At 37.2% G+C, this 72,089-nt stretch overlaps 2 protein-coding genes and 2 long non-coding RNA genes across 8 annotated transcripts; 2 read left to right on the top strand and 2 right to left on the bottom strand.

Annotated features, from left to right (window-relative positions):
• Window positions 1-31,422: 31,422 nt before the first annotated feature.
• LOC149621065 (uncharacterized) lies at window positions 31,423-32,776 on the bottom strand. 5 transcript variants are annotated; one of them, XR_016375568.1, is made up of 4 exons: window positions 32,495-32,776; window positions 31,908-32,246; window positions 31,812-31,827; window positions 31,423-31,744 (listed from the first exon to the last, which is right to left on the bottom strand). It is a non-coding gene; the product is annotated as an uncharacterized LOC149621065 (long non-coding RNA). The 5 variants fall into 5 exon arrangements; XR_016375566.1 differs by lacking the exon at window positions 31,812-31,827 and having other exon boundaries at window positions 31,908-32,249; XR_016375565.1 differs by lacking the exon at window positions 31,812-31,827.
• Window positions 32,777-44,000: 11,224 nt separating this feature from the next.
• LOC149621064 (uncharacterized) lies at window positions 44,001-46,650 on the bottom strand. The gene is made up of 3 exons (XM_089855884.1): window positions 45,038-46,650; window positions 44,778-44,951; window positions 44,001-44,715 (listed from the first exon to the last, which is right to left on the bottom strand). Exons 1-3 carry the CDS (start codon window positions 45,317-45,319, stop codon window positions 44,137-44,139), a joined length of 1,035 nt encoding a protein of 344 aa, XP_089712010.1. The 5' UTR covers window positions 45,320-46,650; the 3' UTR covers window positions 44,001-44,136.
• Window positions 46,651-56,494: 9,844 nt separating this feature from the next.
• LOC149621063 (uncharacterized) lies at window positions 56,495-59,591 on the top strand. Its single transcript, XR_016375564.1, has 4 exons — window positions 56,495-57,714; window positions 57,791-57,944; window positions 58,009-58,158; window positions 58,236-59,591. It is a non-coding gene; the product is annotated as an uncharacterized LOC149621063 (long non-coding RNA).
• A 5,170-nt stretch (window positions 59,592-64,761) lies between these two features.
• LOC149621062 (uncharacterized) lies at window positions 64,762-68,247 on the top strand. Its single transcript, XM_089855885.1, has 3 exons — window positions 64,762-64,816; window positions 65,389-66,046; window positions 66,340-68,247. Exons 1-3 carry the CDS (start codon window positions 64,800-64,802, stop codon window positions 66,676-66,678), a joined length of 1,014 nt encoding a protein of 337 aa, XP_089712011.1. The 5' UTR covers window positions 64,762-64,799; the 3' UTR covers window positions 66,679-68,247.
• The last annotated feature ends 3,842 nt before the right edge of the window (window positions 68,248-72,089 follow it).

Here is a 72,089-nt window from a genome sequence, read left to right as displayed (position 1 = left end):
CGACTTAAAGTCATTCTCTGACGTTCTGCAGCAGTTAAAGTATCTGCCTTGGAAGACACTTCATTTTGCCATTCCTCAAAGTATTTAATGAAGGTTTCTTCTAACCACTGCAAACATTAAATTTAAATATATGCATTAGGCAAGTTATAAAAATTCTAAATGTAGCGGCTAATCTTACTACTAATCTGGTATCTCCTGGATCTTTGAACGGATTCAAATTTGCATTTCGTTTCAACTTTCCCTCATCCAAATTTTTGGTATTCATGAGGTCAAAAAATTGATTTATGATTCTAATAAATTTGACTGTTTCACGGACACTTTCACCAATTTCAAACTCCAAGGCATTAGCAACAGTTCCACTTAAGATTTGAGCAGCCAATCTCACGCGCATTCTTGAATAGGAATCCAAATATAGATGATCTCTCGTTAATTTCGGTACTAGCCTAAGTGGCCGCTGTGAATCTAATTCGAAGAGTTTTAAAACGTGCGTCCATAAAGTTTCTTGCCCATTCTTTAAAAGTCGTTTAGTTTTGGTATGAAAATTGCTATTAGCAAAGGCATTCCTTGTGGTCTTTATGAGGTGAGGGGGATCACAAATGAAAAAAACAAAACGCTCTTCATCATTCGCGTAAATGTTTTTCCATTTATATCCGTCCTTAACAAAATATTTAAATGCCTTTCTGTTGTTACTAGCGCCATCAGCAATCACAGCAATAACTGGAATACCATAATATTCTAAACGACTTATCGCTTCTAAAATTATCGCAGTATTATTATCACTGTCCAGATTCTTGCATGGGAAATAAGCTAATGGAAATTTAAAACTCCCAGTTACACTTTTAATCATCAATTGTAGCACATGCGTTGCGACTTCAGGCATTTCAGCATCATTCGATTGTCTTAATCTTAGAATTTCATTTCCTACATCATCAAGGTTACTGAAACCAACTAATTCCCCTGTACTTGCTTTGTAAATGATATCTTCCTTAATTTTCATTTCATCTAAAATTAAGCTAACATATCTCTGATGTTCTTGAGGGCACAATTGATAGAGCTTGTCTTTAGCTTTTTCAAAAGACATGTTGCTGAAGCCCTGAGTCAAACCTATGTGGCTAGAGTGGTTATACAAAGTCCTCTTTGATGGTAGTTGTAAGACATCACTAGATTGAAAAAATTTGTATGTTGCAGGAGACTTTCGATAGAAATGAATGCACCACTGTAACACTTTTGGGTGCCATCTGCGCATGCGCTTGTTTTTGGCTTTAAGCGCTGATAATTGTTGCTCAATGAATAAGCGCTGAAAAGAATTCTTGGGTAGCACTTTTTTCTGTTGGTCAAGCAAAGTTGTTAAAAAATTCGTGTCTTCCGATTTCAGTTTCTCTCCATATTTCTTAAGCTGAATTTTCATTCTGGCTTTCATAAGTTTCGACTTCTTTTTCAGATGCGAATTTACTACTGCTTGTTGCTTTATCTTCTTTATTAGTAGTCCTCTCGGCATATAGCTAATTCGACTTTCACCATTCTCTTGTTTGCTTCTAATTACACCTTTTATCAGTGACCTCCTGTACTTGAAACAGTTTTCGCATAAATCACGGGTGTCGGGACTCTTTCCAAAATTTTTTAACACTTTTTGTGAAACAATTTGGCAGTCACTTGCATGGATTGCGTTAGTAAATTTATTCTTTACCCCTTTCATCTTGACTTTGCTGTCGAACATATCTACAATTTCCTTGTTGAAAATTCCGCAACATAAAGTAAAGGAATCTACAACTTCTATCAAGGTAAACAATGATGTTACGCTCTTGATATCGGGTAATGAATCTCTTACAAAGGGCATTTTAGAAACGTCTTTTCCATATATTTTAAGAATGCCTCTCTCATTTTGGTTTTTTATCGTAAATGTCTTGATAACGAAGCAATTTTCTAAATCCAATTTTGAGAACATAACGCTATCATCCAAAGTAGTGACTAACCAGCCATTGGGTATTGGATTATCTCCAAAAGATATTGTTAAATGTTCTGTGTATATTTTCTCATTATTAACTTTAGGCTGGAAGGTTGCGTTATTTTCAAGAGTTTGATTTTTGGCAGAAAATGATACATCCATAATGGTATCATCTAAATTAGTACTTAAAGCTTCTGTAGCAATTTGTCTTGTGTTAATTGAAACGGAATCTTCTGAGGTTGTACCCGTTTTTGATAAAAGGCTATATAAAATGGTTTCGCTACTTTGATCTGATTGGTTTGCTAGGGAAACTTCAGATTCCACTTCAGTAAAATTTAATTCAGTTGAATTTGCATCAGATATATCAAAATATTTGAGCAAGTTTTCTTTTTCTGACACTGGTATAGGATTTATCCGAGAGCTTACAAAGTTTGGCTAGTGCCCTGGTTTCAGTGGAGTACTCGTTGCAATTTCATTCTAAATATATTAATGGTGAAATTCCAAAAAGATGCTTTTACAATTAAAAGGTTCAATAACATACCATAAACAATGTTTCATTAGTTTTACTAGGTATTGCTAGCATTTCAGGAGTTTCTATTGATAATAGGCGCACTACTGTCTGAGAATCTTTCGATGTTTTTAATGTTGGTATCTGGTCTTCATTTGATATTTCACATTCCAAGCCTTGGGTGTTTTGGGTTGAAATTTCATTCACATCTGAAGAAATGTCAGCATTCTGATACTAATATTCAAATTAATAATTAACTATGGCATTTTCAATTTGAAAAACTTAACTTTAAAACTCACCATTAGTCGAAGACTATCCAGTGTTTCTTCAAAAGGTAAGGGATCAGGGTTCTCGTCTGTTGGTCCATGACCCCCCACAAAATGAGCAGAGCAAATATAATACGTGGATTTCTGAATTTTTTCAATAGTAATTCGATCATCAAAACGTCCACAAACAGAAATCCACCTTTTACATTTTTCAAGATTAAGCCTAGGCCTCGGAAACGGAAAATAGCTAACATCTACGCGCTTAGGCCTTGATTTGACATAATTTTCCCTATTCCAACACAAAGAATACACGCATTGCTTTTTAACCATCGTTTCGCGCTTGTAATCCTCTAAAAAATAAACTAATTCTTAGGAATTCATCTCAATTTTACGTAGGTGATGACTGAGCTGAGAGAGCGAGCGCCGCCATTTTCACCGGAAACGAAAACAACCAGAATGGCCTTGAGAGCCCAAATTTCCCCTCCTCACATACCCCACCCACAGATTGAGTGAGACGGTGCCGGGAGATGTAATTTTGTACACTAGAAGCTACCGCTTTGCCCCTCCGTATAACGATAAAGACTCCGTGGTCCAAGACTGTCGTTCGCTAGATCCCGATTCCCCACCCCTCTTTAGTTTGATGAATCGGTTCAGTTCAGTTCAAATTTATTATTTCTGATGTCGGCTCACAGAATCCCACAATGACGAGAGACTGGAGTGGCTCCAAACCACTTTTTTTCAATACATTAAAGGGTGACAAACAGCAAAATAAAAAAAACTGAGATTTTGTGCCTAAAAGGTAGAGCAGAAAAAATTATCCAAGAAAATATATACTTTTAGTACATTCAGAGTACATTTTATAGTCGCAAAATTGCAAAAACCAAAATTGGCAAAATTTAAAGTCTTAAAAATTTCTGGGGGGCTCTATTTTAAATAGAGCCCCCCCCACGCGCCAGCGATTAGAGACATTGGAGATTCTCGTTCCGATTTCCCACGATTACTGCCTTGAGGGCGCGTGACCCGGCCTGCCGATCGCAAGAGGGCGAAACATATGCTTTTCTACGCGCCAGAAATAGTTTTAAGCCACGCCCCTAAATTGAAAATGTGAATTTCGCCTCGAATTTTTTGTGTAAAAACGGTGTTTTGTAATTCTTATTGTGAAAAAACGACTGAATATTTTTAAGTGATATTTTGTATGAGCACGTTTTACATCATTCCTCACCAAAAAAAATAGGTTTCAATTAAATTTAATTTTCTGCACCTCCCCCTTTAACGACATTCAATTTGATAAACAGAAATTCTTTTTTCAACAGAAACTTTCGAGGCATTTAAGGTCACCACCGAGTCGACTGTCGCTTGTGTTGGCTATCTTCTCGAGCAAGGTTTCCACTACGTTTTGACCAGGAAGCTAACGAGTGACAATGTTGAGCTCTTTTTCTCTAAACTTCGATCTATGTCAGGTGGAAATGACATGCTTGATGCCAGAGCAACTCTGTTTAGTCTGGAAAACATTTTGAAAAAAGGGAAAATTAACGCTTCTTCCAGCGGAGCAAATGTTTAAGCTGAAGATTTCCCAGAACATCCTGCCCATTCTAACACCGATTTTCATGACCAATTAACTACGTCAGGTACAGTATTAGAACCAAAACTTCCCTTAAACGTTATTTCCATTCTAGATGAGCTATCAGAACTCCCAGCTCCGCAGAGAGCAACACTAAACCTGGCTAGTGTTGCTGGATTAGCGGGATACATTATCAGATTGATGGAAGAAAGGAAATTTTGTGGCTTTTGCCAATTAAACATATCTGAACCACGTCTTCGAACACCTCTGCTTGAGCTGATAAGAAGCACAGATCAGGGTGAACTTCGCTATCCAAGCCCAGCATTTGTCTCGCTGATATCCACAGTGGTATCTTTCGTAGACAGAGCAGTACCGCATTTGCAAAGCGCTCCTCACATCCGCGCAAATATATAAGAGCAATTTTGGAGAAAAAATCCAACGTTCACCAGTCCTTCTGTGTGAGTTTAATGATGATGGGGAGCATCCTTTGCTAGTTGCCAAACTCATTTGCGAAAAGCTTGTGCCCACTTTAATTGACAATATTTCTCGAAAAACATCAGAGAGATACGAGAAGACCAAAGAACTCGTCTCAAAACCACTATCAAGAAAAATTCATAAAGTGTAATCTTTCACTTAAGCCATGTAAAAACAGACTTTAATAAAATATTTTTGCGTTTGTGGTTTTTATTTAATAATCCTTTTGTTTCTCAACCAACAGGTGAAAAATTCGAAGCATCTTAATTTTTAGTTCTTGGTTTTTCACTTATTTACCAATTAATTGTGGCCATTAGTTAATTGATACAATAAATAAATAACACTTTTATTTGCCTTAAATACCATATTTTATTCAAAACACTTTTAATTTTTCAAATAAATAATTTTTCCTTCCAATACTTGTAGTTCTTGCTTTTCACTTACTTGCCAATTAATTGTAACCATTAGTTAATTGAAATAAATAACACATTTAACTTAAATACCATGATATTTGATTCAAAACACTTCAATTTTTCAAATAAATAATTTTTTCCCCCAATACTTGTAGTTCTTGTATTTCAGTCACATATTTCACAAATAGTTTTAACGACTAGTTAATTGTAATAATAAATAAAATATAAGACCTTAAATACAGAATTTTGATGAAGAACATATCAGCGGGATTGTTTGGGCCTAGTGTTTATATTTTTACTGAAAAACTATTCACTCTTGAAACTTGAAAATTTGTAGGACTTTAGAAAACGTTACTACGCACCTCTTCCGAAAATTTCACGACATTTGATCCACAAAAAGCGAAATTACGCCCATTTTACTTCAAACAAGACGGCCCCGGCCAGATTAGAGCCCCATCGTTTGTAAGGCTCCAGCAATCAAGAACGTTTTATTTGACCCCAAAATATACAAGTTCAGAAGTATCCGACCCCAAAGATACAAATTCAGAAATATCCGACCCAAAAGATACAAGTTCAGAAGAATCCGACCCCAAAGATACAAGTTCAGAAGTATCCGACCCCAAAGATACAAGTTCAGAAGTATCCGACCCCAAAGATACAAATTCAGAAGTATCCGACCCCAAAGACACAGATTCAGAAATATCCGACCCCAAAGATACAAGTTCAGAAGTATCCGACCCCAAAGATACAAATTCAGAAATATCCGACCCCAAAGATACAAATTCAGAAATATCCGACCCCAAAGATACAAGTTCAGAAGTATCCTACCCCAAAGATACAAATTCAGAAGTAACCGACCCCAAAGATACAAATTCAGAAGTATCCGACCCCAAAAATACAAATTCAGAAGTATCCGACCCCAAAAATACAAATTCAGAAGTATTCGACCCCAAAGATACAAGTTCATTTAAGAATTAAATTCGCCACTTTCATTTTAATTAATGAAGTCTGTTGGAGTATACGACCCCAAAGATACGATAAGGCTAAAAACCCCAAACATACAAATTCATAAGTATCCGACCCCACAGATAAAAATTCAAAAGTTTCCGACCCCACAGATTAAGAGGTACCCCACCCCACATCACCCCGACATTTTAGAGAAAAAATAAATGATAAAAAACTCGGGGTTTCTATCGAGTCTCTATTGTTTAGTGGTTAGAGTGTTTATGTACTACGCCAGCGACTCGGGTTCGATTCCCGGGTCTGACCTGAAAAACTTTTAATTAAAATTAAATCTCTAACCGAGCCCAGTTACCCCTATGGGTGGGTTGTGGTAATATAAAGTTCCTTTTAAGCTAAACTCTGACGATAACGAAGCGACAACCCCGGCCACTTCTACTACTACTACTACTACTACGGACGGCTCGGGTCAAACTAAGAGCCTATCGTATTAATAACAAGACGGCCCAAGGGCTCGTAATAGTAGCCATATCGTACGAGTGAATATCCCCTCTATACCCTACCCTAATTAGTGGATAACTCCTCTATACCTTACCCTAATGAGTGAATAGCGCTATCTTTTTCTATGCTTAATTGATTTACCGTGCATAAAATCAGAGTTAATAACCCCTCGATTCCCTACTCTAAACAGTGATTAAATTATAACCGTATATATCTACTTATGCTGTAATTCTAATATTCCGGCGAATCGAAGAACAGATAGTTTTTAGTGATAATCCCCTCGATGAGTTTACAACATAGACTTATGCCGATGCACACTTATCGCATCTTATAAATTTCTAACAAGGACTTATGCCCAGAAACTTTTGAAAGAGAAAGTTTAGTTATAGTGATTACGCATTTTAGTGATTATCCCCTTAGCAATTATTACCTTTAGCAATGCTAAAATGATCAAACGCATAACGCTCATTTAACACTATGTTAGCTCTATCTAAACCCACATTTCAATTAACCGCCAAAACGTTCCAGTCAAACATAACATAGATGACGATAGCTACCGAACGAGAACGAAACACATGAGGACGCATGAGGAGCGCGGTAGAAAACGGGCAAAATCGTTATCTATTTAATTGGCACACAAATAAAAAGAAAATAAATATAAAAACCCCAAACATACAAATTCATAAGTATCCGACCCCACAGATAAAAATTCAAAAGTATCCGACCCCACAGATTAAGAGGTACCCCACCCCACATCACCCCGACATTTTAGAGATAAAAATAAATAATAAAAAACTCGAGGTTTCTATCAAGTCTCTATGGTTCAATGGTTAGAGATTCTGTCTATTGCGTGAGTGATCCGGGTTCGATTCCCGGCTGCGATCCGAAAAATTTTTTAATTAAAATTAAATCTCTAACCGAGCCCAGTTACCCCTATGGGTGGGTTGTGGTAATGTGGAGTTCCTTTTAAGCCAAAAAATAACGATAACGAAAGCGAAAACTCCGGCCACATGTACTACTACTACTACTACTATTACTACTACGGCTCGGGTCAAACTAAGAGCCTATCGTATACTACGATATGGCTAAAAACTGTCTTTGTACACAAAGACGCGAAAAAGTAAGAGATAAGTGTAGAAAATTAATTGTTTGAAGTAACAGATATTCAAATTTTCATCTTTGAAGACGTGATTTTAAAACATCAATTATTAGAAAAAATTTCTTATCTTAGTTTTTTTCACCAAAATTCCTTAAGTAAAATATTTTATCCTTAAACATGTGCATCATTTTAAAAATAGAAAACGTACGCATTTTATTTTATTTTTAAAATTTAGAGTTAGTTTGAGTATTCGGGCCTAAAAGGAGAATAAAATGGACAGAAAATCGTTGATAGCAGACAAAATAAAATAAGCTTGAAAACTTAACAAAACGTGTTCGTTAATTTTAAAGTTTTCGAGGTTTCAAAAATTGACGTGTTATATATCTCTCCAAAGATCATGATCAAGCTACAGATCCTTTTGACTCTAATAACTACATCACAGTCAAAGGGCGAATGTAATTTTCGGTTCGAAATATTTTCAATTTTAAAATAAATGCTTCTAGCTCTATTTTTCAGATATCCGAGTATTTGAACTTCCTCGAAGCAAATGTTTCTCGAAAATAAACAGTAGTATCAAGGTAGTTTCTCTGAAATTTTTGTGAAAAAAACTAAGATAAGAAATTTTTTCTAATAATTGATGTTTTATAATCACGTCTTCAAAGATGAAAATTTGAATATCTGTTACTTCAAACAATTAATTTTCTACACTTATCTCTTACTTTTTCGCGTCTTTGTGTACAAAGACAGTTTTGATTAATATCTGTCACTTCAGTCTTAATATGAATTAAAACTGTTTAGAAACTATTATTTTAAAACTTGTACTGAAAAGCAGGCACTCTATTTAAGTCTTGTGGTGTTGCGCGTTTATTAGTTACCGCGTTTGAACTAACAAGGCCCTAACCATCTATTATAGAAGTATTAATCTTGATTGCTTCAACGCCCAGTCCAACTCAAATTGCCTTCCCGTCGTTTTCACGTGCAAAGCACAGTGGATGCAATAATTCTTAGACTTAGGCTAAAAAAAATAAACAATATATACACCTGTGCACAAACATATTCCATAGACCTGTGCTGGGTGACCACATTTCCTAAATTTTATAATTTTTCCAATTTTCGGATGTCTTCCTATATTAGTTCTCATAATTTCGATAATATTCCTATATTTTCCTATTTTTTGAAATTGTAGATATTTTGTGCGCTCTCGCTTTTGGTTTTGTTATATATCATTCAAAACAGAAATTTGACTGAAAGTAATGGCGATTTCCACTAGCTACTAGCAATCAGATACCGTGGATTTACAATACAGGCTAACGCTTCTGTGATTCAGATATTCCGATCGTGTTTTAAGTTTAAGTTTAGTATTCCATGAGGTATGTAGCTAAAGCTACGGAAGCCTCTAAAAATACTTGTCACGGAAGTCTGTGATGTTTTAAGATTATAGCATATGTTTCTAAGATTACGTTCCATAAGTATGACACTTCCTATATTTCGAAATGCTAGAGACTTAATGAGAGCTAGTTCGAGAACTACGCGAGAATTGACTACTCGCGATTTTCTACTACATCTTCCTATTTAGTCTGTACTAAGCCTTTGACACGGCCTCATCAGGCGTCGCTTTACGAGAATCTATGACGTTTCATTTACGTCACTTCGAGACAAGCTCTCAGTAACCAGTGACAAATTTATGTAACATATCTTACGAACTTATGATTATAATTAAACCAAAGTTCCTTTGTAAATCTTGTCTTATTACTTTCAAAGCATTTGCAACCTATGTATTTTGGTATTTTTTCAAGAGTAGTTCTGTCTTTTCCTGTTTTTTTAAATATTCATCTATATCTATATAAATCAAAGTCCTGACTGACTGATAATCATCGCCCAGCCCAAACCGCTGGCCCCAGAACGCTGAAAATTTGGAGGAACGTTACTCCTAAGTAGTAGGCGCGTACTAAGAAAGATTTTTCCAATCCGCCGCCATCTTAATAAATGGCGCCCAGAAATGTAACAAATCTTCTCTTTGTAAGAAAGTCCGCGCGTTTCAACCGATTTCACAAATATTTAGTACACTGGATTCCTTTAACCTATAGACGGGCTGAATGGTCTTTCAGGATCGATTTGTTGCCATCATTTTAAATGGCGGCCAGATATTTAAAAACCCTTCTTTATAGAATGTCTGCGTGTAAAGTAATAAAAAATGTCCCGACGAGCTGATGGGCGACGCCGAGTGCCTTCGCTCCTAGGATGCTACAAAAATATTAGTCGAATCAGTATAATGTACCCATACTTGATGGAAGTTCTTACTACACTCAAGCGATGCCGCGGGTAACAGCTAGTCTCCTATAATTTCCTGTAAATCAATTGTAAATTTCCTATTTTCCTATAACTATTACAAGGCTTTGTTGTGGTCACCCTGCCTGTGCACAAACATATTTCGTAGAGCTGTACACATCCAGATACCATAGACTTGTGAAAACACATGTCATATAATTGTGTACAAACAGATCCCGTAGAATTGAGCTCAAACTGATGTCATAGACTTGCGCACAAAATGATGTCATAGACTTGCGCACACACTGATGTCATAGACTTTCGCACAAACAAATGTCATAAACTTGTGCACAAAGAGATGTTATATACCTGTACACAAAAAGATTCCATGGACCTCTGCACAAAAACATTCCATACCCCTATGCTCAAAAATATGCTCAAGAATATCTCGTACACCAGTGCACAAAAATAGTGCATATCCATTTGCACAGAAATATCCCGTATCCATTTGCAGAAAAATGTTCTTTAGACTTGTGCACAAACAGATGCAGTGGCCTTTGCAAAAACAGATTCAGTAGGCCTGTGCAGAAACAGATACCGTAGACATGTGCATGAAAAGATTCCGAAGACTTGTACACAAACGGAAGTCACAGAGATGTGCACAAACAGATGTCATGGACTTGCGCAAAAAGAGCTGTTATGCACTCTAAGAAATGGAAGTGTTAAAATGGTGTAAACACCGTAAAAACACCCAAAAGAGAGTTTTATTACCTTGAGTTTTAGGGGCCAATTTAAAGTGTAAATTCGGTGTAAAATAACACTATTAAAACACCGTTTTGAAATTAAACATGTAAAATTATAGTATACTGCGGGTTTCTTAAAAAAGGTCTTTCTTTTTCATTAATGTTTTAATATTAAAGTCAATCCGAACAGTAAAACATTATTGAAAACCTTAATTTTTAAACATTTTTTAAAGATGATATTCATGAAAGAATATATTTTTATCCTTTAAATAAAATTGACAAGGAAATTGGTAATCCGACGGTATTGTACATTCATAAAGCACTGCTAAACGTGTTAGGTGACACTCTTAAAAGCGTTATGCGACACTCTTAAAAGTGTTATGCGATACTCTCGCAGTGGCGTGGCTAGGCCTTTTATGGGAGCTATATCGCCCCCAAATTTCAAAGTTAGCCCCCTCAAAAGAATCTGTAAACTATACCAAAAAATTGCTCGTAGCCCCCTAAAATTCTTTAACAGTATAGTGTATAAAAATTATAATGAAAAGTTCGTTAAGTTTCATCTTTGTAGAAATGAATTTCAATATCAAACAGTAGTGGGGACTAAAAGCAAACGAAAACTAAACTTAAAAAAGACGAGTGAAATTCTTTCATCCACAATTGTCTCATAGTCAATAACTCGGTTCCGTACTCTTTATCAATAAAAGTTTGTATATCTTTAATATACGAATAATAAGATTAAGCCCCCCAAATTTCAAGCCCTAGCAACGCTATTGCACTCTTGAAAGTGTTACGAGATACTCTTAAAAGTATTGTGTGACACTAAAAAAACGAGACTAGGTTAGGTACTGGCCTCCCAGTAGGGCGACTATTATTATTATTGTTACTATTGGGGAGAGGGGGGCTCACATCCTTGCACCGATGCCAGAGGCATATGTGCACCCACATATTCAGGCCTTGAAGAGACCTGTGGCCGCGGTGTAGCGTAGAATTTGTTCCACCGTCATGGACTACAGACGACAGCTTGAGAGGCCAACATGTGGGGCACATGCTTTTGTGACATGTCTTATCTTTATTTTGAGAAAAATTAGAGTTGAAAATGTTTTTTTTTTTAATATTTTAGAGTAGATTAGGTCAAACGCGTTTCTGGTGTTCGAAAAACTCTTCTTGAAAAGAGATTGTTAAACTTAACGAGTTCGTCTGTATCTACTGCTGGGATAATATAGCCTCCAAAACCAATTTAACACCCGATGCATTTATATTAATTTAAAACTTTCTGCCTTTTCAGAAGTTATTAAGTCGGTGAAAATGACCAACTTATCATGCAGATTCACGCTGGATTTTATGCAGTTTCACATTGCATGAGAGAACTATCCTTGCCTAAAGGGGTATAGCTCTGCATGTTAGAACTGTCCTCTTAAGTTCTCTCAAGGTGGAACCTTGCTATGAATATAGCGCTATTCGCGAATAAATCAAACACTATTAAAGGTGGCATGCGACACTCTTAAAGGTGTTATACGACACTCTTAAAGGTGTTATACGACACTCTTAAAGGTGTTATACGACACTCTGAAAGGTTTAATACGACACTCTGAAAGGTTTAATACGACACTCTGAAAGGTTTAATACGACACTCTGAAAGGTTTAATACGACACTCTGAAAGGTTTAATACGACACTCTGAAAGGTTTAATACGACACTCTGAAAGGTTTAATACGACACTCTGAAAGGTTTAATACGACACTCTGAAAGGTTTAATACGACACTCTGAAAGGTTTAATACGACACTCGGAAACGTGTTATGCTACACTCTTAAAAACGTTAATTAAACTCGGAAAGTTGCTTTTCTACACCTTTTAAGGAATTGCACAACACTCATATGAGAGTAAAAAATTAACTTTTAGTTCGATATAAGAGTTAAAAAGGTGTTAAACTACACCTCTATTGCACCATTTTATTCTTATCTTTAACACCAATTGATCAAATAAGTGTTATTAAACCCTTTCAGGAGTGTAAATGAACACCCGTAACGGTGTCAAATTTGGACCCATATAAACTACTTTTGAAGGTGTTAAAGCACACCCCAATTTCTTAGAGTGTGGATATGTGCACATCAGATTCCATGGACTAGTGCACAAACAGAAGTCTTAGACTTGTTTACAAACAGAAGTCATAGACCTGTTTACATAAAGATTCCATAGACCTATTTACATAAAGATTCCATACCAACTTGTACGAAACGATTCCATACCAATTTGTACGAAACGATTCCATACCCATTTGCACAAAACGATTTCAAAGACCTGTGCGCAAAAATATTCCACAGACCTGTGCCCAAAGAGATTCCATAAAACTGTGCACAAAAAGATTCCCTAGACCTGTGCTCAAAAAAATATGCCGTAGGCCTGTGCACAAACAGATGCCGTAGACCTGTAAAGAAACAGATTCCGTAAACCTGTGCACAAACAGATGCCGTAAGCCTGTGTACAAACAGATTCCGGAGATCTGTGCACAGATTCCGTAGTCATGTGCACAAACAAATTCCGTAGACTTGTACACAAGTGGAAGTCACAGGCTTGTGCACAACAGATGTCATAGACATGTTCAAACCAGATTCCATAGTTTTGTGCACAAACACAAGTCATAGACCTGTGCACAAAAAACATTCTATAGACTTGTCCTCATCAAGTTTCCATAGACCTGTGCACAAAAGATTTCATGGAGATGTGAACAAAAGATTTCATGGAACTGTGCACAAAACATTATATAGGCTTGTGCACATAAAGATTCCTTAGACCTGCGCACTAAAGATTCCATAGACCTGTGTACATAAAGATTTCATACCCATAGCACAAAACTATTCCATAACCATTTGCACAGAAATATTCCCTAGACCTGCGCACAAAAATATTTCATAAAACTGTGCTCAAAAAGCTTCCATTGACCTATGCCCAAAATATTATATTGGCTTTTTTATTAACATGTGACATAGACCTGTGTACAAAAATATTCCATGGACCTGTGCAGAAAAACATGCCTTGGACCTGTTCAGAAACATTCCATACCCCTATATGCTCAAAAATATTCCACACCCATTTGCACAAACATTTTCCGTAGACCCGTGCACAAACAGATGCCTTAAACTAGCGCATAAATAGATTATATAGATTTGCGCACAAATATATTACGTAGACTCGTGCACAAATTGATTCCACAGAATGGTACACAAACAGAAGTCACACGGTTTTGCACAATCCGATGTTATAGACTTGTTCACAAACAGATGTCATATGCTTGTGTAAAATACTGATTTCATAGACTTGCTCAAAAAGAGATGTCATCGACATTTGCACAAGAGATTCCGTAGACTTGTGCACATAAAGATTCTTCAGACTTGTGCACAAACATATTTTGTAGACCTGTACACACACAGATACCATAGACTTGTGCAAAAATAGATGTCAAATGTTTGTGCAAAAATAGATGTCAAATGTTTGTGCAAAAATAGATGTCAAACATTTGTGCAACAATAGATGTCAAATATTTGTGCAAAAACACATCCCTTAGACTTTTGCACAATCATATGTCCTAGACCGGTGTACAAAACATTCTATATATTTGTGCACAAACATGAGTCATATACCTGTACACAAAAAATATTCCACGGACTTCTGCACAAAAACATTCCATATACCTGAACACATGAACACAAAAATATTCCATATACCTCTGCACAAAAACATTCCATATCCCTATGCTCAAAAATTTTCCTTAGCCATTTGCACAAAGATATCACGTTCACCTGTGCACAAAAATATCACGTACACCTGTGCACAAAAATATCTCGTTCACCTGTGCACAAAAATATTCAGTATCCATTTTCACAAAAATATTCCGTACACCTATGCACAAAAATATTCCGTACACCTGTGAACAAAAACAGTTCGTACACCTGTGCACAAAAATATTCCATACAATTGTGCATAAAAAATTTTCGTACACTTGTGCACAAATTGAAATCACAGGCTTGTGCACAAAGAAATGTCGTAGACACGCGCAAAAAGAGATGTTATAGACATGTGCACATCAGATTCCATAGAGTTATGCACAAACATTATCAATACCCCTATGCTCAAAGAGATTTCAAACCCTTATGTTAAAAAAGATTCCATACCCATTTGCACAAAAATAATCCGTAGACCCGTCATTCAGACAGAAGTCACTCGCTTGTGAATAAACAGATGTTATAGACTTGTGCATAAAGAGATGTTATAGACTTGTGCATAAAGAGATGTTATAGACTTGTTCACAAACAGGTGTTATAGACTTGTTCACAAGCAGGTGATATAGAATTGCTCACAAACAGGTGTTATAGAATTGCTCACAAACAGGTGTTATAGACTTGTTCACAAACAGATGATTTAGACTTTTGCACAAACAGATGATTTAGACTTGTGCACAGATGGAATAGACTTGTGCACAGATGTTTTAGACTTGTGCACAGATGTTTTAGACTTGTGCACAAACAGACGTTTTAGACTTGTGCACAAACAGATGTTTTTGTCTTGTGTACAAACAGATGTTTTTGACTTGTGCATAAACAAATGTTATTGACTTGCGCAGAAAGAGATGTCATAGATATGAGCATAACAGATTCCATAGACCTGTGCACAAACAGAAGTCGTAGACCTGTGCAAATAAAGATTTTTCACTTGGGCACATAAAGATTCTTCAGAATTATGTGCACATAAAGATTCTTCAGACTTGTGTGCACGTAAAGATTCTTCAAACTTGTGCACAAAAAATTCCATAGACCTGTGCACAGAAGATTCCATACTCCTATAATCAAAAGGATTCCATGCAGATTTGCACAAAAACATTCCGTAGACCTGTGTAAAACATTATTCCATAGGCCTGTGCACGAAAAGATTCCATAGACCTGGAAACAAAAATATTCCACCGACCTGTGCACAAAAAGATTGCATAGGCCTCTGCACAAAGAGATTTTATACCCCTTTGCACAAAAACATTCTGTAGGTCTGCGCTTAAACAGATTCCGTAGACTTGTACACAACCAGATGTTATAGCTTAGACTCGTGTAAAAATTTAATTACCTATAATTGGTAATTATCTTTAATCTGTACTTTGCAACTAAATTAGTTGGACGCGCAAAATTTATAATGACAATTAAGCTAGCTAATTGCCCTACCAATTTGATTATCCGCAGTTAAACGACGTAAGTCCTAGAATGACTTTCTTTATTACTTAACCCAAGCAAAAAAGTCTTAAGTTCCACAGTTTAAAGGTAAACCACGTAATTCGGAGCAGGTACTTAAAACTATTAAACTTTGTTTTTCTTAATGAAACAAAAATTGGCGCCCACTTTAAAAATGAGGCTTTCATTTAAGACCGTTTTCAAATCTATCAAACGTATTGTTATTTTTGTAAGGGTAGTTACAAAATGGGTAAGTTTGGAAAATTTCCCATGTTATTTCTATGGAGATTCTCTAGTTTTTCGCCAAAATCTGTGATTAATTTTATGGAAATGAAAACCACCCTTAGCAACTTTATGCTTTATAAAATAAACTATTGGATGGATCATCTTGAAATTTTTACCACATATTAAGGGCCCGGATTTTAGTTCAGTAGAAAAATTTCAAAACAATAAACTTAATACGAAAAAAATTAAAACCAATCCAAAAACCTTCCTTATACATTAGAGCCGTCATCAGGCCTTATCTAAGGGAGCTACCGCTCCCTTAGAATTTAGTATTTCAACCTTTTCAGAAAAATGCAATATCTGTAACCAGGGATAGATTTAATTTTAGAAGTAGGAATGGAGAGCAGAGTAATGTGGGCGCTTGTCAAAGTCTCGGACCCCCTTCCACGGGACGGAGGGGTATGAAAGAAGAGGTGGGTCATAGCGACAGAGGTATAAAGGAACTACGTATTTTTCGTCGTCCCCGTCAGCAACGTCATCAAAACGTAGTTTAAGTGAGCCAATAAGATAATTTACGTGTTGGAGGGAAGGGCTCCATACTGGGCTAGGAGTCAGACTGAAGTAAATACTAACCGTTCTCCATTCCTACTTCTAAAATTAAATCTATCCCTGGTCAGGTTTTATTGAATGCTTTCAAGCCAATATTACAATTTAATCTTTCAACTTTTTGAGAAAAATGCAATATCTGTAACTTCCTTGACTCGTGTGAAAAATAATTTTTCGTAATTTAGCTTGGTATGCATCTATCTTAATTGACTCTTTTTTAATAATGATAAAAATTTTAGACATGAAAAAGAAAATATAATTTTCTTATGACAAATTTAGAAGAAATTCAATAATCAATCATTTCGGTATCCTCCATGTGAACAGAATTACGATTGGACTGAATTCTCATTCAACTGATATGCCAGTGAACTGGCGGAAAGTATTTGCTTAAAAAACTGAACATATATATTGAGTGGGTTTTTTACTGCTCATAATGTTAATCAATTAATTGAACAAATTACGCATTCGAATCACATAAAAGTCTGTGAATTTGACGCTTTATATGTAATGTTTGGGCAATAAAATTGTACCCTGTCTATGGACTACACATCAACTATTTATTGAGACAAAAATATATATTCAATATAATTGAATAAATCGTGTGGATTTAATCAATAGATTTGTCCAATAAAGTTTTTAGGTTTTTTTTTTCTAAAAATTGGGCATTCAACATCATGATTGATTTTGGAGTATAACATGAACAATATTGTGCACATAATTAGAAAAAAAACTAAAAATGCCGCGTTGAGAACTTGAGACGATAACCCTTAAAATTATGTAACGCTTTTACCACGCTTTTCTGATATCTATGCACGGCATAACACTATACATGATTGCCTAATTTAGTATGTGAATGCTACATCAATGCATGAATGAGGAATTCTTCATATATGCACAATTACAATTTCTACGCATTTTCCAGGTTTTCCTAGACATTTAAAACTCTGCAAGAACATGCAAGTTTTGCGACTAACAATTTTACTATAAATTTTTAATGACTGTTTATAATATCTAATCACATTCATATCCTAAATAATTATCCCCTATATGTGAAAGAGTGTATTTAAAATTACGTAACAACCAGTGATTTCGTTTCGAAAAAAATTGTAATTCCATTTCATGTTCTAAGTTTCTAAACTATTTAATGTTTAGCGATTAACGGAAGGGTGAAGAAGAAAATAACGTGATTTTTAATCGATTCTTCTACTAATTATAAGGCCAGTTTGCATAGTGAAACATTCAGGAAATACTTCCGAATGATTTTAAAATTCAAATTAGGTTCAGATTTTAAGGATAATTTTAAAGAAGGCCCTCCGACCAATCGCGTAACGCCCTGCCTTTTTGTAAGCAAAATTCTCGTGGCACGTGCTCCGTGTCTCGCGCCACGATTATCACTTCGCGCGCGAATTTTATCAAATCTCGTGATAAATTTCATTCAACACGGAACGTGCCACGAGAATTTTGTTAATAAAAAGGCAGGGTGTTACGCGATTGGTCGGAGGACCTTCTTTAAAATTATCCTTAAAATCTGAACCTAATTTAAATTTCAAAATCATTCGGAAGTATTTCCTGAATGTTTGACTAGGCAGACTGGTCTTATAATTAGTAGAAGAATCGATAAAATATCACTTCATTTTCTACTTCACCCTCCCTTTCAGGGAGTTAGTAGAAGATTATTTCGGTAATGACAACGGCTACTGTTCCTGACAACAGCATGAGAAGAAAGTAGAAAGGAACACTGACGCTACTCAGGTCCGAGGCTTCAGTGCTTTTCAATGGTTTCTTCCACATGAACTGTTCAGTAAAGTAATCTCTCGCTTGTTCCTGATACTTGAAAACTTGCTTTTCAAACATCGGTTCCACCCTGAAATAAAAAAGGCCTTAAGGCTTCTAATTTTTGTATGAAAAAATTGGTACTGACATCAATTGTTTGTTCAATTGTGGTGTGCTTCTGATCCAAGAGGCGTTGAAAATGATGTGTTTGTAGTCGAATTTAAGAACTTGTCGTGAAAAGTAAAATCCTCCGTTTCTCACCATGAATTCTTCTATCCCAGGATATTGCAGGAAATATCTCATCAGCTGAATCATGAAGTCTGCTTCTACAATTAGCGCTTTTTCCCCCGAAAAAATAATATTGAACGCTTGGATCAATGATGCCACTGATGATGCTTCGACATAATTGGGCCGTTTCTTCTCATCGAATGAGTCTAGCCATTCCTTAACAACTGGGTCCCGAGCCGCCTGATATAAACCAATGACGTCAGAATAATAGTGGACTTAATAGTAACAAGATTATTCACCAAATCTTTAATATATGTGAAATCGTCTGGGTTTATAAACGCAGGCTCAATTCCCGATTTGATCAAGTCCGAAAGAGTGTCGATGCAGTTGTAGCTTTCCGTCGAGAAGTCCGTACGCAAGTGACAACCCAAGAAGAACAGAATGAAAGTCACTCCGATAAGCCACGACGAAGCGAGCAGACGGCAAGTAATGTGCGGCAGAACAGCAGGAATCGCTACAAAACATAATTATCCTATATTCTTTTATGTCTGATTAAAGCGCCGACCATCTTTCGTAATTAAGGGGATTAATTTTATCTACTGTACGAATTTGAATTACTTTTAAATTTTATAGGGATGGCCTATAATTGCTTACGTTCGGCGCACAAGAGTGACGCGTTTTCCCACACATTTTCCAGGGTTTCTTCGGCCACTTTCTTGGCAACTTTCTTGTTGGGCACCGATTTGTATTTGTTGGTTACGATGGAGTGAATGACGAGCAAAACTGACAGAAGGACCAACGTTAACACTAATAAAATCAGCACCTGAATGAATCAAGAAGAAAAACTTAATCAAATAGGTATCAAGTAAATTGTTATTGAGAAAATTTTACTTCGGTTTCCATATTTAAGAAGGACCAGGAAGTGGACTTGACTGCCACTTGGGGGCTGGACACGATAATCAGGTTGCTTATTTTAACGGGCGGAGACTGAGTGAAATGGTCCAATCGACTGCGGAAAAATGAGCTTGACATTGTTATCGGCAAAATGTGAGATTTCTAGAACCGACATACGAGTTAAAATATTTGTACTTTTATTTTATGCGATCTCTTAATATTAGCCGTAAAATCACATACTTTAAAAATATTTGGCTCATCGTACATTTTAAGAAAGTCCTTTGACTCAACATAGTTCCCTTCGAATTCCATCCTAAAATTCATCAACATAATATAATTACAAAACAATGTTAACATCGGTTTATAGCGGTCCATAAGCTGAGATTCCTTTTTACCTCTCCGAGTGACGTATGTCACGGAGAGGTATTACACCGGCCGTGTCTGTCTGTGTGTGTCTGTGTGTGTCTGTCACCGCGTTCGCAGTTGGCAAGTCGGAGCAAACGTGTTCGCAATTTCCGGACCGCGTTCGCAGTACACAGAAATAGACCTTTTCACACTTATGGCCGCGCATGAGAAGTTGCAATGTTTGGGGGCATGAGTTATAGCGCTTCTATGGAGTTAACGTGTAAACTAAACTACGATGGACGTATGGGAGAACTTTTTGAAATTTAATATTAAAATAAAATGCCTAGTATTTAAAACCTAGATAGTACAATTAAAACCATGTTAAGAAATAAAGTGTTTAAGTTCTAATGGAAACGATGCATTGATATTAGTACGCCGCTATAACTCACTAAGCCTTGGCGACGGTATGGGATCATCGCTTGATCGGCAAATAGACGGCGATGTCCGCCGATGCCGCTGCCGAAAGCGCTGCCCGTAAGCTCTGGTGCCCAATTTAGTGTGTAGAATTTCATTAAATGCCCTAATTTTACGTTTATCAATTGAATTCGATAAAATTTTACCTCGGAAGTTCAATTAATACTTTTACAACAAGTAATACAACACTGTTTTATAAAAATAAACTCGAATGTGTAGCAAATAATGCAAAAGGAATGGTTAAAAGTACTGCGCTGCCCCCAAACATTCTTTCCACGCATGCTCACCTCTCGAAATTTTTCCCCCCTTTTCACCCCCGCTCTACCGGTGAAAAGGTCTATTCCGAAAAACTTTATCTATCTTATTTAACGCCAATCATTGACTAGTCGTTACGCCTTCATCTGCTGACTAACCGCCGATTCTTTCACTCAACACCCTCTGTATTTATTGGCTTCTAACAACAACACCATGCGCTAGTCTTTCGTGTATCCCACATACACATAAATCTATCCTTATTGGCTTCTAACAACCACCATCTCCTGGTCTTCCGTCTATACCACATAGACACCAATCTGCAACATTGGCTTCTAACACCACCATCTACTGGTTTTTCGTCTATACCACATAGACACCAATCTGTAACATTGGCTTCTACTCCATCATCGTCGTTAGGCTTAAGATGTACGCGGCGAGCAGCTAGGGTTACGAGAAACGTCTAGCCTCCCTAAGGTGGGATCGCCACCAAAGATTCACGCAATTGCGCATTTTCTTACCACTTAATGTGAATCAATCGCCTTATATACCCTAAATTCACAAAAGTTCTGATATAGGTGTTCCCTAGAGGTATAACGTTAAAGATAGCTATGTTTAAAATTATTTTAGGAATTAAGTTTCTTAAACCGACTTAACTATAATTAACGTAAAATACTGACGATTAAAATAATTAATATCAGTTATATTTAATTAATTATTTAAGATAAACTTCTTTCTATGTAATGACACAAGTGAGAGTTTATATAGAACGAGTAATGAAGATTGCATCCGAATCGAAACACTACACGCTTATCAAAGTTAATAATAAGCGAGTAGGATGATAAGATCTCTTACAAAACGATAACATTTCCTTTTTGCAGAATATTAAATGGAAATATTTTAAATAATTTTCGGCATTACGATTCTTTTAGTAGTTGCGTAGCTATAAAGCTCTGTTTCATCTCAATATTCCAAGAACATCTTTTATATTAACATTTCAAATTTGGTGTTTACTTTTTAATTCAGCTTTACTACATTTATATATAGTGTAAACACAACTTTTAACTTCACTACTTAATATGGGTTTTAATACTTCGGCTCTCTATAAGTGTTGAAGCTATTGGGGCTATGAAATAAGATACCCTAGATTTAAACCAGAATTGACCTTGTTTCGTGTCCTCTTACAAGAGGTTTTAACGGTTCAGAGTGAGCCGAAAGTTAAATACACACATAAGTGATAGATATTAGGTCCTCATTAGAATTATGAGGATACACAGGGAAATGTTAAACGATTAAACCTTTACAAATGACCTTCGCAATAGACCGCCAATTTGAACTACGTATTTCCGGTTTTTCTCACTGGCTGGTGAAGCTGTGTTTAGATTAGAAAGTAAATTCGTCTCGGCTCGGAGAGGTAATATTTTGGTTTTCCCAACTTGTTTTACCTCTCCGAGTGACGTATGTCTCGGAGAGGTTCTGTAACGATCGTGTGTGTCTGTTTGTGTGTGTGTTTGTGTGTGTGTCTGTTGTTACACCCACGTGACCGCGTTCGCAATTTCCAAATCGGAGCAAACGTGTTCGCCATTTCCGAACTGCATTCACAGTCACGGAAATGGCTCCTCTACTTGAGTTCTCACACCACCATCTTCTGGTCTTTGTCCATTCCACAAGGACACCAAACTGTACATACTGGCTTCTAATCACCACCATCTTCTGGTCTTCGTCCATCCCACTTGGACACCAGTCTGTACATACTGGCTTCTAAACACTACCATCTTCTGGTCTTCGTCCATTCCACTTGGACACCAGTCTGTACATACTGGCTTCTAATCACCACCATCTTCTGGTCTTTGTTTTTGTCCATCCCACATGGACACCAGTCTGTACACCTGGCTTCTACACCACCATCTTCTGGTCTTTGTTTTTGTCCATCCCAAATGGACACCAGTCTGCACACCTGGCTTCTACTCCATCGTCATCGTTGAGTTTAAGACATTCGCGGCGATCAGCTAGGGTTACGAGAAACGTCTAGCCTCCCTAGGGTGGGTTGTCCACGATAGGTTTTCGCAATTGCGGTTGTTCTTGCTTTTAGCTGTAGTTCGACACCCTTATATACTACCTATTTGAGTATGGCGAAGCAACCGGCGTATGCTTCATTTCAAACGCCAATATTAGTCAAATCTCTCAAGAATGTTTAATTGTTCTTTTTTAAAAAGATGTAACGTTCAATAAGGCGAATAACTAACGAAGAAAATATTAAATATTAATTATATTTATTTTAAAATTTAAGATAATCTTGTTTCTCAATTCAAAATTAATACGGAAAGAGTTAAAAAGCAGTCTATGTTTTTGTCTGTGTGTGTCCGTCCGTTGTTACAGTAGTGCGCTGCGTTAGAAGTTCGTTTTGTTTTGATGTGTATAGAAATCCTACTGAACCATAATATTCCCTTTATCCTTAATATAAAGTGAATATGTGGAAATATTTTTCGTAATTATGATGCATTTAGTACTTTTGTAGCTTTGAAGCTCTATTTCATTTTGATATTCCAAAGATTTCTTTTAATATTATTATTTAAAATGGATGTTTATATATTACTTAAGCTATACTACATCTGTTTATGGCATAATCCTTTCTAAAGTGAATACAAGCACAACGCTACTATGTTGGTCAAATGAACTTTTATTTGTCAATAGGCCTAGTGATCCAAAAAGTAAACGCTTGAGTTTGGTTTTCGTTTTTGTAATGCAGAGATATTAACGGTTCAGAGTGAGCCGAAAATTCAATACACTTTTTACCTCTCCGAGTGACGTATGTCACGGAGAGGTTCTAATTTCGACGTGTCTGTGTGTCTGTCTGTCTGTCTGTGTGTGTGTCTGTCTGTCCGTTGTTACACCCACGTGACCGCGTTCGCAGTTTGCAAATCGGAGCAAACGTGTATTCAATTTCCAGACCGCATTTACAGTCCCGGAAATTGTATTCAACTTACAGGCTATTACTCCATTGCCTGTCTAACAACTCTGTTCATTTGTCCACCCCACATGGACACCAGTCTGAACTTACTGGCTTCTAAACACCACCATCTTCTAGTCTTTCGCCCATTTCACATGGACACCAGCCTGTACTTACTGGCTTCTAAACACCACCACCTTCTCGTCTTTGTTTTTGTCCATCCCACATGGACACCAGTCTGTACTTACTGGCTTCTAAACACCACCACCTTCTCGTCTTTGTCCATTCCACATGGACACCAGTCCGTACTTACTGGCTTCTAAACACCACCACCTTCTTGTCTTCGTTTTTGTCCATCCCACATGGACACCAGTCTGTACACCTGGCTTCTAACACCACCATCTTCCGGTCTTTGTTTTTGTCCATCCCACATGGACACCAGTCTGTACACCTGGCTTCTAACACCACCATCATCCTTAAGGTTAAGACATACGCGGCGATCGGCTAGGGTTACGAGAAACGTCTAGCCTTCCAATGGAGGGGTCTTCCTCCAAGGTTCACGCAATTGCGATGTTCTTATCTACAGCTGCGATTCGAATCCTTTATATACTACCTATTTAAGTAAGGCGAAGCAACCGGCGTATGCTTCATTTCAAACGCCAATATTAGTCAAATTTCTCAAGATTGTTTAATTATTCTTTTTTAAAACGATGTAACGCTCAATAAGGCGAACAACTAGCGAAGAAAATATTAAATATTAATTATATTTATTTTAATATTTAAGATAATCTCTTTTCTCAATTCAAAATTAATACGGAAAGAGTTTAAAAGCAGTCTATTTTTTTTGTCTGTGTGTGTCTGTCCGTTGTCACACTAGTGCGCCGCGTTAGCAGTTCGCTTTGTTTTGATGTGTTAAGAAATCCTACAGAACCTTAATATTCACTTTTTCCATAATATAAAGTGAATATGTGGAAATCTTTTTCGTAATTACGATGCATTTAGTACTTTTGTAGCTTTAAAGCTCTGTTTCATTTTGATATTCCAAGGATGTTTTTTAATATTATTATTTGAAATGGCTGTTTATATATTACTTAAGCTATACTACATCTGTATATAGAATAATCCTTGGTTTAGTTATATCAAGACGAAAGCTAAGGCCTGGATTCTGTCGGGTAAATCAAGTTTGATCCGCAATAGGTTAGTGAGACAAAGAGTAAATAATTGAGACCTGAGGTGGATTAAACTTTGGGTTTTGATTATCTTGTCTGTAATGAAGGGACATTAACGGTTCAGAGTGAGTCGAAAGTTAAATACACGTTTAAATAATCAGATTTAGATTTTATAATAGAAGAAAGCATTATGGTAGCAATTAGATCAGTGAAAGGGATAATCGTTATCGGGTTAGTGGTATGCATCAGAGAATAAAATTTAACATAGAACTTATATATTCTTTGTAAGTAATGATTTGAAACCTAGGATTAGCGGATGATTATATATTTTGACAATGTAGAGATAACTATTCAATCAGTGTTGCCAATGTGTGGGAAATTTCGCACATCGTGGTAAATTTTGGTATGGTTTTAGGCTCTGTGGGAAAAAGGTAATTTTTTCCAAAAATCGGTCAAATGTGGGAATTTTCTTGTATTAGTGTTAATAGTGCAGAATATGCAGTTAAGGTTAGTGCATTTTCGAAAATTTTGCTCGGTTAAATAATTGCAAGTAACATTTTGAAATAAATTCGGTGATTTTAAATTTGGCGCTGGAAAAAAGTAGCATATTTAGATAATTTTAAAGCTTTATAGCGTTTTGGCGCATTTGTACATATTGTCAAAGCCATGCGGAGTGATATTCCATATAAAACCTAGTAGGAAAAAATAGTACAGATAAATATGACTGTAACTTTTCTTCCGTATTTTAGCTGGGGGTGGGGCTAAAAAGGGGGTGTGGGAAATGTGGGAAATTTTTCAAATGTAAGTGGGAAAATCCACTTTCTAACATTGGCAACACTGTATTCAATGACTTAAGCCTCGTTACACAAAACAAAGCGAAAAAATGTTGCTCTAGTATTTCGATATTGAGTCCTATACTAGTCTTTTCCCCGACTCGGAGAGGTAATATTTTGGTTTTCCCAACTTGTAAATAATTAGGCTTAGATTTTATGGTCATGGTGGAAATCTGGGCCGCGTTCAGCAGAGCTCAGCGCTGTTAGCAGTGTCCTACATAACGGGATTTTGTTTTTGAATTTCGACGTCACTGTGCTTAGCGCTGAGCTAGCGCGGTCTTCAAAGAAAATAGTCGGCTTTTTGGATAACGTGACGTAAAACGTGTAGTTCTCAGCTTGGCGAAAAAACCATGGATGAATTAATACAAATAGCTCTATGGGACTATTGCTATTTAATTGGCGTGAAACCAGTTGATCACGCAAGAATTTTAAAGGAAAAGTTCAGGATACCTAACATTAGACCTTAAATTAACGGCCTCGTTTAGAAGATATCGAAATGATTGATAAAAAAATTATAATTTCCCTAATTACGATTAAAATCCAATTAATTGACCCAAAAATTGAAGAGAGCAGCCGCGCCATTTTTTAAAGTCACGTGATAAACTCGCACACACGCCGTTATTGGCCAAATGGCTTGCGAATAGGAAAGTTAGATTTCTCTACTGCAGACGACGATATTTATTGATATATTCAAGGTTGATTTTCAGCATAGCCCACTAGATCACGCACATCACGACGCAAGCTGCTCGCGCTATAGAAGCCCGTTCAATCGGCCAAAAAGTGCAACTTTTGGATTCTTGGCGAGAAATTCGAAGTTAGCGAAAATTAACATTAAGTTCTATGGGATGAGGAAGGTTTTTTGGCCAGATCCTCTGTCCTATTGATCGAAATGACCTGAAATTTCAATGAGACGTGTGTTTTGACGTGTTTTATTAATCTTAAAAGGATTCAAGCTTCTAGAGTGGATAGCTTTTTAAAAAAAAATTATTTTCATAGACAATATGATGGGTTCAGTGCTAATACTGAATATATCGTCAGATCTACTGGTCCAAATGTCCTGAAATCTTAATGAGAGGTGTGTTACAATCGTTTCTATTATATTAAAAAGGATTCAAGCTTTAATAGTGGATAATTATTTTAATAAAAATTTAGTTCCAATGTCATAATTTTAAACTAAGTACTTAATGCACTATATCTTTGGATCTAATGGCCCAAATGTCCCGAAAATTTAATTAGAGGTATGTTACAATCGATTATATTTAAAAAAAATTAATATCCCATGTCACGATTGTAAATTAAGTACTTACAACCTTTTTCCGCGATAAGAAAACCAGCCCCATTCTACTTGTCCAAAACTTGCCTTTTGGGGATTAATAGATTATAAATCATAGACCTCTTGAACCAATTTTCTATGATTTGTAAACATGCAGAGGGGCAGATGTCTCGAAAACCCTTGGCGATTTTTAATTGTTATCCTTACTTTTTGGGCGGGGCATTTAAAAGATTAATCGATTAAAATATTAAGTATATCGTCAAAATAAGAAAAGTTGACAAATGCTAAAACAAAGCTTCAAAACTAAGATCAAGCACCACTCAAGAAGCTTCAGAATGTCTTTGAACAAGCATAGGATCGCTGCGAGGAAGCTTTTTCTTCTTGGACCTCTTTGACAATTAATTATAATTTAATACTATCTCTCCACTAAATCTTTGTTTTTTGCCAACTGCAACTGGTATTATGATACTATTCACCAACCCTTTTTCAGTTCGTTTCTTAATCATGATTTTTCTATGCGTAATTTTCGGTTTTTGTAAAATATGTGATATTTGCAATAAATACATTTTTGAACTAAAATTGCGTTTACATAATAAAGTGCTTTTGGCAGAAAAACAGGGGTTCTGAACTTCCCCAAAATAGGTGTGATTTAGGCTTTAGGGCCTATAATTTTGTTTAATTCTAAGATTTTTAGCGTAATGTTTAAGGAAAACGTTTAATCTTGGAAAGGGAGTGAAAGTTAAATTATTTTAACACACCTCTCATTAAATTTTCAGGACATTTGGGCCAGTAGATCCAAAGATATAGTGCATTAAGTTCTTAATTTACAATTATGACATTGGAAATTAATTTTTATTGAAATAATTATCCACTCTAAAAGCTTGAAACCTTTTTAATATAATAGAAACGATTGTAACACACCTCTCATTAAGATTTCAGGACATTTGGACCAGTAGATCTGACGATATATTCAGTCTTAGCACTGAACCCATCATATTGTCTATGAAAATAATTTTTTTTAAAAAGCTATCCACTCTAGAAGCTTGAATCCTTTTAAGATTAATAAAACACGTCAAAACACACGTCTCATTGAAATTTCAGGTCATTTCGATCAATAGGACAGAGGATCTGGCCAAAAAACCTTCCTCATCCCATAGAACTTAATGTTAATTTTCGCTAACTTCGAATTTCTCGCCAAGAATCCAAAAGTTGCACTTTTTGGCCGATTGAACGGGCTTCTATAGCGCGAGCAGCTTGCGTCGTGATGTGCGTGATCTAGTGGGCTATGCTGAAAATCAACCTTGAATATATCAATAAATATCGTCGTCTGCAGTAGAGAAATCTAACTTTCCTATTCGCAAGCCATTTGGCCAATAACGGCGTGTGTGCGAGTTTATCACGTGACTTTAAAAAATGGCGCGGCTGCTCTCTTCAATTTTTGGGTCAATTAATTGGATTTTAATCGTAATTAGGGAAATTATAATTTTTTTTATCAATCATTTCGATATCTTCTAAACGAGGCCGTTAATTTAAGGTCTAATGTTAGGTATCCTGAACTTTTCCTTTAAGAGATATGTTAGTTTCTAATTTTAATTATAAAAGTTGTTATCTATCTCTATAAATATGTTATCATACAATTTTTGTTAAGCCTTGGTACCTTGCACGCTTTATTGCGCTAGCGTCATTTATAAAACGCCGATGACCGGAGAAAAGCTATGACGACAGAGCTCACCGGTAAACATTTCCAAAACCCGCTGTCTTTTTTGGTGAGCTCAGCTGAACGCAGCCCAGACCAGTGAAAGGTCTGATCGTAATCGGATAATAGCTTCGTGTTTTCATGCTTTTTATGGTACGCATTTACTTTCAGTGTGTGTAGCCAAGGAGTAGTATATCGGGCCCACACCAGACCCCATCCCCTAAGGAGACCTAACTTAGTCATTTCCCCTAGCTACTAAGTGAGACAAATACGATTGGCTCACTGCGCGACACTCTTAAGCCAATAGTGTTAAGAGAATTTCTGACGATATAAGCAGACGACAAAACAAATCCGTTTTATAAATTACGGTCACCTCGTGTAGAACCTAGTTCTCGTGAAGAAGAGAACAGGTATTGTGTCGACAGTCATTATGGCAACCAGGGTATAAACAGTGTCTTGTAGCAACCATATTTGTTATAAATTATACCTAATTTTGTTATTTTAACACTTGTGCCGCGTGCGTGCGGCGTGCGTGCGGCGTGCGTCGCCGTCAATAAATAAAAATTCACTTACCAAGGCTTAAGTGAAGAACTAGGTGAAGGTTTCTATTATAACCCCTAATATATACATAAAATTAAGTAAAATTTAATTACGAACGAAATCCAATTTAATTATGATTAAAATGTTAACAATTCGTACCTTTAAAATAGAAAAACACTATGAAGAATGTTGGGAACCGGGATTGTAAGGGGATTCAGCGCCTCAAAAGAAACTTTTAGAGCAGACGGATTTTTTGGCGAATACGAGACCAAGTTTGGCTTTGACCAATAACATAAGTTTATAAGATATGTTCCATAAGTATGTCACTACCCATACTTCGTAATGTTAGAGGCTTAATGAGAGCTAGTTCAAGAACGACGTGAGAATTGACTACACTCGGTTTTGCAGTCCATCCTCCTCTTTAGTCTGTACTAAGCCTTTGACAGCGCCTCACTAGGCGTCGCTTTACGAGAATCTATGACGTTTCACCTACGTCACTTCATGACAAGCTCTCATTAACGAGTGACACACTTATGGAACATATCTTATAAACTTATGCCAATAACAATTGTTTCGGAAAGTAGCTAGACGTTATCAAAGGCTAAGTTAGGTCTCCATAGGGGATGGGGTGTGGTGTGGACCCGATATACTACTCCTTGGTGTAGCCACAAATAAGCTTTGGTGTTATGTAACGTTAACAGTCATGTTGACAAATTAGAAAATCGTTGAGATGAAACGAGAGGATAGTGTTTACATGGCAACCCTGTTGTGAATATGGCTTTGAACATAGAGGGCATACAGTTGAGGAGTAGAAAATCGGGCCTTTACAAACACGTAAAGGTAATATCCCTCCAAAGTTTTATCTCTTCATTTCCCGTTTTTACCCCATCGGATGATTTTAATGTGTACAAGTATATCATTATTGGATGTAAAATGTCGTCTGATTTACAGTATATTTGCTATGCTTTGTATACTGCTTTAACATTTCATAAATTTTAACTTAAGAAACATTTCCATATCTGGGTAAATAAGTTTGTAAGTAGTCGTCTTGACTCGGAGAGGTAATATTTTGGTTTTCCCAACTTGTATTAATATCTGTTCCTTCAGTCTTCATTTTAATTAAGATTGTTAAAAAACTGTGGCATTTTTAAAATCTGCACTAAGCACAAACATAAATATAAGCATAAGGGACCTAATATTGCTAGTTAGTGACTAATGCTTTCAGGTACCAGTTAATCAGTTATCACCAATGAGATTAATTTATCACTGAAAACATCAAATTTTCATACTAAAATTATTTTGGCCTTTCTTTATCCCCTGGCTTTGAGTATTAAAATATTTAAAATAACTCTGAGAATTATCTAGAATCATTTCTACTGATATTCCAAATTCAGAAGAATCAGAGTCATCGTTTTGAGTCTTTCAGATGATGGCTTGGACTTATGTTATTGGTTTTCGGTTTTCGTTGTAGCAGTCTAACTGAGACAAAGTTTCTGCCTGACAGCATAGCCCACTCGATCCGCGCTCATGGACGCAAGCTGCTCGCGCTATAGAGAGCTTTCAGTTGGAGAAGGAGATGAGCCTCGTGACATCATTTACGCTGCCATATTGGTGGGTTTAAAGCAGGAATGAAGCTGAGGCCACCCAATATGGCTACCAGAACAGCGGTAAGACTTGGGAGGGTGTGACGTACTACAATCCCATCTGAAAGCTCTCTATTTAATAATAATTGACCAGGTCACGTCGTCTGCTAAACTTAGGGATTGGACAATTATACTTTTTGAGTTAATGTCTGGACTCTGGTTACCCTTGAATTTTCTTAGTGGTCCCGTGGTTTAATTTTTAAACTGGTCATTTGCTCTGTGCCACCGCCTTATTTCCCCCACTGGACAAGGAAGCATTTCTCATAAAGGATAATGGCCATCATTGTTGTGTAAGAGACAGCCTGGCAGCCCCGTATTTGTTTACCCTGCCCATAGCCCACTCGATCACGCATAACACGACGCAAGACGCAGAGGGCAGAGCAGCGTCCGTGAGCATGGATCGAGTGGGCTATGCCCTGCCTGGCCAAGTCAGCTGACTTAGGTGAAATATTCCTTACTTCTATGCAACTTAATTCTAGACATTCTTGAACGAATCATCTTGTGAACATTTTATAAGACAGGCTTCTGCCGCTGGATTTTTTTCTGAGCCAAATTTGCTTTTTAAATTTAAAAAAATTAATTTCAACCTTTTTTCCTCTCTTCAGAAATTTAATAATGATAGTGTGTTACATATTTATCCAAAATTTATATTAATTAATTAATACACTGTACATCGCCTTAATTTGTAATTTCGCGCTTGGAAGAGGCTGAATTAAAAATATTGATTTGGAGACAGGGATTAGTGATAGTGTGATTGAATCTATCATTCATTTTACCAGCAAAAAACGTATCTTCGTAGCGGTAACCGTTGGCTGCTGGCACCAGTCTAGAAACCAGGGAATGAACCCTTCTGCGTAGTTTGAATTAATCTACTTTAAACATCAAAAATCTATCTAATTTAAACAAAAAGGTTTATTCTAAATAGCGGTTATAAATAGTAATTAAAAACGCAACTGTTACCTAATAAAAATGATTGCTAGAGCCGGGATAAAAAACATTGGTTGGTTTGTTGACAGGGTTTTGTGATCATGTGATTTAATTATTCAATTATATTACCATTAATTTAAACCAATAAAATGATCTACATAGTGGTTATCGGTGGCACCAAATATAATCTGCACAGTTATCGTTGGAAAAATGGCCATTGTTTACTGTTTTGAGGTTATGTTAGAATAAGCACTAAATAATTAAAATTTAAATTGTTAACCTATAAGAATTATTGGAAAAGCGTCATTTAAAAATATTGTATGATTTGGTGACAGGGTTTAGTGATAGTGTGATTGAATCTATCATTTATTTTACCAGTAAAAAACGTATCTTCGTAGCGGTAACTGTTGGCTGGTGGCAACAGTCGAGAAACCAGGGAACGAACCCTTGTGCGTCTTTTGCATTAATCTACTTTAAACAAAAAAAATTGATTTAATTTAAACAAATTACCTAATTAGCGGTTATCGTTGGCCGATGGCACCAGGTGAAACACCTTAAAACGTACGCTACAAGGCCAATTGGTCTCTAGTCTCTACATACAATCAGCTGTATTTTAATTTTGACCGAGGCTTAGTGAAATCAGTGAATTTAAAAATTATCGGCTAAATCCTAAATTTAAATTCTTTTGTATTAAATTATAATAAGGTTTAACTTACGAAATTAAAATAAAATGAGGACGAATTAACCCCTTCTTTTATGTGAAAAGTTAAAAAATTCGCCTTAAGCTCGACATAGCCACACGCGTTGTCTAAACAAAAATCTTCGCTCAGTCGCTCTATTAGCGGTAAAACAGCGTAAGTCCAACAGTACGTTTCTCTATGATTTTAGCTAGGATTAAACCACGTAAGTCCAACAGAATAAAAGGTCGTAAGTTTAAGTATGTGCTTAAAAGTACAAAAAGTAATACTTAATATTAATTGTTTTCAATAAAACTTCGAAAGGCACCAGTTGAATGTTCAACCTTTCATTTAAAACCATTTTCAGACCTATCGAATAATTACTCTTCAAAAAATGGTCGAGACCATTTGGCTATCACAGCAAACATTTCCCATGTTATTCCTATGGGAAAATTTCCCTTTTTTGCTAAAATGTCTTAATTTTTTTATGGAAATGAAAACCACCCTTAGCAACTTTATTTTCTATGAAAAAAACTAATGGAGGGATCTCTTTGAAATTTTAACCACATATTAAGGGTCCGAATTTTTTTCAAAACAATTAATACAATAAAAAAAAAACTACATCCAAACAAAAAACCCTCCTTATACATTAAGAGCAGTATGAGGTCTTATCTAAGAGAGCGACCGCTCTCTCAGAATTAAAGCTTTGCGTAGATGCTAATATCATGGACAAGGAAAGCGCGTGAGGAAATTGGTTTTCACTCTACAGGATAGGCAACTCCCTATCTCGAACGACAGCTTATTCTGTATATACTCTGTTACAACATCGGTTGTCAGCACGCGCAAAGCTAGGTGTCTATGTAACCTGGCTTTGTCCAGAGACAAAAAACTTCAGGATCTTCAGGATTTAAAATATCCGCGAGTTTTTTAGCTCGAGTGCACCGATCTCTAGGCCTTAGTTTCAAGTACGTGTGAAATTGCCTACAGCCTACTAGACGTATTTGAAACTAAGGCCTAGAGGTCCGTGCACTCGAGCTAAAAAAACTCGCGGATATTTTAAATCCCGAAAATCCTCAAGTTTTTTGTCTCTTGTCAGCACGCACGAAGCTAGGTTACAGAGAGACCTTGCTTTGCGCGTACTGACAACCGATGTTGTAACAGAGTATATACAGAATAACCTGTCGTTCGAGATAGGGAGTTGCCGATCCTATAGGGTGAAAACAAATTTCCTCACGCGCATTCTTTATCCATGCTAATATTATATTTTCCTTTAAGCGGAAGTCGTAAATAGCAAAAAACAGGCTTAAAAATATTTTTCACCTGTGTCTTCACTCTCGGTCCATTCGGTTGTTATTGAGTTACCTTCGGCCATTTTGAACCGCTAAGGAGCGTCTTCTAAAATAAAATGTGAAAATTACGGTTCTCCAGAGCGTTTTGACTTGAATTCAAAACCTGATCATTAGGGCGAAATATTTTTCCAAGTTAATGGTGCCTTAAAAGGGAAATCAAGTGCAAACTGTTTTTGCACGCTACGATTTCATTTTGTTTACTCGGTAAAAATACACAATAGAGTGAAGGTAGAAGCGGAGCCTCCGAGATGATCTAGGCCCGTGCCTATCGCGAAGCGAGAATATTTTTTAACTAATTTAGTTCGCCGTGTTTTCTCGCTTTGGGGCGCTTTTAGTATTGTAAAATAAAAATAAGTTCAGCCTCGTGACCCCGTCGACTGGTACAATATTAGGGCAAGGCTTAGACGTAGAGCGGTGAAGCGGAGGTCGCGGATAGTAAAAAAAAACGTTCTAGAAAATTTCCGAAAACCTTTATCAAGCAATCATGCCAAAGAAGTAAAGGACAAAAAAGCTAAGGTTAAAAAATGAAAGGTTATGAAGGGGTATAAAGAATCCTCTTATGGTATAATAAAACTGTGAATTAGCAACTTCAGGAAATTTTGTTTAAAAAACAACAATGTTAAAATCTCATAATTTTGTTGTTCACACAATCTAACCAAAAAATTCAATAAAAAAAATAAATAGCTCCTAAAACAATTACGTTAATTTAAGGGTGAAATCTTTCTCTTTCGCAAAATTTTTATAATTGGCCCCTAAAATATCAGAGATAATTTATGGAAGACCCCAGTCGCAACGGCAATAAAAGCGCCATCTAGCACATATTGGGTGAAAATATTTCCTCTATGAAACTGGATACTTCCCCACATAAAAATCGACACGCACGGGCCTAGATCATCTTGGAGGCTCCGGTAGAAGTTAAAATCGTAATATAGATTTTTCCGTTAGCGCGTAAGACTTACTTTAGTTTTTATGATAAAATATATGGATTTTCGTTGTTTCCTCTCCGAGCGACGTATGTCACGTAGAGGTTCTGTTTCGTTGGGTACATTCAGTTACAATCTACGATGAGTGCGCTTACTGGCGTGTAAAGAACTCTTACAAAACCTAAATATTTTCTTTTTGTAAGATATTAAATGAAAATATTGGAAATATGTTCCGGCTTTTCGATTATTTTACCAGTTGCGAATCTACAAAGCTCTGTTTCATTTCGATATTCCTAAAACCAGAAGTAAGATAAGGGACTAGAAGTAAAGAGCTCTAGCATTGGTAATGGATCCTGGGACTAGTGAACAAATTTGAGGATTTAATGCCGCTTCCATCGCGCCTACACTAGAGAGAAAAAAATTGGTCGAGTTCCAAAACAATTTCCTACTACCTTCCACTCAACATAAAGCCGCGGAACAAGGACGCGGGTGCTTGAATCTAGTTCGTCCGTCTACTGCCGCGAGCGTGCTCGTCACGTTTTGGAGAGAAAATTCAGAAACCACGCTACCAGAGGGCCAATCGTTGGTGTGTTATAAAGAATATTCACTTTTGCAAAGTGAAGAATTTGAGAGAGTATAGCTGCCAGTATACGGACAAGTTGTCCGTATAAAGTCGGCATATATGGAGCCCTAGGCGTTTACCCCCACCCCATTTGTTGGTTGAAGTAATAAAGACAGCCAAAGTATTGAATTATTATTATTGGGGGAGAGGGGGTCTCACGTCCTTGCACCGATGCCAGAGGCATATTGTGCACCGTCATATTCAGGCCTTGAAGAGACCTGTGGCCGCGGTGTAGCGTAGAATTTGTTCCACCGTTATGGAAGAGACCCGCGAGGGCACCACAGTATGTGAATCGAAGTGTTCTAATCTGAGTGAGGCGAAGTAATCGCTCTCGCACAGTATGTGAGAAGGAGTTTCTTCCTTCTCCCGGGGACGACCGGCAGAGAGGGTCGTCAGCAAGGCCCATCAGATGGAGGTGTCTATTTAGCCGACAGTGTCCGGTCAGAAGACCGTTGGCCAGCCAAATATTCCATCTGCTGAGCGCAATAAGGTCCCTAGCCCTAGACCTGCAGGGGCCATTGACAAACTGTTTCGTCTGTCTCTGGCCCTCACCCTCCATATTATGCCAGAGCTTATTTTGAACGACAGTCAACCTGTCATGCAGACTCCGTCTAGCGTATGGGGACGACCGGTGCCGGTCCCAAGAACTTCGCGTTCGCCCCTTTTTAGCAAACCTATCGGCTTGCTCAATGCCATGATGTCCGCTATGTCCCGGCACCCAGTACAACTGGACCCTGTTGCGGGACGCCCGTCGCGCAAGCAGATCAAGGCAACTGCGCACCAGTTGAGAAGTTATCTGACACTGGTTCAGCGCTTTCAAGGCGGCCTGACTGTCAGAGTAAATTCTCACAGTCCCCCCAGAAAGAAAGGCTGCATATAGTACTTGCTCAAAGTGAATTTTCATTTATTCGATATTAACTGCAAATAATTTTTTAAGTTGAAACGGATTATAATTACCGTGCGTAATACTTAAAATGACTAATGGGTCAATAAGTGAAACTTAAAACCAGTAGAATTTACCCAGCTTACATCAAAACAAAATTTATAATTGCATTTTGTTTGATTGTGTACGTGAATAAGGACATCCCTGATTTCATGTCCACCTTTGTTTCAAACTTTCCCATTATTCAAGGATTTTTCTTAAACACACATAAGGCCAGCTAAAATTCTCAGCCCCCCCCCCAGGTTCAAAAACGTTCCGACGCCCCTGTTTGTTGCCCCCCTTTTCTATCTATGTCTTTCCTCTAGGTTGTGCCGTGCTTGAAGGGTGGGGGGGGGGGACTTAACCATTGTCATACCCCCTGGTGGTGGTGGGTGATCTGGTTGATTATTACTATTTGCCAAGTGTGTATCATGCCTGAGGGGGTGGGGGGTTGGGAAGAATTGATAACGTCACGTGTCACGTGATGGTGTGCGGGAAATTTGAATTTATTTTTAGTGTATTGGCATGAAGTCACGTAATTTATTGGTGTTGAAGGCATTCATCGTCCATAGTGTTATTATTTTGGTGCATCTTCAGGCTATTGTGTACATTTAGTGGATGATTTATATAGGTTCAGTAGGCCCTTTCTACACCAACCTGTAATACTATTCTTTGTATGGTTTTGAAGTCTCTCTATGTATGCTTATGTTATACTAAAGATCTAGTTTTAATTGAGATAAGGTCTACATTGTAAAATACATTTACAAACTAAACTACGATGATGTTCTGGGTGTACTCATGTTTTGTATTGGTTGTTGTTGAGTTACTGGGTTAGAACAGGAGTTCATAATAACCCGAAGTACGAAACTGGTTAAAAAACCCGTAACAACAAAGTTTCGCCGTAATAGCTCAGCGGATTCATACACCGCTTAACTCCCAAAGAAATAGTTACCCCATTTTTAGCGCCCACGCGCATTAACTTACACACTTCCGGTTTAGCACTATTTTTATCTTGTGATTTTGGGAGCGAAAATGGCTCACGTCTGCTTCTGTCGGAACGGTATAAATTAGGCCTTGGCTAAGAACTTTGCTTTTAGTCGGGGTTTCTAGTTTTCTACGAAACATTTAAACGATCGTCATTAATGTTTTGTTGTGATATGTGTGAGTGAGAATTCCGTCGTTAAATTAAAACGGTTTGGACAAATTTATTAGAACTATCTTTAATATAAGAATTCCATCGTGTTTCTACGTCCACCATATCGCCATTTTTCTTTTCGACGGAGATCTCAGCCAACGGAAGTTTTGGAACGAAAACCAAGGAGCATAGATACCACTACGAATTAAGGTTGTATGTCCATAAACAGGCTAATCCTTTCTATGCGCAACGACAGAATCTTGTTGTTCGCGATTTTTACCATTAGCTCTATGGCCAGTTTCATACTTCCCTCCCGAAGGGGGGTTATTATGAACTCCTGGTTAGAACAATAGTACATTTTAGTATCATAAAAGTAAATTACGGCAGTTTTTACATAGTTTGGTAGCAGATCAACAAGGATAATTATCTATAATTAGTTAAAATGAACAAATATTACTATAAAATACCATAAAATGCTGATCCTAACATTTCTGAGTAAAGTATACTCGAATATAGCTTGACTGTTTCATATATTTTCTAATTAGCACACATTTTAAGTGACATTTTAACCAAAAAAGAATTACATATACCGTAACACATGATTTCTTACTAACCTTGTCAACAACCTTTCTCTCCAGAGTTCGGAAGTGAAATGACTATGTAGTTTACAAAATTCGCTTTAGGCCAATCACCAAGTTATATGACAATAAGGGGGAGGAGGAGGTAGAACTTGGCTCATAACAAAATAATTCATCCCAATCTGTTTTTATTTATACGTAAACAGGCGCGTAGGAACGTTTCGAATTTAGGGGGGTACAGTCTAAACCTGGATTTGGGCGCCCCCTCCCCAAAGACAAGAAAAATGTTCAAAAATACATTGAACACGGTTGAAACATTGTACTTTAATCACAGTGAAATGGTGAATTGTTATGATTTTCCAAAAATCGGTGTCCGATTGGTGTTGGTTGTGGAAAATTTCTGCACATGAAATTTTATTCAATCTTATCAATCCTCTCTGGATATGTTTAGATAATTGCTAAGTGATTTAGTTTTTTCAAGTCATTGTTGCCCGTAGTCAGGGCACAAAGACTTTAAGAGAATTTTTAAAATGAAAAATATGATTCCCATTGTAAACTTTTAGGACCAGGAGTTCATAATAACCCCCCTGATAGGACTCATAAGTGATAAGACCTGAAGTGTGGATGATTCTATTTCAGTGTGAATGTAAGATTCCTGAAAGTGCGTTACATCACACCTTGATCTAATTAAATACTGAAGGGCTCACGCAGAAGGCAAAAAGGCTAATAACTAAAAAAACCATAAACAAAAAAGACTTAAAAGTGACTGAAAATTTCCAAATCAAGCTATTTAATTTAAAAGGGTCAGGTAGGAATAGAGGTTTTTCACTGAAAACCGATATTTATAATTAAAGATATTTTAAAGGTCTGTGAGCTTTGACATTTCAGATGAAAAATCTCAGGCGAAATTAAGTTGAAGTGCAGCTCAGAATTCAAAGTAATTGCTATCATTTCAAATAAAATCTCCAAAAATTCTTTAAATTTAATTATGCCAAAATGGAAGGCAAAAATCTCCTGAGCGAGCGAAGCGAGCTCCGCGATTTTTTTTTCTGACCAAATGAGATGTCGCTAATTCTGCGTTTTAAACGTCATACAGCTGGGATTATAAATAATTATTCCAAAATCCCCAAAATAAAGGAAGATTAGTGAAATTATAGGATAAAATGGGATACTTTCTAAAATATTCTCACTTCAGTATCATTTTGGCGCCCTTTGAATATAAATTTGGCGCCCTTTCTGACCTATTTAGGCGCCCTAGTAGAATTTTAGGGGGGTACAATGTACCCTTGTACCACCCCGTTCCTACGCCACTGTACGTAAACACGTTCAAACGCGTCTAAAGGGCTTCCGGGGGGAGGGTCGAACCATTTGCATTGCTATCAATGTAATTTATTTTTCTTTAATTGGACCACCCACCTGGTTTTATGACATTAAAAGGGGGTTAGGGGTAAGAGGTCGAACTTGATCCATAACAAAAGGATTTATCCCCATCCGTTTTTATTTTTACTTAAACACGTCCCTACGTGTCTTAATGGGTTTAGGGGCATGGTCGAACCATTTGTATTGTTATGAATGGAATTTATTTTTTGATTTATTGCTTTGTTAGTTGGTGACTCTTCCTACCACGAAACATTTAGTTGATTCGAGGGGTTTGCCCCGAAGCCATTATCCTGACAAGTTTCTACATGTTTAAGATATTTTTGGTGCGTTAACCGAAACCATGAAAATATATGAGTATTTTTCCAGAACTATAGACTACGAGACTAATTTCGTTCTTTTTTAAAGGAAATAACGCTCTTTTATCATCTTTAACGTAGCAAATAATGTAACAAAGCTGAGCTAAATGGAGTCTACCCATTCAACCGAATACCATTGGAACGAATCCCATTCGTCCGAAAATTTCTAGCCAGTATTTTAAAATCTAGCCCAATGGCAGTTTTCTATTAAAAGGGAATATTTTCCCATTCAATCGAATCCAATTGAAACGAATTCCCTTCAACCGAAAGTTCCACGCTTTTAGTTTATTTGATTTCGAAGTGCTCTGCGTCCCACCGTGGTCTAGTGGTAAAGCGTCGGATTGTCACGCAGAAAATCTTCGTTCGAATCTCCATCAGGAAGGTAAGTTTACAAAAATCGAATTATAAGTATAATTCTGAATAATCGATTATAATCGAATTTAATTTCCTTGCTGGTGCTGAATTTAGAAGGCGAATTTATAATTCAGCAGTATTAAGGATTTCACAACGAGCAATATAGCATTGTTAGGTTGAGTTACAAATTGGATGTTATAGCTGGGGTATTTTATTTTGGTTTTTTAGGTTAGGTTGGGTTATGTTAGGTTAGGTTTAGTTAAGTTAGGTTAGTAATATTTTATAAATCATTTAGCAATGTTACGCCTTTTCCAAAATGTTGATGTTTAGCTTCATTGACTTCTCCAATAATATGCCTTTTCCAAAACATTACTGTTATGTTAGGTTAGGTTTGGTTAAGTTAGGTTAGTAATATTTTATAAATCATTTAACAATGTTACGCCTTTTCCAGAATATTGATGTTTAGCTTCATTGATTTCTCAAAAAATATGCCTTTTCCCAAACATTACTGTTATGTTAGGTTAGGTTTGGTTTGGTTATGAGGACGTCTCTTCCTCTTTGGAGCGGTTATACACTTCAAGTAATTGTATCCCTTATGGAATGAAAAAATAAATAAATAAAACCATCAAATTCTACTCTATTTTAGTCTTTTTGGGTATGCAATATTGGGGTAATTGGAATAGGAGAACTGGTAATTGGGTTGAATGAAGTTTGGGTAAATGGGAATTGGGTGTTTTAAATTGGGTGAAATGGGGGGTAACCTTAAAGGAATAGCGACGTGATTTAAAAATTATCTCAAATCTAAAGAAAACCTTACTTTTTTGAGAGTTTAAACACTTCTGATTCCAAAAATATGCTTCATTAATATTTAAATATGAAGGAAAACACAGAAAAAACACTTTGAAAACTTGAAATTTTGGGGGGCAAAAGCAAATTTGCGAAGAAGATTTTTGGCGGGTTTTCTCCTTGCTACGTCACTCACGGCATCTCGCGGAAAAGCCAAACGCGCGCGCCCGAGACTCCCGAGTCTACTAATGCAGCGCGAATCTGAATAAAATAGGCTTAACACTTAGGCTGAGACACTAACAGGCGTCACGTGAGCGACATCTAGAGTGAAAGTTTCTCCTTACTACGTCATCAAGCGAAACAAAATTTTAACTAGGCCTTTTCCAAACACTAAACTTTGATTGCAATTTTACAAATTTCTACGAAACCAAATACAAAAGTAAACATATCATAATAAACTAGATTTTTCAAGGATTTTTTTAGCATTTTAAGTTTGTGGGTGACGAAAATTATGTCACTAACACTTTAATTAGTACCCAAAAAGTTATAAGTCCCATATGACCTTTAATTTTTCATATATTTACGTACAAAATATAAAAACATTAATTGGCTAAACATTTTTATAAGAAGATAACTATAGATGCTTTTTAGACCAAATTACTGAATAATTCACCGCCAAATTCGGCCACATTTAGGACGAATGGGATTCTGTCGAATGGGTTTCGGTCGATTGGGTTTCGGTCGAATGGGCCAGGAGCCTTACATCTCAAGTAAACGCTGTATCAATCTAGGATTAATCAAAACATTTGTTAAAAAGCAGTACATTTTTTAACCTTTTTATCGCAAACCATACAATATATCGTGATTTTCCCGCTCGATGAAGTCTCTTAAGCCTATCTTAAATAGTTGGGGGTTCAACATTGTTAACAAGTCGGGTAGAGTAAAACAGTTCTTACCAGATATTTACGCCTATACAGAACTCTGACGAGATTAAGGTGCCTTCAGAGAAAAAAGTTTACAAATTTTTCCGCTAGGGGCTCAAAAATAGCAATAGTGGTCCGTTTTTGCAAAACGTTTGACGATTTTATAATTTGCCCCACTAAAGTTGAGACCACCAGAGCTCTTTACAGCGAAGGAAAAACCTATGCTTATAACATCGACGCTCCTGGGTTCTGACACCCGAAGTTGTTGGAACGTATAGAAAGGAAATTCGTGGAAACCCTTTGAATTATCAGTAAGCCCGCGACCCACCCCTGAAATCGAACAAAAGAGAAAGTTCCCTATAGTCGAGGGCTTTCTTCACATCCGCGCCCCCACCTGGTGAAACGTACTTTTTGTAATCGCCTATAGCGAGAGTATCTGTTTGTTTTCTTGCTCGACTTTCTAAAGTGGGCTAGGGGAGAAAGCAGAGATGGTCGGCATTACTCCCTCCCGCGTCTAAGTTCGCGCACCCATGGTAAAGTGCTTTATATATTGCTATTTGTATGGGGCGCCAACCTATTTTAGGGCATTTCAATAACTAGACTTTTTTCCGAGCCTCTATTCTAGAGCCCACACCTCCCCCCCAGCGATCCATAAAATCTTATTTTGTGTTCACATGTTGATTTGAATGGCCTTCAGAAAATCGGATCGACGTGGGAAATCCTTACCTTTATTTTTTGTACTTGTATTATGGAAGAGATCGATAAACAAATTTAGTTTGATAAAATACCATTGAGAATTATATCCAAATTGTCAAAAACTGAGATGAAACTTTCAGACAAACGTAAAACATTTTTTTTATTTAGGGAAAATTAGTCTCTTCAATTTGAAGAAACACTGTTTTTGGTTGGATTAGAAATCACTACCCTCCAGCAGCTTTGTTTTTCCAGTCTCTTTTTCTACCTATGCGTGAAGTATACCACTTTACGTCAAGTTCAGCTTTCTTTTAGCTGCTGTTCTACTTTTGCATGCTTCCTGGGCTTCCGTTATATATTTGGGGTCCTTGCAATTTTTCCCTCTTGGTATTTGAGGTTCAACGATCTCAGGAAGCATGCAGTCTATGAAGAAGGCCTTTAATTTAGGAACCATATCGTTCTTCCACATATCAATATCACGAGCTATCTCTTCCACATGAATTGGAACTTTCTCGTCGATGTAAACGATGAAGTAGCAGGTTGAACGGTTACTTATGTTAAGTTGGCCTTGTATTAGGTAGAAGTAGGAGTGATTTCTTTTCAGTCGCAAGTCATCGCCAAGAAACTTAATTTTTCTCTCTTTCACTGCCTCGATGACGTCCATTCCAATCGCTGATGGGACTGTCTTCACTTCGATTAAGAGTCTTCCTCCTCTAATATACCTACACGTATAAATTGAAACATTTAGAGCATTGGTAAATATAGCTTCCCTATTCAAGACGTTAGTTTACCATCTGGGCTAGCTGCTAGGAAACCATTTTCTACATCAATGTACAGACCGCTGTCTCTATACTCCTTTGCAAACTGGAGTTTGAATTTCTCTTTCGCAACTGTTTCTTTAGCCTTTCCGTATTCTGTGGACTTTGTAGAAAAGGACTTGCTGTAAAGAAGTGACTTGACCAAATTGTGGCAGGACGTAGTACTCTTTCGGTTCATAACGAGCCCAAAATTGGAGGCTGTCAAGCGATATGCGCGGTGTGAATCGTAAACTGAATTTCCATGCTGCCCACGGGAACGGCCCTCGATATCGGTTTGCTCCGTTTTTGACACCTGAAAACGAGGGAAAGGAATTAGACCTATTTTGCTAATTATACAAATTAGAACTGACGTTATGACAGATTTACCTGATAACTTTCAAGTCGGTTTGTCATAGACACGTCCAACTCGTTGGTAGTCATGGGTAAAGCGTCTGCAAGCGGGCCATAGTCCTTTTCAATCGAAGGGAGTACAGTTACTTTTTTCCTCGGGATCTTGGTCGCTGTTTCGCGTAATATTAGTCGACGCCTATTGCAATTTTCCCTCCTAATTCTTCGCTTTTCGATGAACCCTTTGGCAAAGAGACCGGGGCTTTGCCCTGTGACCCTTTTCATGGGGCTTCGAAACCATCCGTTCCCACTTTGATAAGAAAGTCCGCTTACTAGGGTTCTCCTCATGTATGATCCCTTTTGGGTAAAGTTAATTCTCTTCCCAGAATTTATTTTTGCCATAATGCTCATGAAAAGTTCAGCCCTATTACTCGTTTCATTGTAAAAGAGACGATCCGCTTTTCTAACGAGAGGATCAACAGCCGCAATCAAGAACGGGAAAATGCCGTCTGATTTCATTTTAGGAAACAAAGACTTTTCTCCTTCTTTTGGCTTGCAAAAATATTCTTTGCATTTTTGTGTTCCCCGAAGACATGGGCAGCACCATTTTTTAGATCATCTCGTAAATCATTCACTGTCGAACCTCCTCGTGAGTTACGAGTTATAGCTCCACGAGCTGCTGCTGTAAGGCGGTGAATGTTCATTTTTAATTGTCGTCGAGAAGCGGCTGGTAATTTCGTGTTGCAAGCGATAGAATGAAGCGACGAAGTGTAGTTTTTCACAGCGTGATTTGCACATTCTAGTTTAGTAACAAACAAACCGTACGAAACTCTCTCGACAATTCGGCTATGTACACTGGAATCTCCATCAGCGATAAATCGTTTGAATCTAATTCCATGCATATCCTCGCTTTCTTTAAAACCTTCGACGATTATGTCTGCCTCCATGGCGGAAGAAGACTTATCCCAGTTCCGGTAGCAAACGTGTACTCTGGGAGTTTCTTTTTTATTTGCTGCCCTAGCGCATACCGTGCAATATTTATTTCTATATCCAAGCCATAGGATTTCTTTGGTTCTTTGTCCAATTATAACAGCCTATTAATTGATTGAACCGATTAAATCTATCTTATCGTAAGCTATTTCATATTAGGACTTACTACACCAGAAGCAGCGTTATAGTTGTGTCCGTAACTCCTTTTACTCCACCCTCCATCTAAGTAAACCGTAATATACGGAACACCATCCGGGTCCACTTCTGTCTTTTCAATGGCTAATTGACGCTCTTTTGCCCCAGCTTCTTTCATTTTGCGCCACATTGTTTCCTCCCATACCTACGTTTAAATATAATAATATAGTATATAGTATGATAATTAATCAAATAGATCAAATTCAAATCTCTTTCGTCTTAGTAGCTCACTTTTCCAAGCTTAGTTTCTTGGGCGGAGAATTTATCCCAGCTCATTGAGGGGATGTTCATTACACCCAGAAATTCTTCCAGCTGAGAGTAACCATTGCCAATGGCAACGGTACCCCAGACTGCTTTAGAATTCACATCAATTCCATTTTTTCTTTCTGATCTCGTTATTTTCGGGATTTTCTCTGAACTTTCTGTCTGAATTCTATTACAAGTGTCGCACTTGTAATCGAACAGACTAAGCAAACCTCTTCGTCTTTCACCCACGAATTTTAAATTTCCCATTGTACATATTCTTCTATGTTTGTCCTGAACGTTCACTGCCCATTTTAAGAGATGACCAATGTCTACTACACGGTATCCTTCTAAATCTTCAACAGGCAATTTACCGTATTCTACGTATTCGTGTTGTAAAGGGGGTAGAAATCTGAATCAAATGGAAAGACTTTTACTCTGTACTTTCATTCATGAAAATGCTGCTAATTACTCCTTGCATTTTACATGAGAAACACCGCTTACTATCGTGGATAAATGATGCGCGTGAGGAAATTTGTTTTCACGCTTCGAGGATAGGCAACTCCCTATCTCCAACGGCAGATTATTCTTATTATTCCAGCTTCGGTTATCAGCACGAGCAAATCTAGGTCTCTATGTTGGAGCGGCTAAGCGGTAATCTATGACGTAGCTTTGTGCGTGCTGTCAACACACGAAACCAATATGGATTTTCAGGATTTAAAATCTTGAGGTTTCAAATACTGAAGTGTGAAAATAAATTTCCTCTCGCGCATTCTTTATCCATGGCACCATACTTATTATTTTTGAAAAGTATTACTTACGAAGGTTCCTTGTTTTTCTTCAGAGGCGTTAGTTGATTGATGCACTCTTTTTGTGCACTAAACATTTCTTTCACATGGTTGGTTGGGACTTGTAAGTTTATAAGTTCAGTACAATCACCCGCCTGTGATGTTTGTATTAATAATTTTTCCCGTTTATCTCGATGGAATGATTTAATTTTTTGAGCCCGTTTGCTTCGACTGTTCATTACAATTCCGTTTTTTCTAGCCATTTGTTTTTAGGTAAAGTAGGAAAATTTTAGGAAAGGAGCTCCGTTTTTACACTTTTCAGAATGACTAGTGATATTGTATAAGCCTTTTCTTGCTCTACTTGCTAAAGTGGGACGGGAAATAGAAAATAGAGGATATCGCCTATTCTTCAATAATTGTGCATAGGGTCTTTCAAAATTCGTTTCTTTCTCCCCCCCCGGTAAGTGCTTTGTATGTCTTTTTCTCTTCCACCTGTTCCACGAGCCTGACCCGAGAGTTTGGGTGGTTTACTCTGAGGGGTGGGTACTGTCGGGTGCGACATGATGCCGACATCCCCTAATTGGTAAACGTCTTTCAGTCTGTAGACTACGGACCCCTCTTGTTACCCCCTTGAAAAAAGTCACTACTTATATCCTGCCATCTACGGAAAATATACGAACTAGTTGTCTAAAGCTGTAGCACTGAAATGTATTACGAGAAATCTAAGAAGGAGTTCAGATCAATGATTTTTTATGTCAAAATTACAAAAGAGAGCTTAAAATTATCGGTAAATCACGATCCATCCAATGATGTATTTTTTTTAATCTTGTGATAAAAGCTCTAGCTTTAATCTTAAAAATACTGAATCAGATATTTTGAGTAAATCGATTAAGACAAATTGTTATTTTAATGGTAAGGCCGATTTAGTTCTTACATAGATCAATGGATAGCCTATCCTGTGCTCGTAAATTATATGCCTGTTGCGATGAAAAAGTTTCATTTGCGAAGAGTATGAACTCCTCTAACTGAGACCCCCTCAACTTCAAAATGGCAATTTTAAAACTTAAATAAAACCAAGAAAATTTAAACTATGAAGACCAAAAATATATCAAATTATAGGCAGAAATTTGCTATTTTAATGCTAAAAATTTGATGTCGGTGTATAATCACCTTCAACTGAAAAACGGGTTTTTGCGAGATGGCAAAAACAGTCATTTTGCTATTTTTTCTCTGAAGGCACCTTAAGAATACCTTGGTAGAAAAATCATGCTCAAATCCTTGTTTGTTTCAGTCATTCTCACAAAGTCTCTGATTTTTTAGTGAGGTTAACAGGTTTATTCTAGGAGAGCGGTCGCTCTCTTAGATAAGACTTGATACTCCCTCTAATGCTAAAGGAGGGTTCTTTGATTGGCTGTAACTTTTTTCGTATTGTGTTTGCCGCTTTGAAATTTTGCCAGTGAACTAAAATTTGGGCCCCACTTTTGTGGTTAAAATTTCAAAGAGATCCAACTAATATTTAATTCTATAATGAAAAACGTTGTTAAGGGTGGTTTTAGAATCCATAAAATTATTAAGACATTTGGTGAAAGATACTATATTGTTCCATAGAGATAACATGGGATTTTTTTGAAAAATGACCTTAATTGCGATCGTCTATAAGGAAAACTATTCATTCGTTACGTTTGGGAACCATCTTAAATGAAAGATAACAGTCCATAGATGTGCCTTTTCTTAGTTTCATTAAGATAAATTAAGTTTAAGTATTGATTTTTATCATTATTAACACATACTTTGACTTACGTTGTTTTGGGTATTGGAATTACGGCGTTTTACCACTGTTAGAGACACGCATTTTAGCCCTAATTTTTATGTTGGACTTACGGCGTTTTTGTTGTGATTCACGCCGTTAGAGGGATATTAAAGAGTTACTGCCATAATTTTCGTCATCCACAAACTTAAAATACGAAAAAAATCCTTGAAAAATCTAGTTTATTATGATATGTTTACTTTTGTATTTGGTTTCGTAGAAATTTATAAAATTGCAATCAAAGTTTTGTGTTTGGAAAAGGCTTAGCTAAATTTTGTTTCGTTTGATGACGTAGTAAGGAGAAATTTTTTCTCTTGATGTCGCTCACGTGAGTGTCTCAGCGCCGCGTTAAGCCTATTTTATTCAGATTCGCGCGGTATTGGTATACTCGGAAGTCTCGGGCGCGCGCGCTTGGCTTTTCCGCGAGATGCCGTGAGTGACGTAGCAAGGAGAAAAACCCGCCAAAAATCTTCTCCGCAAATTTGCTTTGTCCCCCAAATTTCAAGTTTTCAAAGTGTTTTTTCTGTGTTTTCCCTCATATTTAAATATTTATTAAGTATATTTTTGGAATCAGAAGAGTTTAAACTCTCAAAAAAGTAAGGTTTTCTTTAGATTTGAGATAATTACCTCTCCGAGTGACGTATGTCACGGAGAGGTATTACACCGGCCGTGTCTGTCTGTGTGTCTGTCTGTGTGTCTGTCTGTGTGTCTGTGTGTCTGTCTGTCTGTCAGACCCCACGTGACCGCGTTCGCAGTTTACAAATCGGAGCAAACAAATACCCCAATTCCGGAACGCTTTCGCGATTCACGGAAATTTGGTCATTGATCTACCAACACCAGTCTTTACTAACTGGCTTCTAAGGACCACAATCTGCTAGTCTTTGTCCATCCCACATGGACACTAGTCTGTACGTGCTTGCTTCCAAGCACCACCAACTTCTGTTCTTCGTCAATTTCACCTTGACACCAGCTTCTATGCACCACCATCTTCTGTTTTTCGTCAATTCCACATTGACACCAGCTTCTATGCACCACCATCTTCAGGTCTTTTGTCCATTCCACTTGTACGCCGGTCAGTACATTCTGGCTTCTTTTCCACCGTCATCGTTTGGTTTCAAGATATACGCGGCGAGCGGCTAGGGTTACGAGAAACGTCTAGCCTCCCAATGGCAGGGCTTCCACCATCGGTTCACGCGAATGCGTTTTTATCTATTATTTGGTTTTAAGATATACGCGGCGATCAGCTAGGGTTACGAGAAACGTCTAGCCTCCCAATGGCAGGGCTTCCACCAAAGGTTCACGCGAATGCGTTTTTATCTATTATTATAATGGAAACGGATCGTATATATACCCCAAAATTTGAAGTAAGCGGGCAAGAAGGGTACCCTTCACTTTAAACGTCAATATTAGCAAAGTTTCGAAAGATATTATGAACAACTTTATTTTAAACGATTTAACTATTTTTAAAGTTATTTACTGGCGATTAAAATAATTAAAAATAATTATATTTATTTAAATATTAAAGATAAACCCAAGTACCGAAGTCGTTAAATCATTGCCTCCTATATCTATCAAGGCCCGTGCATTGCGTTTTATTTCCTACATTGCCTCCTATATCTTTCAAGGCCCGTGCATTGCGATATACTTTATTCATTGCCTGCTATATCTATGTAGGCCCGTGCATTGCGTTATATTTTAAACAACAACCAAAATGAGAAGCTCCTCTCAAAACCATAATAATTTCTTTTTCTCTGTATAGAGCTCTTTCAGAGGAGGTAATGACTACGTCACCAATGCTATTTGCCCATAGAGAAAACCCTCACAAAATGTCCGCCCTACACTAAAAGGCAGGCCCAATTTTCGTAGCAGACGAAATGCCCCCCCCACACTGAAATAGCTCTATTAAAATGATAATACGGATAATATTTTCGGCAATAGATAGAGGGAGCGCCCTTTACAATTTTGTCCAGTACGACCCTACCTAACCGCTGAGAATGCTGGGAGGACTACGGTGCCGTAGGTGGGGGTACATAGGCAACGCTATAGGTATGGGGGTTTCCACTCCATTCCTCTCTCCTTAAAGATGGAAAACCCATACGCCGATTCGCGGGACAAGTGACAGTGTTGCCAAGCTATGCATTTTCAAAACCACAAAATAGTGAAACGTTGCTTGTCCACTTAATGTAAATACAATTAGTCTTTGTCAACTGTTACCGTTTTCCTACCCCCATATATGGAAATTATTCTATGAATAATGTTTAACTGTTTTTTCATGCGCCCCCCCCCCCCACCCCTAGTTTGAAAGAGACCTTTCTTACAAGCTGGTGTTAAAAAAATTAAACGGCGAAAAAAATATTTGACAATCTAAGAATATTTTTTAAATATAAACAAATGCTGTTTAGTTTATACGCCCTCGATTTGTGATAGACCTTTTTTACGCACTTTTATCATTCCCTAGTTTGAAAGAGACCTTTTTTACAAGCTGATGTTAAACAAATTCAACGGCGAAGAAGTATTTGACAATCTAAGAATATTTTTTAAATATAAACAAATGCTGTTTAGTTTATACTCCCCCTATTTGTGAAAGACCTTTTTTACGCACTTTTATCATTCTTAATTTGAATTTCAAAGGTAGTGCTTCATAATTCGATCTTCTGTAATAACTTTCTTCGGAAAATTATATTTCAAACGTTACAGAGTCTTGCAAGGGGATTGCTTTTGCGGAGCTTTGTGAGTTTTTAACCGAATAATTACAGAGTCTTGCAAGGGGATTGCTTTTGCGGATTTTGTGAGTATTTAACTGAATAATAAAATGGAGGGAGATAATAATTTAAGTAAAGAGGAAATCAGGAAACGGAAAGCTAGGGAAAGAATGAGGGCTAAAAGGTCAGATCCTGAATTTAGGAAACGCGAAAATGAAAGGAGAAGAGCTTTAGCCGCGGAAAAAAAGTCTCTTTCGGGAGCAGGTTCTAGCACACAAAATGTTGGTCCTACCACGAGGCCAGTTGGCCATGATCGTACGAAAGATAATGCATTAAATAAATGTTCTATTTTAAGTACTGTAGGCGTAGGCATATCTATTAATAAGGAACCCAATAATGTACAAAATGTTAATGCTAATATTAATGAAATCATCGAAAGCGATGAACAAGTACCTTGTACGTCCCATGGTAATGTCTATCCGTTAGAAAGATTAAGAATCTTGAGACAAAATGAAGAATGCAGTAAGAGGGAGTCGCTAGGTAAGGGGAAAAAGCGAGAGAATGAGTCAAATTGTGAAATTGAAAATCAGGGTGGAATATTTACCAAGAAAGTAAAAAGGGTTGATGAATGGTATAGATCAAGGGAACGTGTAAGAAATCAGTTAAGTAAGGCTACTGAACGCCAAGATCCAAAGTATAGGGAAAGTGAACGTGATAGAAACCAAGCGGCTAAGGCGGCTAAACGCCAAGATCCCGAATTTAGAGATAAAGAACGTGATAGAGACCAAGCGGCTAAGGCGGCTAAACGCCAAGATCCCGAATTTAGAGATAAAGAACGTGATAGAAATCAGGCGGCTAAGGCGGCTAAACGCCAAGATCCCGAGTATAGAGACACTGAACGTGATAGAAACCAAGCAGGTATGGCGGCTAGACGCCAAGATCCCGAGTATAGAGACACTGAACGTGATAGAAATCAGGCGGCTAAGGCGGCTAAACGCCAAGATCCCGAGTATAGAGACACTGAACGTGATAGAAACCAAGCAGGTATGGCGGCTAGACGCCAAGATCCCGAGTATAGAGACACTGAACGTGATAGAAACCAGGCGGCTAAGGCGGCTAAACGCCAAGATCCCGAGTATAGAGACACTGAACGTGATAGAAATCAGGCGGCTAAGGTGGCTAAACGCCAAGATCCCGAGTATAGAGGCACTGAACGTGATAGAAACCAAGCAGGTATGGCGGCTAGACGCCAAGATCCCGAGTATAGAGACACTGAACGTGATAGAAACCAGGCGGCTAAGGCGGCTAAACGCCAAGATCCCGAGTATAGAGACACTGAACGTGATAGAAATCAGGCGGCTAAGGTGGCTAAACGCCAAGATCCCGAGTATAGAGACACTGAACGTGATAGAAACCAAGCAGGTATGGCGGCTAGACGCCAAGATCCCGAGTATAGAGACACTGAACGTGATAGAAACCAGACGGCTAAGGCTGCCAGGCGTGAAGATATAGGTTTTAGAACATCTGAACGTTCTAGAAATAGATCTTCAGCCGCAGATAGGCGAGCAAACCCCTCGGTTATAGAGCAGACCTATTTTGATAGCATTAAAGACGGCCCAACGTGGCCGTGTGAAGGATGTTCAAATCTTTTTTTTAAGTCATCTGGCACCATTGTAAAGTCCATAGATTTTTTGTCAGTCCCTGGTATTGAACAAAGAGAGTTGAATGATGAAATATTTTTGTGTAGTACTTGTAATAAAAGCGTTAAGAGAAAGCAAATTCCAAAATTTTCAAGGGAAAATGGATTTGTGTTTCCTGAAATACCTGCGCAATTAAGTAACATAAGTAATTTAGAAGAAAGAATGATATCACCACGAATACCATTCATGCAAATACGAAGGTTAGGGTGTGACCAACAACGTGGTATTAAAGGAAATGTGGTTAACGTCCCTATAAATGTAGAGTCCACCGCCTCGGTTTTACCAAGGTTACCTCGAGACACGGATACTATTCAAATTGAGTGTATGAGAAGAATGCAGTATAACACACCCTATTTGTACGAAACTGTGAGACCCAAAGTCATTTTAGAGGCCCTTAACGTTCTGGTAAAAACGCCTTTGTATGTTAAACATGGAATTACCGTTAAGAGTGACATATTAGACCCCATTCCTGAAGAACTTGAATTTATTGTTGACGAAAATGACCGTCAGGTAAATCAAGATGATGTTGCAGGAGATAATCCAGTTGCGCCAATAAACGCAGAGAATGATAGCGATGATATGTGGAATGAACCTAACGAAAGTAGTTCGTTAACAGTTGGGAATCAAGATACATTATTAGTTTCTTTAAGTAATTTTTTGCCAAGTAATACCATGCATGTTAAGTTTGCTCCCGGTGAACGTCAAACCCCAATGTCTTTACTCTTTGACGAGGATGCGGAAGAATTGTCATTCCCGAGCATCTACGTAGGTCAAAAAATGAATCTTAAGGTTAAGGGAAGTTTTGGTGATATTTTTAAATGGGAGCTTCGTAATATTGATAGGCGCTGTGCTAAAAATCCTTCGAAATTGTTTTACTCTTTTGTCAAATTAGAAACCTTGAAAGTTAGTCAATCTATACAGGTTTGCATGAGGAAAACTAAAAGAACAGATGGGTCGAATTATACTGCTGGACTTTTAGCTTCTGCAGGTTCTCTTGATGCTTTAATTAAGCAGGATGATGGTTTTAGGGTTTTAGAAAGACTACAGAGCTCGCCTTCTTATTGGCAACACAGACAAAAGGAATTGATGGGTATGATTAGACAGCTTGGTACGGCTACCTTTTTCATAACGTTTTCGGCTGCCGAAAGTAAATGGCCTGAGCTACTGAATATTTTGAGACTAACCTCTGGGCAGGAGAGTTTACCTAACGATGATATTAGCAATTTAAGTTTTTCGGAAAAGGCAAAGTTGATTCAGGATGATCCTGTTACTTGCGCTAGATATTTTGACCACCGTTTTCGGGCTTTGCTTAAGGCTCTACAGAAATTAGGTCCTCTTGGCGTTATAGAAGACTATTATTTTAGAGTAGAAATACAGCAAAGAGGTTCGCCCCACCAACATGGTTTGATTTGGATAAAAGATGCTCCAAAACTTAAAACTGATCTCTCAAATGTTAAGGAAGTAGAGGAATTTATTGATAATGTTATTTCTTGTGCTGCTGAGCACAATGACGAACATTTAGATTTGTTAACACGATTACAAATTCACAAACACACAACGACTTGTAGAAAGAAGGTCGATAATAATTCCGTTTGTCGTTTTGGAATCCCGTTTCCACCTATGCCCAGAACCATAATTTACGACCCTGGTTTAAGAGAGCCTGGTAGCGTACAGGAAGAACTCAGATGTAAGGAAAGGTCAAAGAAATTGTATGAGATGTTGCAATCGAAAGAAAAAGAGTTTTGGGTAGATAGTTTTGAGGAGTTGCTAGCTAAGTTGCGTATATCTGAAGACGAGTATATTTCTGCCGTTACTTATGACCTCAAAAGGAAAACAGTTTTGTTGAAAAGACACCCCAAAGATACTAGAGTTAATCCTTACAATCCGTGCGCTTTGCGTCTTTGGCAGGCGAATATGGACATTCAATTCGTTCTTGATGCTTACGCACTGGTTATGTATATTGTATCATATATAGGAAAGTCTCAAAGAGGGATGTCTTTGCTTCTGCGCGAAGCTTCTAAACAGGCAAAAAATGATAAATGTACAGTAAAACAGAAGTTGAAACTAATTGCAAATCAGTTCTTGAATGCCCACGAGGTAAGCGCTCAGGAAGCGGCTTACTGTGGTTTACAAATTCCTGTGTCCAGGTGCAGTCGCGCCTGTGTTTTTATAAACACCAATGCCCCTGAAAATCGTGTACACATTCTTAAGAGTCAATCTGAACTTGAAGAACTACCAGCAGACAGTAATGACGTTTTTGCCTCTGGGATGCTAGAACATTATGTTCAAAGGCCAGAGGAACTAGAGGCAATAACGTTAGCTCAATTTGGTGCCTGGTACGAATATTCCAAAGCCCGTAGAGTGACTAAAGCCGCCCACGATCATGTTGATGAGGGAGAGAGCAATGAAGTTGAAGCTTGTGGTAAATGGCTGAAACTTAAAAATGAATCAGGGTTTATTAGGAAACGTGGCCGTGCTAAAATTATTAGGTACAGAAGATTCAATTTAGAAAAAGATCCCGATAACTTTTATCGTGAACAATTAATGTTATTTAAGCCTTGGCGCGATGAAAGTAATGATATTTTGACAAAGGATATGAAATCAGAATATGAGCTTTGTCGCGAAACTATTAATGAAGTTAGGAAAGAATTTCACAGTGAAATTGACGAAGCAGCCGTGGAACAGGCTGTAGCAGATTTTGAAAATGGAGAAATTCAAGTGGATGTTACTAATATCCAGCCTGAATTAGAACATAGAAATGAAGTTGATAGATCTTTAGCTATGGATGATTCCGATTTTTTAATTAATACGGTTCAAGAACCTGTAGGAAATATTAATAGAGAAATTATTGATGGCAATGCCGAAAATACTGTTGCTCCGTCAATTACCTTAATTAATGACTCTGAGTACAACGCCCTTCTTAGAAAATTGAATTCAAAACAAAGAGAGATATATTACCATGTTTTGTATCATGTAAAAAGCAAGGAAACTCCGTTGCGCCTCTTTGTTACAGGGGGCGCTGGTGTGGGGAAAAGTCTTTTGATTAGTGCTATATTTGAATCTGTGTCAAGGTTTTACAACAAACAACCTGGGAGTAATCCATCGGAAGCGAAAGTAATCCGTTGCGCACCTACTGGCAAGGCTGCCTTTAACATAGGTGGGGCAACTTTGCACAGTACTTTTAGTTTACCCGTTAGCCAATTTGGTGGAAATATATCGAGATTGGAAAGTGAAACACTTCATAAATGCAGGTTACTCTATGGTCAAGTAAAACTAGTAATAATTGACGAAATTTCAATGGTTGGAGCGAAAGTGTTTAATCGGGTAAACGCTAGGTTACAAGAGATTATGGGTTGTCCTGATTATTTTGGTGGTGTGTCTGTCGTTCTAGTTGGAGACTTTAACCAATTGAGACCAGTTTGCGATTATTTCGCATTTCAAGGTCAAAGTGAGAAAGATAATCCTTACGCGTCGTTAATTGGTAACCCAATATGGGAGCAATTTGAATTTGCCGAACTAGAGGAAATTATGAGACAGAGGGATGATAAAATATTTGCTGAAGCTTTAAATAGAATGGCTGTGGGAAGTATGACTCAAAATGATATTGATTTCTTTAGTAGTCTGGAGGTAACGCCTCAGCGTGTACCCCCAAAAGAAGCGATACATCTTTTCGCCACTAACGCGGAAGTAAACCAATTCAATCAAAATAAGCTTTTAAACATGAATACGGAAAAGGCTGTTTCGGTTTCAGTAGATGTTGTCAATGGTGATCTTAGTAGTGAAGTTAAAAATAACATACTTTCCCAAGTTGAAAAGTTAGCAACGTCTGATACGTATGGTCTGCCCAAACAATTGACTCTTGCGTGTGGCGCGAGATATATGATGACCAACAATGTTGACACCTCTGACGGACTAACTAATGGCGCGACAGGTTGGTTAAGAAAGATAGAGTACGGCACAAATAGGGTCGGGGATAAAATCCCGTTCAGGGTATGGATGGAGTTTGACGATCCCAAAGTTGGGAAAATGTTGAGGCAAAAATGTCATGGTTTATATTTGAATAGTGATATTAACGCTTCGTGGACGCCTGTTGAAAAGGTCATCAAGTCGTTTAATAGAAAATGGAGACAAAAAAATGCCTCAGTTTCTAGGAAACAATTGCCTTTGGTTGTTTCTGAGGCCATTACGATACATAAAAGTCAGGGTGATACTTACTCCTCGGTAGTGGTTCATTGTAAGGCTACAAAAAAAATTGAAAGAGCGCATTTATATGTGGCTTGTAGTAGAGCGAAAACCGCTTCCGGTTTATATATTGATGGAAAATTTAAAGTTCCTAATTCACCCAAAAACAACCTAGTAGAATTGGAACTTAAGAGGTTGCGAGACACAAAAAGCATCGAACTACCTTTCTTGCATGATCCCCTTTACATTTATGCACATAACGTGCAGTCTTTAAATGCTCATTTAGAAGATGTTTTAGCAGACAATGTAATTATGAAAAGTCAAATGTTATGTTTTGTTGAAACGTGGAAAAAAGAGACGGACGATTTTAGAGTTCCATCTTTTAAGGAAGTAGGTGGTATTTACTTGCCAAGTACGGCACGCAGAGTTGCTTTTGGTTCGTCCATATATTTAAGAGACACGCCTGAAAACGAAGTTAAAGAGATAGATACTAGAGTTTTACGAAGCGACATTCCTGTTAGAAATTCTCACGTGGAACGTTGCTGGTTAGATGTTTACATAGAAGGAGAACTTATATCTGTGGTGTTGTTGTACAAATCTCCCTTAGGAAGTTTGAGAACTGTGTTTGAGGACTTTAACCCTTTGTTTGACATGAAATATGATTCGTCTATTCCAACAGTTGTGGTTGGAGATTTCAATATTAACTTTTTAAAGAGCCAAACGGCACTGAGAATGTTCTTTGATTCACATGGAATATCTCTTTTGCCGGGTCTAGAACAAAAGTATTCGACTGACTATCATTGTCAATTAGATTTGGCATTTGGTAACCAACTTTTTCGAGACCGATACGATGCATGTTATAGAGAGTCTTATTATTCTTACCACAAGGGTATTTGCATTTTTAAAAGAACATAGTTTGAAATGGAAAAATTTATTTAAAGCAAGGTGGAGCTCCAGTGCGCCCCTTATTGACGACCTTTCTATTGTACATTGGGTTTAGCTTGTTAGGATAATTTTCAGATCCTCCCTAATGCATTAAGTCTCATTGTTACCTACCTACGGCAAGGTAAAATTATTATGTATATACAAGGTTAGGCATCATGGTAGGGGCGCCAATGGAGCCGCATGTTGCTTTAAGGGTCTAAACTACGAGAAATAGGCTTGGGATCCTTGGCTAAGAAACCCACATATGGCTTGGGATCCTGTACTAAGAAACCTAAAATTAGGCTTGGGATCCTGTACTAAGAAACCTAAAATTAGGCTTGGGATCCTGTACTAAGAAACCTAAAATTAGGCTTGGGATCCTGTACTAAGAAACCTAAAATTAGGCTTGGGATCCTGTACTAAGAAACCTAAAATTAGGCTTGGGATCCTGTACTAAGAGACCCACTTAAGGCTTGGGATCCTTGACTAAGAGACCCACACAAGGCTTGGGATCCTTGACTAAAGAACCCACATCTGACTTCAAGATTTGAAAAAAAAAATGGTAAGTATCATTATTGTAATTGACGGTCATATAAGTTTGGTATTAATCCATTTAAAAATATGGTATATTTTATTAGTAACCTGGAGGATTGGCGTAGTTCATGAGTAGCCTAGAGGATTTGTGTAGTTAATGAATACCCTAGAGGACATGCGTAGTTCATGAATGCCCTACAGCATTGGTTTAGTTCATGGGTAACCATGGAGGACAAGGTCAACGAAATTGTAAACAAGGTATGTGATAGTGATAATTAGTTAATGGGGATAATCGTTTAGGTGATTTATTGTGGTTCTTCAGAAAATACGTCGGCAAATATATCTCAAGGCTTATCCTTAGGCTTAATAAAGGTGAAATACAACTCTGAAAACGTTAAAATGGTTGCGTCAGATGACTGAGATCTGGAGCGGCAACTGTGGGTTCATGTAAAGGCGAACCACTGAACAAAGTGTAAGTGTTGCACCAAGTTTCATAGGTTTCGTGAAGAATGGAGCAATTTTGTATAGCGTACTTTAAAAATGTTTTAGGTATGGCGAAGCGGAAATGACTGAATAATCGGCGACAATTCAACAGTCCTAGTCGAAAATCCCCTTTTTTCGGCAAAACGCGGCCGAGGTGATTTTGAAAATGTTCCTGGCGGCGTTATCTGCCGTTGGTAACACTGCAGCGTCCTCAAAAGTTGGCCAACGCTCAAAGCGGAAGTTGGACTGCGCCGCAATTTATCGACTAGAACTATAGTTCTAGCACGTTCAATGTTATGGGAGCAGCAAGTAGAGCAATACAAGGGCGGGCTGCATAGCGGTCTAGCAGTGGAAATACAGAAAGGAGAAAAACTTAACGCCAAGAGGCAGAGTTTTCCTATTTTGTGGAACTGGAGTCGTCTTGGTCTTTGTTATCAGAAACGTACACCGCCAATACACTTATGTAATAGTTTCGAAAAAACGAAACTTTATGAACTACGCCTCATCTACTAGGTTATTGCTTTCTTTCGGACGCTATCCACCAAACATTCATCCTTAAACAGTCTGAAGAAGTTTTTAATATTAATAGTCCTAATTTGATTGTGGTTTTTTCCCAAATGGGTTTTCCCAGAGCCTTTTTTCCCACATGCGCTGTGGGTTTTTATGGCTCGAATTAGCTTGTATTATGACATGAATATTTGACATCCATTGCATCGTTCGATAATGCTATTAATAAATTTATTCGTGGATAGCTTAGACGTCAGAGTGAAAAATCAACTCACAATATAAAAATAAGTGTTTTAATATTAATAATTCAACTGTGATTATGGTTTTTTCCCAAATGGGTTTTCCCAGAGCCTTTTTTCCCACATGCGCTGTGGGTTTTTATGGTTCGAATTAGCTTGTATTATGACATGAATATTTGACATCCATTGCATAGTTTGTTAATGCTATTAATCAATTTATTCGTGGATAGCTCACACGTCAGAGTGGAAAATCAATAATTTAAAAATAAGTGTTTTAATATTAATAATTCAACTGTGATTATGGTTTTTTCCCCAAATGGGTTTTCCCAGAACCTTTTTTCCCATATGCGCTGTGGGTTTTTATGGTTCGAATTAGCTTGTATTATGACATGAATATTTGACATCCATTGCATCGTTTGTTAATGCTATTAATCAATTTATTCGTGGATAGCTCAGACGTCAGAGTGGAAAATCAATAATTTAAAAATAAGTGTTTTAATATTAATAATTCAATTGTGATTATGGTTTTTTCCAAATGGGTTTTCCCAGAACCTTTTTTCCCATATGCGCTGTGGGTTTTTATGGTTCGAATTTGCTTAATGTTAAATTATACTGAAGGTTCCAATATATAATGTTAAATAACTATTCAATGTTGTATATAGATAGAAACGTTGTATTATAAATACTGTTCTGTTAATGGTTTTTCAATAACCTTTTGTATGTATTGTGGGTTTTATGGTTTTAATTGGGTTATATCTAACTTTTACTGTACAGTTTAATGTATTATGTTATTTTTTGCTTTGTATATATTGAAGTATTGTTGAAGTGTTATAAATACTGTCTTCTGAGCCTAATGTAATATTATAAATACCGTCTTCTGAACCTAATGTACTTTCAGAATGTTATGGTCTATGAAAAGTAAATAAAGTGAACGTTAAAATATATGACATCGTCCCTATATTATGTAAGATGAACCTCGTTCAGCCGTCGAAGGCAATTTAAGACAAATAATGATGATAATATACATGTATGAAGTCGATAAGTTTTATAATATAGGGGATATTAAGATGTTATCCCAATACATCGCAAATTCTGGAATTATTGTTTTCCTTAACAATCACCCTGCACAAACCTCGTCTTGACATATATGAAAAAAACCCACAAGCACGCCTTGTCAAATAGTTAAGCGCTAATAGAGTAATGGTGAGGGAATTATTTATCTTGTATGTGATTCGGTTTCATACCCTTGCTTTAAATGTTCAGATGTGGTACACTTCTCTCGAAGAGAACTATTATATACTTCTGATTTCGAGAGAATAAGTTAGTAGTGAAGTCCATTTAGGGAAATGACTTCTTAAGTTTGTAATGTAAGTCTCTTAATTATGGTAGAGACGGACAGTTTATCGAAATATAGAAAATCAACAAAGGCTTAGATAGGCAAACTTTGATTTAAACTTTGGGTGAATGCGTGAGTTAATAATATTCTAGCTCCCTATAAGTTACTCACACCGGGAAGAATAACGTTTCCAGCGTCTTCTTCCGCGCCGTTAGCTTCGGAAGCCTACTACGAGACTGAATTATGCGAGACGCGTTGCCACCGGTGGCCTCTTGTACTAGAATTTCAGTTTTGGCGCTTACAGATACTTTCTCCCTCTCTCCCCTAACTTCGGACTTCCCGGAAGAAATCGCCGGATATATTATTCTAATCGGCCTGAATAACTTATAGGGAGCTAGTATATTATTAACTCATGATTGAATGCTGATAGAAAACGTTAAGTCTGGACTAAGTGAGATTATGTCATGCGAAACACATAAGAGCCCCCAACTACAAATAATGCTGGAACTACTCTCAAATTTTAAACATTGAACCAATAGCATAAAAAAACTCTTTAGGCATTCCCAGTGTATTTTTCTTTATTTTCAACATTAAGCAAATACGTCCATTTTTTCTTCTTCATCATTACTTAGGGGTTTTTTTTTCTGGTATAAGTTTTTCCCAGTTTTTTGTGGTTGGGGTTGACTAGATCGAGTAATCCCATCTTGACAAATTTGACGGCGCGGATCTTGACTTATTTGACTAGGTGAATCTTGATTAATTTGGCTAGGTGAATCCTGACTAATTTGACTATGTGAATCTTGACTTATTTGACTAGGTGAATCTTGATTAATTTGACTAGGTGAATCTTGATTAATTTGACTAGGTGAATCTTGATTAATTTGACTAGGTGAATCTTGATTAATTTGACTAGGTGAATCTTGATTAATTTGACTAGGTGAATCTTGATTAATTTGACTAGGTGAATCTTGATTAATTTGACTAGGTGAATCTTGATTAATTTGACTAGGTGAATCTTGATTAATTTGACTAGGTGAATCTTGATTAATTTGACTAGGTGTATCTTGACTAATTTGACTAGGTGTATCTTGACTAATTTGACTAGGTGTATCTTGACTAATTTGACTAGGTGTATCTTGACTAATTTGACTAGGTGTATCTTGACTAATTGCACCAAAACCACAGAGATTTATGGGGCCTAATTCCACAAAGTTTTCTTTAGTAGAAATTAACATTTTATGTCCTTCCTATCGCTTATTTTCTAGTTTGAGATTTACTAATGTCATTCCAATGCAGTCTGTTACATCTGTTATATACCAATAATTTAGTATCAATTACTTAAACCACCTTAGTTCCCTATCACCTGAAGATGGCCTTAATTTATGGTTCATACAACTATTGATATACCGCTTTTCCTGAAATAACCAGGTTCTCTCCTATACATATCATTTATATTGCCAGATGCAAGCGTAATAAATATTTTAAAACGTAAACAACAAAAACGAATGTTACTTATGTTACTTCCATACACTTATCAGTGAAATATTTGCTTTTTTTTAGAAAAAAAGGTAAATTTAGAGGCAAATTGCAGGTAAATTAAGCTATAAAAGTTTAAATTATGGAAAATATAGGATGCAAAATACAAGAAAATAAACAGTTATGATACTCATATACTAAAATGAAATAGAAAGTGACTTAATTTTAAAACAGTAAACGAAAGAAGACAAAATCAGTATTAAAATGGCCAAATTAAAGTTTGAAATGGGATGCACAGCTTAAAATGCAAAGTAATTGTAGTTTTGAAGGACCACGTCTTGACTAGATTGAACGGGAATGTCCTGATTTGGCGTCAAACATGACAAAACGGGAGCATTGGGTGGTTCAAACTTGGAATGCGCAAAATAACTGAAAGACTTTGTAAAAAAATAATTTAAGTTCTAATGGGCCATTTCAAATGAAGACACACTGCTAACAGACTAGATTCCTGTGTACACAATGTTTTAAGACTAGCAGGGATCATACCCTTTACACAAGGAGGTGTGGCTTTTGACTCCACTAGCGAGTCAGGTCCCCTTGTGTAAATGGTATGAATGGCACTCCTAGTCTAAAAACATTGTGTATAGATAGTTTTCACACATGGAGGATTCATACCATTTACACCAGGAGGCCGGGCTATCTGGCGGACAAAAACCCGTCTGCTTTTGTCCTCCATATAGCCCGGCTTCCTGGTGTAAATGGTATGAATCCTCCATGTGTGAAAACTATCTATAAGTAGCACTAAAAGTCCCAACTACACTTACCTGTAGCAAATATAATACCTGCTCTTCCATTCTGTTTAAGATCTCTTAGTCAAAATCAAAGTCCTCATCAGAAGCTAAAATTCCTTTCACGTCCACAACTTTTTTTCCGGCAAAAGTGCTGAGGAGAGGCTGAGAAGAACTGTAAACGCTGTTGTAGGGAGTTACTCTATGTTTGGATTTGTTTTTAGAACAGTCAGGTACAAAGTGCCCAAAACTCCCGCAAATGAAACATTGTGATTGTTTAGAGAATGTTCTAGGTGGAATTAATTTGAGGTAAATTGAGCGAATAAACTTTACAGACAACACTCCAAACAGTAAATGCGTAAAAGCCATTTCTGAAATATAAAAATCGTGTTTTAAGCTCCCCACTCCTTTGAAATGTTCAATATGGCCGTGTAAATTATGGCGGGACTATCCAAAACTAAAAGCTGTCTCAGACTAGAGAATATACAAATGGTCTCATACACTTTGTCCCAATTCCCCCATTTTAGGGCACACATTTTGGCTAATCTAAAGTGGTTTGTTACTTCCTTGTAGTTCTTCTTATAAACACGGCCATATTGGATCAATTTAATATAAATACTTACATATTTTTAAAAGGTTTCTCGACAACGATTACTTTAAGTTGATGCACAATTGTCGCGCAATTAAGAAAAGCACAGTTTTAAATGAGCGCGTTGACTTTATCCAACATCGAAACGGTAATGGGTAGAAGCCAATTGAACCAACTCTTAAAAATCTTGTAGCAAAAAATACGTGGATTACTTTCAATGTGATGTACAATCGTCGCGCAATTAAGAAGCACAGTTTTACATTTAACATAAATCGAGCGAGTAGTCTACTTCCAACGTCCGTAGTCCGAACAGGAAATGGATAAAAGTAACTTAAACCAGTTCATTTTATCGTAATGAAGTTTTCAGCAACGTGTCTTGAAGCCTTTGCCAAAAAGTATTGATATGCCGTGCCGTAGTGGTGCAAGGCCAACAATCCCATTAATGGGTCGTGCCGTAGTGGTGCAAGACTAACCACCTGCACCACCACGGCACGGCCAAATAATTTTATTGTTGGCTTTGCACACAGCCCACTCGATCACGCTTTGCTTCATGCGCTTTGCGTGATCGAGTGGTTTTTCGCAAAGGCTCCAAGACACGTTACTGAAAAGTGAAAATTTCATTACGATTAATGAACTGGTTGTAAACTTGTAGTTACTTTTATCCATTTACTGTTCGTACTTCGGAGTTTGGACGTTGGAAGTAGAGTACTCGCTCGATTTATGTTAAATCTTAGACTGTGCTTCTTAATTGCGGGACGATTGTTCATCACATTGAAAATAATCCCCGTATTTTTTGCTACAAGAGTTTGGGGTTGTCGGCCTTGCACCACTCACTACCTCCTTGCACCACTTCGACACGGAATATCAATACGTTTTCGCAAAGGCTTCAAGACACGTTGCTGAAAACTTCATTACGATTAAATGAACTGGTTTAAGTTACTTTTATCCATTTACTGTTCGGACTTCGGACGTTGGAAGTAGAGTACTCGCTCGATGTATGTTAAATGTAAAACTGTGTTTCTTAATTGCGCGACGATTGTACATCACATTGAAAGTAATCCACGTATTTTTTGCTACAAGACCTTTAAGAATTGTTTCAATTGGCTTCTACGCATTACAGTTTCGATGTTGGATAAAGTCTACACGCTCATTTAAAACTGTGCTTTTCTTAATTGCGTGACAATTGTGCATCAACTTAAAGTAATCGTTGTCATATTTTTAAAAGGTTTCTACCTTTTAAAAATATGTAAGTATTTATATTAAATTGATCCAATATGGCTGTGTTTATAAGAACTACAAGGAAAGCGATAAGCGCTTAAACATATTCTGGCCAAAAAAGCACCGTTTCTCAGGGTTTTAAAAATGGGCTTAATACACATTACGGGAGAATCTGTTGACAACAGCGCCATTTAGGTTGCGATCTTAATACAAAAAAATGTCCCCCACAACCTTATAACCAAGCACAATGCGATAGCGTTTTGTATCTCATTGACCAAGCACGGTCCTTGATAGACATAAGAGTTAGTGGTTAGAAAAGTACCAATATGGCAGCTAGAATCTGGTATCTTCAAGATTGGTGTGATCAAAGTTATTTAGATTAAAGGGTATTAATTACCACTAATGTCATCCATTTTTAATAAATCTAATTTACTTTCAGACGTAATATTTCTTGTATGGTTTTCGATTTGAGATTTCATGGCACTTATTTTGAGGTTAGAAATCGTATTAAAGAACCCACTTCATTCTCTATCACCGGAATTCAATCTTTTTTTCTTGCAAATATTTGAAACTACAATTACTTTGCATTTTAAGCTGTGCATCCCATTTCAAACTTTAATTTGGCCATTTTAATACTGACTTTGTCTTCTTTCGTTTACTGTTTTAAAATTAAGTCACTTTCTATTTCATTTTAGTATATGAGTATCATAACTGTTTATTTTCTTGTATTTTGCATCCTATATTTTCCATAATTTAAACTTTTATAGCTTAATTTACCTGCAATTTGCCTCTAAATTTACCTTTTTTTCTAAAAAAAAGCAAATATTTCACTGATAAGTGTATGGAAGTAACATAAGTAACATTCGTTTTTGTTGTTTACGTTTTAAAATATTTATTACGCTTGCATCTGGCAATATAAATGATATGTATAGGAGAAAACCTGGTTATTTCAGGAAAATCGGTTTATCAATAGTTGTATGAACCCTAAATTAAGGCTAACTTCCGGTGATGGGGAAATAAGGTGGTTTAAGTAATTGATACTAAATTATTGGTATATTTATTGTAGACCCGAAACACCACCATTTTTGAAGAAAGTAAAGGTTGGTGAGATAACGTGTGATTGTCTCATTCGAAGTGATAGATATTTTTCAAGACTGTCAGCAAAGCTTTGGGAAAGGCTTGGCAATCTCCCGTTTGAAAGATTAACAGAAAACATTAAAGCAGTCGAAGATGTAACAGACTGCATTGGAATGACATTAGTAAATCTCAAACTAGAAAATAAGCAATTGGAAGGACATAAAATGTTAATTTCTACTAAAGAAAACTTTGTGGAATTAGGCGCCATAACTCTGTGTGGTTTTGGTGCAAACATAGACTTTAGAACTAGAATGTTTAGATTAAACAAGGCGTCACCCCTGAATGAATTGCAATTAAAAAATATATTTAAGACGAAGTACGGTGAACCAGATGAAGTACCAATTCCAACTAGAACATTCTCTAAACGACCAACATGTTTCGGTTGCGGGAATTTAGGGCACTTTGAAGCTGATTGTTTTAAAAACAAATCCAAGCATAGAGTAACTCCGTACGACCGCGTCTACAGTTCTTCTCAGCCTCTGCCCAGCACTTCTGCGGAAAAAAACGTTGTGGATGTGGAAGAAAGTTTCATTGACGTCGAGGACTATGATTTTGACTTTGCTACCTTAGACAGAATTGAAAAGCAGGTATTATATCTACTACTGTCAAGTGTAGTTCGGGAGGGAACCAACTCTGGGTTTGAAATAATATATTACTTTCAGTGCTACTTATACACAATGTTTTTAGACTAGGAGTGCCATTCATACCATTTACACAAGGGGACTCGACTCGATGGTGGAGTCAAAAGCCACGCATCCTTGTGTAAATGGTATGATTCCTCCTAGTCTAAAAACATTGTGTACGCAGGAATCGAATCTGTTAGTAGTGTGTCTTGTTTCAAAATGGCGCATTAGAACTTAAAGTTATTTTTTTTATAAAGTCTTCCAAGTCTGGACCACCCAATGCTCCCGCTTTTCCACGTTTGACGCCAAATCAGGATATGCCCGTTCAATCTAGTCAAGATGCGCCTGGTCAAATTAATCAAGATGCGCCTGTTCAGTCTAGTCAAGATGCGCCTGGTCAAAATAGTCAAGATGCATCTGGTCAAAATAGTCAAGATGCATCTGGTCAAAATAGTCAAGATGCATCTGATCAAATTAGTCAAAATGCATCTGGTCAAATTTGTGAAGATGCATCTCGTCAAATTAGTCAAGATGCACCTAGTCAAAGTAGTCAAGATGCACCTAGTCAAAAAGAAAAAATGGACATATTTGTTTAATGTTGATATCTGAATGAAAATACACCTGCGAAGATGATGGAATAGGGCAACTACCAATGACTTACTTTTGGGAAAAATTGACGTCGCCGGAGAGAGACCAACCTTTTAACACGATAATACATAAATTCCAAAATTCCTCGTTTCACGAAAATATTGGATTATTGTCATTTCTGTTACCTGAACTGAACCCAGAACAATCACGAAACGTTCCTTCGCAGTTCCCTAAAATGATTATGAGTTGTTTTCTTAGATACCCGATTTCATTACATCCGAAATTTTTTCAACCACTACTGGATATGGCGGACATTCGTGGCTACTTTAATTTATTAAAGCTCATAGTGTCGAACCTTTCTGATATGAAATCAAGTCTAATATTCACAATTATCTGGAGTCGTGCTTCACGCGTGATTAAAGAAGAATTATTCTCACGACCCGATTATGTAGGAACTCTGCTATCACGGTTGTCGCGTTCAAACCCGTCCTTGAGTACGTCTCATTCAAAATTGGACTTTGATATGTTTCGTGAAATCCTTTCTGAATTTAAGCGTACTTCGAGAAATGTCAAAAAGACTCTAATTTTGAGCGATACTGGTGTTACTATTATTGTAAATTTTATTCATAGATATAATACGTGTAATGTGTCTGGATTTACTGAAATCATTTTTGAAAGTGTTCGAGTTCGAGATGTCAGAAGAATTCTCTCTGATGTTACTAAAAAGATGTGATTCGATTGTTCCTGACGAAGATGATTATCGATTCAAGTTTTATCGGTGTGGAGCAAATAAATTTTCGAAGCTTCATGGAAGACAAATATTATGCGATATTTTGAAATAAATGCTTGCGGATGGTTCGAAAACAGAGAGCGATTTGCTGCCACCTAGTGAAAATTGTTTAAAAAAAGTGAAATCTTCTAACAGTCCTCGATTTCATTTTGATAAACTGACATTAAGTTTCCTAAATTTTCTGTACTGTCAATGAAAAATATATACTATAAATAGTTGTATGGTCCTTAACATTTAACGTTATGTAAAGTTGTTCTGAAGGCAAGTGATATTTCAATTTTACTTATTTTTTTTGGTGTTTCAAGAAAGAAATTACTAAGTTTCCTAAATTTTCTGTACTTTCAAAGAAAAATATTTACTATAAATTGTTGTACTTGACTTAACATTTAAGGGTATATAATGTTGCTCAAAGGCAAGTGATGTTTTATTTTTTCTTTCTTTGTGGTTATTTCAAGTTTCAAGAAAGAAATTACTAAGTTTCCTAATTTTTCTGTACTTTCAAAGAAAAATATATACTATAAATTGTTGTTGTACGATCATTAAAGCCTTATCATTTTTGAGTATATAATGTTGTGCTTAAGGCAACTCATTTTTCCGTTTTGTTTCGTTATTCATATTTCCAAGAAAACATTTATGTAAGTTTCTGATCTTTATTATTCTTTTTTTATTTTTTCATTTAAAATACGGATGTCCGTTGAGAAAAAAATGTTCAGTTTCCATGATGTATGATGTATTTTGAATAATATGGAGCTTTGTAGTGTTTATATTTAAAAAAAGATACGAAATAAAATCATAAAATAAAATTCGCTGTGTTTGAATTGTTTTATAACAACAGAAAATTACAGGCGTGTCAAGACTCAAGAATGGCCGCATGATTTATTCAATTATATTGAATATATTTTTGTCGCATCTGAATCGAAACATTATACTCATATCAAAGTTAATATAGAACGAGTAATGAAGATTGCATCTGAATCGAAACACTTCACGCGTATCAAAGTTAATATAAAGCGAGTAGGATGAAAAGATCTCTTACAAAACGATAACATTTTCTTTTTGCAGAATATTAAATGGAAATATTTTAAATATTTTTCAGCATTACGATTCTTTTAGTAGTTTTGTAGCTTTAAAGCTCTGTTTCATCTCAATATTCCAAGAACATCTTGTGAAGTTGTGATATTAACATTTCAAACATAAACACCAGAGTGAAGTGGTCTTACGTAACCCTTTAATTAGCATTGCATATATTTAGGTTGTTTAAGGGGTAGTGATAGTCATCTCCACTCGGAGAGGTAATATTTTGGCTTTCCCAACTTGTTTTTAAATTAGTTCGGTATTCCTTTAAGCAAGAAAAACATGGCGTTTGAGCTCTTGTAGGTGCTTTGCCCGGATTCTTGTGGGTTCTTGTGGGTTCTTGTGGGTACTTGTGGGTGCTTTTAGGTACTTGTGGGTGCTTTTAGGTACTTGTGGGTTCTTGTGGGTACATGTGGGTTCTTGTGGGTACTTGTGGGTACTTGTAGGTACTTGTGGGTTCTTGTGGGTACTTGTGGGTGCTTGTAGGTACTTGTGGGCGCTTGTGGGTACTTGTAGGTACTTGTGGGTGCTTGTAGGTACTTGTAGGAGCTTTTAGGTACTTGTAGGAGCTTGTAGGTACTTGTAGGAGCTTTTAGGTACTTGTAGGAGCTTTTAGGTACTTGTAGGAGCTTGTAGGTACTTGTGGGTGCTTGTGGGTACTTGTGGGTGCTTGTGGGTACTTGTGGGTGCTTTTGGGTGCTTGTGGGTACTTGTGGGTGCTTGAAGGTACTTGTGGGTGCTTGAAGGTACTTGTGGGTGCTTGAAGGTACTTGTGGGCACTTGCCCCGGGTACTTGTGGGTACTTGCCACGGATGCCTCTGGGTACTTGCCACGGATGCCTCTGGGTGCTTGCCCCGGGTGCTTGCAGGTACTTGCCCCGGGTGCTCCTGGGTGCTTACCCCGGGTGCTTGTAGGTACTTGTGGGTGCTTGTAGGTACTTGTGGGTACTTGCCACGGATGCCTCTGGGTGCTTGCAGGTACTTGCCCCGGGTGCTCCTGGGTGCTTACCCCGGGTGCATGCAGGTACCTGTCCCGGGTGCTTACCCCGGGTGCTTTTAGGTACTTGCCCCGGGTGCTTGTAGGTACTTTGCCTCCTCCATAGGATTAACATTACACTAAATTTTGGAAGCTCGTAACTCTGGTTATATTAGAGATACGGGGATATCCTTTGATTATGTAATACTCCAATTTGTCAATTCCCTTTTTCGTTAACATTTGCTCCATAGGATACTCCATATACGGGAAAAACCTGGAAAACTCAGGGACGTATATGGGGAAAAGCTTGGAAATTTCAGGGAAATTTGTTTTCCAAAAGTTTTATGAAGCTTGTTATGGAACATATGTTATAAACTCATGGTTTTAGTTATTTAAAGTTTTATAAAAGAAGGGATATCTAGTTTACTAGGGAGAAGGTATAAGATGCCTAAGTATTCGTGCGCCATAGTCCCAGTCCCACTTTCAAAATACAAGGGGGACGTAAAAGGAGGCCGGGCTATTTCGCCTCTCCTCAGTCGGAAAATAAGTAGTCGCGTTTACGTGAGTTTTCTGGTCCGTGACCAAATTAGCATTTTTTAAACTGGACATTAGGCCAGCGACTTTCCTGACTTGGAATAAATAACTGGTCCGTGACCATTGACCAGAGCACGTCGTCTGCTAAACTAAAGAAATGGATAATTAAAATATTAGAATTATAATGTGTGGAGTCTGATTACCCTTGAACTTACTTAGTAGTCTCGTGGACCACTGAACCCCCCCCCCTTCCGATTTAATTTTTGAACTGGACCAGGCAATTTTTAAACAGGCCATTTGCCCTGTGTCACCGCCTTATTTCCCACGCTGGCGCGAGTTGCTTTGCGTTGTCGAGTGCGTGATGGAGTTGGCTATGCCTGGAGTTCCAACCTTGAAGGAGGAAGGAATGGAGTAGTAACCCCCATACCTATAGCGTTGCCTGTGTACCCCCACCTACGGCAACATAGTCCTCTCAGCGCTCTCAGCGGTTAGGTAGGGTCGTACTGGACGAAATTTTAAAGGGCGCTCCCTCTATCTTCAAAATAGAAGCTAGTTCTCATACAAATAAAATGGCGCTCCGTGGCAGCACTTAGCAATCGCCTACCGAAGGGTAGGGGCGTACGCGAGGTCGCCCATCATCATTTCCAATCCATCTCAACTCACTTATCCCTGTCCCAATCCCCGCGACTTCCAACCACTAGCATAGCCCACTCGATCACGCTCTCTTTTCCCCGGCTACATATTTTGAAGATGGAACTTTTTAGGCGTATTAACAATCTTGGATCATCTCTGTGAACTTTTAGGGTAGCCCTGACTATATTTTGTTTAAGGTTTTAAGCTTAATATTAAACAGACGTTAGTTTATGCTGCAAAAAAGTTTGAAATTGACAATCTCGGATCGTCTTTATGAAGTTTTAAGGATATCCGAATTTCATATTGGGCTTATGACAATTTTGAGCTAAATGTTAAACGGACATAAATCAGCATTTTTAAAAATTTTGTAAAATTGACAATTTGGTCCTATTTCTGGAATTTTTAGGGAGGCGCCTCGCGTTTCAATAAAAGATTGGTAAAAATTGTATTATGTTAATTACAATAAGAATACAAACTTTTATTGATTTACGTTTTTTTTTAAGTATCATTATAAATAAATGTCTGATTGAGCTAAAGTTATGGTCCCCTTCATATATGTTTCTGCTTAGTGCAGATTTTGAAAATGTAAAACAGTTTCTTAACATTCTTAATTAAAATGAAGACTGAAGGTGCAGATATTAATCAAAAATGTCTTGATTAGAATCAAGACCTAAAAAGTATCGATAAGACTGAGGGTATCACTTGACTGAAGGATCAGATATTAATTTTTCTTTTTAATAGAAACTTAAATGCATGCTTAAGAAAAAACAATGTTCCATTACCGTTTTCCGTTGAAATAAATTATTTTACTGGTAATCAATTTCAAAAATTTACTAATCTCGGCTTTTCGACCACAATTCCATTCCCCGAAAACATTTTATCATTACATTAATTACTTTTGGGAGATAACGTGTCAAAAAAACCTATAAAACAATAAAAAGCTGTAATAGCGGTCTGTTTAGCCATGACAGCAACCTTTTAAAAGTTACAAGGACTATATAACCCTTTCGAGACTAACAGGACCTGAGAAAACTATAGCTTAACCTGCTACTAGTACGACCAGGGAGAATTGATGTAAACTGGAGTTGAAATTTCATCATGTGCGACCGGCGGCCCAGAAACTCTCCCATAGTCCCAGTGTGTGTAGAACATAATTTTTTCGCTGTTATCTGCCAAAATAGATCTTTCTAGGTAGTGCCGCCTCCTCACTTGAATTTTTCATGATATATTAAGGTTTGAACGAACAAAATTCTAGATTACTATTTTCACTACCCTGCAGTGGCGTAGGAACGGGGTGGTACAAGGGTACATTGTACCCCCCTAAAATTCTACTAGGGCGCCTAAATAGGTCAGAAAGGGCGCCAAATTTATATTCAAAGGGCGCCAAAATGATACTGAAGTGAGAATATTTTA

Source organism: Phalangium opilio, unplaced genomic scaffold, assembly GCF_054372755.1.
Source record: "Phalangium opilio isolate 3A_F unplaced genomic scaffold, DU_Popi_V2 ptg000209l_1, whole genome shotgun sequence".
Taxonomy (NCBI): domain Eukaryota; kingdom Metazoa; phylum Arthropoda; class Arachnida; order Opiliones; family Phalangiidae; genus Phalangium; species Phalangium opilio.
This window is presented reverse-complemented; position numbering and strand designations above follow the sequence as displayed.

Excerpts from the sequence above, each read along its gene's own strand:
- LOC149621064 (XM_089855884.1), bottom strand. The coding sequence starts at position 45,319 with ATGGGAAATTTAAAATTCGTGGGTGAAAGACGAAGAGGTTTGCTTAGT. Across the intron at positions 44,952-45,037 it reads AAGAAACTAAGCTTGGAAAA|GTATGGGAGGAAACAATGTG; the intron begins GTGAGCTACTAA and ends ATTTAAACGTAG. Across the intron at positions 44,716-44,777 it reads ATAACGCTGCTTCTGGTGTA|GCTGTTATAATTGGACAAAG; the intron begins GTAAGTCCTAAT and ends ATCAATTAATAG.
- LOC149621062 (XM_089855885.1), top strand. Across the intron at positions 66,047-66,339 it reads TAGACAGAATTGAAAAGCAG|TCTTCCAAGTCTGGACCACC; the intron begins GTATTATATCTA and ends TTTTTTATAAAG.